The 72,089-nt window shown below is 47.3% G+C and overlaps 1 protein-coding gene across 1 annotated transcript; it reads right to left on the bottom strand.

The window, feature by feature from the left end:
• Positions 1 to 35,693: 35,693 nt before the first annotated feature.
• Positions 35,694 to 54,984, bottom strand: LOC115316446. Its single transcript, XM_040212975.1, has 5 exons — positions 54,843 to 54,984; positions 53,222 to 53,304; positions 49,652 to 49,729; positions 40,054 to 40,092; positions 35,694 to 35,876 (listed from the first exon to the last, which is right to left on the bottom strand). The coding sequence occupies exons 1-5, from the start codon at positions 54,982 to 54,984 to the stop codon at positions 35,694 to 35,696; spliced, it is 525 nt and encodes a 174-aa protein (XP_040068909.1).
• Between the last annotated feature and the right edge of the window lie 17,105 nt (positions 54,985 to 72,089).

Raw genomic sequence — 72,089 nt, 5'->3', positions numbered from 1 at the left:
AGCGCAGCTGACCAAGCAACGGCGCGCCCGTGATCCACCGGTTATCGCGCTTGTTTTCCACGCAGAGACCCAGGGTTTGATTCCTGGCCGCGTCTAAACATTTTTGTTGGCGCTGTAATGTGATGTTCTGGTAAATTCGAGAACAGTCTTGCTGATTCGAGGTTAGAATGATCTACACCGAATGTTTCAGAAGCCCACGCGCGTAGATAAGGGGCTTCTCGTGGCGAGCCGGGGTGAAGTCTCGGCCCAGCGTTCGATCCTGCTGCTACGCCGCCATCGACACCCATGGCGCTCTAGTGTTATGCTCCGTTTTCCTTTTGTTCTGGGCACAAGTTCGCCCTATTAAACGTTTAGTTTGTCAGTTTTCGTTTTTCATTATTTGTCGTTCATGACATTTTGATGGAGGTGCGGGGTATTTGCATTTTATGCCCGTGAACCGTACCCCTCCGAAGACACGCCGGCCAAGTGACGTGCTCAGCTCCGGGAGGTTACCTTTCGCAGAAGGCCAGACCAGTGCCCGGTCAAGTCGCCGCAACCAAGGCCTAACCCCGGATTTGTGACTGTTACCCGACAACTCGAAGACTAAGACGACGAAGATGTCCCAGCAGAACCCGGCCGCCCTTTCCGCCGCCTACCTGCCCGTTGCTCCTCGGACACCGGCTCCCTTCCACAGAGAAAGCCACGAAGACATCGACGACGGGGTGCAAAAGTACGAACGAGTGGCTCGCCATAACGGGTGGACACCGGAACAGTGTCTTCAGAACGTTTGCTTCGCCTTGGAAGCAACCGCGCGGAGCTGGTTCGAGAACCACGAAGCATCAATCACCTCCTGGGAGCAACTCAAGGCTGAGTTAGGAAGAACATTCACCAACCAACACCGAAGTGAACGCGCTGAAGACCTTCTTCAAGCGAGGGTTCAGGGCCCTAACGAGAGCGTTGTTAGCTTTGTTGAAGATGTTCTCCGACTGAGCAGCCGCGCGGATCCTGACGCCCCTGAAGAAAAGAAGCTGAAGCTACTAATGCGGGGCGTGAAAGAAAATATCGGAGGCCTCGTGCGCAGGGTTGTAAAGTACCTAGTACAAGTAACTGGAAATCGGTATCTAGGTACTTTTGTTGTACATAAGGTACAAACCTAGGTACTTTAATTTCTCAGTATCTGTATTTGTATCTTAGGTACATTTTCCAGTAACTTGTAACTGAGTGAAGATACTTTTTACAGGTACTTTTCTTTTCACTCCGTCAAAATGGTAGAAACTATAAATCTTGAAGTATTAACACACTACTATGTGCCGCGATTAACGTTGAGTTGGGTACGACATCGGAGGCACTGACTTGATCAAACGACGTTTTACCGAACGAAACCCCGCCTATGATGTTTCATCGAACGACGCACTTTAGTGCATGTAGGTGTTCATTTGAGCGAACGCTGGATTAGCGATGCCATTCTAGCGACACCAGTTTATTTAATCGCTTCGGAACTCTGTTTATGGCAAATATCGACCTGCTGCCTTCATCTCAAACCCAAATCGACTTCATTGCGTGTTTGAAGTTCTTCTGACAGCTATACAAGGAAGGAGATAACTTGAACGATATGCGCAGTTTTTGTCGCCCTTATCTTGTCCTGGTGGTGGCACCGCTCTGCCACAGATACAATATAAGATATAACTGCAGATAAATTATAATTACAATCGTAAGGCAATGTAACATCGCGTATATAATACAGTTTCCACTCAATAAATCGGACTCAAATTTTGCAGTTATCAAAACTGAAAAAGTTCCGAACGAAGACAAAAATTCTAATTTTTCTTCTGACTAACGAAAGAAAAAATAAAGCGAGGAAGCTTGAAGCCTTTCGCTCGTTATCGCGAAGGTTATGTGCATATGCACTCGACTCATGCGTTTCTTCATGCGCCCGACCTCTTCAGGGCCCGTCGGCGTCAGCACCGGCTCTGAGGGCAAGAACTTCAATAAGCGAGTTTCGGCGGTTTTGGTGTGACATAATAAACAGTGGAAGCTGTGGCCTCGGTCAACCAATCGGAGCGTGGGGACAAGGCGCGTGAGGGCTCAACACCGATGTCGACATCGCATTCGCACCAATAAAGCACATATATCGAACTCGTTTTTGAGTGTATCCTTATTATAAAAAGCTTTACTTCCAATATATTTTGACAAATTTGGGGAAAATAAATAAAGACAGTATCTTTAAAAAAGCTGCGCAACGATATTCAATTGGAATTTTTTGTCTCTACACGAGCTTACTGGCACACCTGGGACTCAAGGATACTCACACGCAACGCCATTGGCCAAGAAACTCCTTTGGTGCGGTGTAATTTCAAGAACAAAAGCGATCATTTTCATTCAATCTCTCCTTTGCAAAATTTGATGACGTAACTCGGGGATCGCAGTACACCCAAGTGACGATATTTGAATGCGGTTCATAGATTGGACCCGAACATTGCGTGGGCACTCGACTTGGGCTCGTTACAATTGCTAGCTCGAGAAGCATTCAGGTTGTGACCCGTGTCCAATCGCTGCAACGACGACAACAGCCGAGCCATAACAATGTCTGGAACTTAGCGCGTGTCCTGCGCTTTGCCAACCCCAGCACGTGGCCATGATCAACACTGGCGGCATATAATCGGCTCCAGATCACGTGGCCGCTTGTTCTGGCTGTGAGTTGAGGGGGTGAACGCTGCTGGTTTTTCTTAAATTTTTTTCTGGGACTTCTGTTGCGTGGGGTGAAAAACGAACGCGTGTTTCATAGGTCATTAACGTTAGGGATCCGTTTTAAGCGGTATTTGTGCAAAGTACAAACATTGTTGCATTGCTCCTTTAATGTAACTGTACCTGTACCTAGGTACATCTTTAAGCAAGTACCTTGGCGCGTACCTAAGTACCTTTTCGTATGAGTAACTGTAACTGTATCTTAGGTACATTTTTAAAGTAACTTTTACAACCCTGCTCGTGCGGAGCCCGCCTACCAGCGTCGAAAGTTTCATCACTGAGGCGACCAACATTGAACGTGTCTCTCAAGCACGGGCCTCACACTATCAAAGACTTCCCGGCTTCGCTGCAATCTCGCCGCCCAGCTGCAACATCCCGGATATCCCCGACAGCATCCGGGATGTCGTCCAGGAGGAAATCAAGAAGTTCCTGCCTGCTGCCACTAGCTTGCTTCACTGTCGATAGCCTAAGTTGTCCGCGAGGATGTTCAACGGGCTTTCCATCCTGAGGCTCCTACCAGCGTAGCAGCACCCGAGAAGCCCTCCCTGACCTACGCGGCAGTAGTTCGGAGACCGGCGCCAGCGGCCCGGCAGTATTCCACGCCACCGCGGCGTGAGCCAGAGCCACAGACCTTCCGACGTCGGGAAGAGCAGCGCCAGCTCGTCCATACTGAACAACCGGCGCCTAGGAAGACGGATGTGTGGTGCACGGCCGATCACGACCGCTGTGCTACCTCTGCGGTGAAGCGAACCGCATCTACCGTCGTTGCCCCTACCGCCAGCGGGGTTTACGAGGTTTTGCGCCCGACGACCCTCGACCACGTCTAGGAGAGCGACCTCGGGACATTGAGGACTGCCTCCGCCGCTCTTCCTCTCCTGAGTCGTCTCGCCGCCGAGGATTCCGTTCACCGTCTCCCCGACGCTCGCCATCGCCCTTCCGCCGGTCTCGCCGAAACAGCCTGTCACCCATCGCTTCCCGTCGGGGAAAACTAGGCACGGCAATGCCGGGAGGGGGTGTTGCCGAAGACGAACGATGCCAAGATCCTCCAAGATCGCCGGAGCCCTCCGACTCTAACGCCAAAACGCCCCGAAACGACGTTTCTTCAACAGTGTCGAATAACCTCAACGTTATCATCGACGGCCACGACGCGACGGCGCTCGTCGACACCGGAGCAGACTACTCCTTTTTGAGTGGGAGACTTTCCCGTCGCCTTCAAAAAGTTATGATGTGGTGGGACGGAACGCAGATGCAAACCGCCGGCGGACATCTCATCACACCTGTCGGGATCTGCACTGCTCGCGTCGAGATCGACGGTGAGACCTACCCTGTCAAGTTCGTCGTTCTGCAAGACTGTGCGAAGGACGTTATCCTCGGAATGGACTTTCTCTGCGAGTACGGCGCCGTCATCGACCTCGGAGCAAAGCGGCTGACGTTACGAAAACCTGCTCCACCACCGGAGGAACCCAAAGCGACGTCATCCGCGGAACAAGTCCCCGCAAACCACGTGAACTTGATAATGATGTAGAAAACCCGGTAAAAGCAGAGAAACTTGGTCGAAGAATAAAGACTGGGGAAAAGTACGTCTCAAACTCAGCTACTGTGTTTTTTTCATCAGGACAGTGCCCGGCTCGCTTACGCAAGCCGGGCACTGTCCAAGGCAGAAAAAAATTATTCAACGACCGACAAGAAATGTCTCAATGTCGTCCGGGTGTTAAACAAGTTCCGCCCATACCTGTACGGAATCCCGTTCCACGTTGTCACGAACCACCACGCTCTCTGTTGGCTAGCCAACCTCAAGGACCCGTCAGGACGCCTCGCTCGCTGGAGCCTTCGACTGCAAGAATTCGACGTGACCATTGTGCACAAGTCTGGCCGCAAGCATAATGACGTCGATTGTTTGTCTAGGGCCCCAGTCGAATCTCCTCCCGACAGCACGGACAACGACAATAATACCCGTTTTCTCGGAGCAATAACAGATTCCGACATGGGAGAAGTTCAACGAGAAGACCCCGAACTTCGTGCCGTGATCGGCCACCTCGAAGGCCAAGGAAGTTCAGTTCCGCAATTCTTGGCCCGAGACTTGTCAAGCTTCGTTCTGCGGCCGGGCGTGCTCTCCAAGAAAAACTTCGGAGCCAGCAACCCTGCCTGGCTGCTGGTTGTTTCCGCCAACCTGTTTGTGACAAGTACTATCGCCGTGACTCCCGAAAACCGTCCATTTGTATACACGGTCTTGCCATGAGTGCCAACGACGTAGAAAGCCTCCGACCAAGCTAGCAGGACTCCTGCAGCCGATATTTGTCCCGACTTCGCCCTTCCAGCAGGCCGGAATGAATTTACTTGGGCCGTTAACAACATCGACGCAAGGGAACCGTTGGATTATCGTCGCGACCGATAATCTTTCACGATACTCCAAGACAAAAGCCCTTCCATCGGGAAGAGTGGTGGAAGTCGCCAAGTTTTTCGTCGAATATATTCTCCTTCGACATGGCGCCCCCGAAGTCTTGATAACCGACCGATGGTCATCGTTTTTGGCTCAGCTCACGCAAGAGATATCCTTCGGCTCAGCCACACCAGCCATCGCCGGACCACCGCGTACCATCCGCAGACCAACGGGCTAACGGAGCGGCTCAACAAGACGATCTCCGACATGATCTCCATATACGTCGACGTAGAGCACAAGACGTGCGGCGGGGTATTACCGTACGTCACGTTCGCCAGCAAGACCGCAGCTCAAGAAACAACCGGGTTTACACCATTTGAGCTGGTGCATAGCAGAAAAGTGACGACCATCTGGACGCGATGCTGCCCCATGAGCCAGTGGATGACGGATGCGACGATGCCCATGTGGTCAGCCAGAGAGCAGAAAAGGCACGCCAACTAGCCCCCCTTCGAATCCACGATCAACAGCGTTTCGACGCTCGCTGGTACAATCTTCGTCACCGCGCCGTCCACTTCCAGCCCGGAGACAGAGCGTGGGTGTGGGATCGCCGATTCGTGTCCGCGGTGTCAAACTGCTGAAGCGCTACTTTGGGCCTTACAAGATCATCCGACGCATCGGAGATCTGAACTACGAAGTTCTTCCCGACGGAACACGACCATCAACAAGACGTCAGCCGCGACCCGAGGTGGTGCACTTCGTCCGGCTGAAGCCGTATTACGAACGATAGAACTTTCCACTCTCGACGACGAGTGAAATGTGAACTGTGGCTCGCGATTCCGCTATCCTTTTGTTGTGGATTTGTTTTTTCCTTTTGTGCTGCATCGGGATGATGCACCCTTTTAAAGGGGAGAATAATGCCACGAGCGCAGCTGACCAAATAGGCAGCGCGTCCGTGGCCCAATGGTTGTCGCGCTTGCCTTCCACGGAGAAGTCCAGGGTTCTACACATTTTTGTTGAGGCTGTAATGTGATATTCTGGTAAATTCGAGAACAGTCTTGTTCCTTCGAGGTTAGAATGTTCTACGCACCGAACCTTCTACGCCGAATGTTCCAGAAGCCCACGCTCGTACACATGGGGCTTTGCGTGGTGAGCCGGAGTCAGTATCGCCCCAGCGTTTCGACCCTGCTGCTACGCCGCCATCGATACCCACGACGCTCTATAGTGTTATCTTCCGTTTTCCTTTTGTTCTGGGCACAAGTTCCCCAATTAAACGTTTAGTTTGTTTCAGTTTTAGTTGCTTCATTATCTGTCGTTCGTGACAATATTAATGACAGAACACATTTGAAATTAATTGACACATCCGAATAAGCCTGCGTTGTATTTTGAATAAATAAATAAACCTCCAGATATTGTTTTAAGGAAATAGACTCGCTAAATTCGGTATACCTCCTAGATTTTTGACTTCCTAAGTATGCCTGACGGTTATCTTGTGAAACTAACGGGACAGGTCTACTGCATCCCGGAACGTAGCTGTATTTTTAACCATATCTGCTTGTTTACTGTTTTAAAAGAACCGACTCGTTTTTAAGCTTCGTAGTTATATGCAGCATTGTATTCCTTTTTAAGAGAAAAAATGGTTGTATGAAATACAGACTACATTTATCTTTGTACACTGTATTAATTGATCGTCGGTATCCTTTATTTTGCCTGAATCCATTGTGTTAATTGATGGTCGGTTTCCTCTAGAGTTTTAGAAGATCATTCCGATACCCCCGATAATGATACGATGCATTCGTAAAGGCGACAACGGAGTATCACGTATCGTTATCGGCGTCCTCGGAAGGATCTACCAAACCTCTGCTCACACCCAAGCTCTTTGTATCGCCGTGTATATTTGCGGGTTACTGCTCAACAATTGTATCGATGCCTGCGCTGTTTGTATCGTTTTTCGCGCTGTTTGGTCTATGTACATAGTTGAAATAAACAGTTGTCTTCGTGAAAGAAGCTTTTTTCTTTTGATCACCTGTGGTTGTCGCCCAGTGATGGGCACATCACAAGAAAGCGAAGCAGAATGCCGGCGAACGCGAGAACCAGAGAAAAACAAAATACCATGGGGGCCGCCATCTTTAGAAAAAACAACGTAGAAATTGAAATATAAAAAGCAGTTAGTTCCCCCATATCTAGTGAGACGTGATTGCACTGGTTAAAAAAATAATTGAAGGAGTATCGTTTTTTTGTGTCGACAAAATAATCTAAATTGCTTACATAAAATAGTATAGTTTTGGTTGTTTTTTGTCTTCTTATTGACATGATCTCCTAGGTCAAGTGTTCAGCGTTTACCATAGGTTCATTCCGCAGTGGTCAAACTGTATATGTGTGTGACTTCATCTCGCACTGTACATCTCGAATCGCGAGAATTCGTAATTGCCGCTCGTGAAGCGCCGCTCACTTTACTGCTGCTGCTGCTGCTGCTTGACGACAGTTCGTCGTCGAGTTGCTCGAGCAGCTTCTCACGCTACGTGGATTGTTTCGATGTCCCGCATGAATTCGACTGCCTTTTGGGGACCTCCACAGAAGAGGCCGAAAATCGAGAAGTACTTCGACACCGTTCACGAGTATTCCGGTCAAGATCCAAGTGGGCTGCGCTGATGCAGATGGCTTATCAACACGCATCTGTCATATCATTATTAACGTCGCTCGTGCGTTGAACACGTGTTGTTAGTGCCGAAATTGCGAAAACATGTGCCCTAAAATACGGGACCGTGGAAAGGGGATTCCGGGGAAGGTGAACGACCGGAAGGCATCCTCCGATTTTGGAGGAGTGTTCACGTTCCACAGGGGATCCAGGGGCGGAGTGACTCCGTTCGGATCGCGTGCTCCTTCTAGGGTCTAGTCTACTGATATCGGCGCGCTCTAGAACGACCCGTGGAATTTGCCATGAGTGAGAGGACGAAACGAGAGCGCGCGGAGACGTCAGAACGCAGAGCTCTGGTTCGAGAGATTACCTAGGAATTCCTAAGGCTAGCCTTTTTATTTTGTTTTTGTTTCTTTTCCTCTCTATTCTATTCATCGAACACGTTCGAATGCGAAAGCTAAATGCTGGACGCCCGCTCGGCGAGTGCAGTAGAGACGATGGGAGCTATATTAGCTTGAGGTCTGCGTTTGACGTCCCCGTGCGCTCTCTTCTCCTCCCCTTTCTCAGTGCCTCGGCGTATAGACCCATATGCAAACCCCTACCAAGCAACGTTGGTAATCGCCTAGCCCCACACTCGTTTTCGATACGAGCTGAGCCGACTTCGCGCCGAACGCTACTGCAACCCTCGTGTCCAACAAATGCTCAGAGTTCGTGTCCTAGCAATGGCTGACTCGTATAATAGGCGCAGGATCTACTAGATGGCACGTACTTTCTGAAAGGGGTCTATTGTAGGAAGATACACAAATACACACGTTAGTCTCGTTCAATTTACCTGCACCTCTGGCACCGGTGCACAAAAGTGTAGGGCAATGTACTTCCGGTGTGTGGAAATAGAACCAGAAGTACACCACCCTACACTTTTCTGCACCGCGGTACAGGAGGGGCAGCTAAATCGAACGAAGCTGCTGTTGAATAATATCAACAAACATAGACACAGAGCCATGGACAGATGGCGCTAATTTTCGTTTAATCTCGAGTCCAGACCAACGTTACTAGAACACTCAAAGCCGGTTGCGCCAACGCGGCTTGGCTCAAAGCGGAGCTTAGCCGGGAACCGTTACCGGGAACCTAAGCTAAGTTTTGGTTTCATTCGGTTGCACCAAAATCGCTTATCGCTAAACCTAGCACTAAACTACGCTTATCGTAAGCGCTCAACATTGGGCGCTTTCCTTTTGGTTGTTTCTTAATCCTGAATTTAAAGCATGGCGGCTGGTTTGTGGCGGTCGATGCGGTGGACGAAATTGGTTGTACAAAGTGTCTTAGGCTACAACAGCGTTAGAGTCTCGACAGAATGACCTTCGATTGTGACAAGGATGCAAATTATTGCCGCGTGTAGTATTTATCGACCCCTGTTTTCAAGTTGGCTCTCCACTTTCTGTACGTGTTAGCCCTAACCGTGTTAGCCCTAACCCAACGTTACTAAAACACTCAGTTGGGAAACTCGGCGTCGAAACCTGGGCCGCTGGCGTCCACCGAGACCGAGCTAAATGCGACAACAGCGCCACTCTTTATCGTTTGTCTGTACTGTGGTCCCCTTGAGCTTTTTGAAAGCCTGTTTTTGCGTAAAAACAAACGGAAAATACTCTTTTTGTATAGAATTTATTGGAGTTTAGTACCAAATGATGGGCGCGTGATGTTTTTATCATCTTTAGTTCGCAAGGTTTTGCGGAACAATTAATATTGTTTTCATACAACCATGCCTCAGCGGGCCTTTCAGGTAGCACGTCCTGACCTAGGTGCATTTTAACTTCAGTAGTTGAACGCGGCGCGTCCTTCGGGGAAACGGGGGTGGCACCCCTGTAACCTCTACCGCTGTATCTGTTCTTAAGCCAAAATAGAAGTCACGTGCAGTTCTTCGAGCGGCCGCTGCGGGAGAAATGGTGGCGTTGTGTTCGTCATTAGCTCGGTGCTCGGAGACAGATTGGGGCCACTTCTTCAAAGCTGTCTCTATGGGAGTTTCCCAACTGAGTGTTTTAGTAACGTTGCCCTAACCTAACTGAAGTTCCCGTTGGTTATTCTGCCAACGAGCTTATTCGTATGAACTTACTCGACTGATTTTCGCAGAACTGCAACGTATTGTTATTTACCACCTTGTTTATTTCTACTTGGAACGCATATCCTTCAATCCGATCAGCGCGTTGAATAGTGGCAGTAAATGATCTCGGCGATCAGTTGATTGTCGACACTTCTGCCGTTTGCATCAGAGTGCGGCGCTTTTAAATTATAAAACAGCGAAAAGTCAATTTCTTTCGTTTTCTGAGTTTCGACACAATCTTCGGGGAATTTTTCTTGTCTTGAGAGTAGAATCTTGGCTTCAGAAAACTGTATCGTTCCATAACCCTAAATTTTCTGGTGATCGCGTTTTTTTAGGAATATTTTGCTTTGTAGCTTTCATTCGTGGCGACGACAACTTCTATTTGTGGTGACGGCAATTCGACGACTTACATTCGACGATTTCCGGGCATTTTTGCAGCTGCCGTGGCGAGTTCGTCACTGTTTTGAACTTCATCGGTCTCAGGCATGACTTGATTTTAGTAGTCATCTTACCTGCCTACTTATTCTCGATTATGTTTGTCTTCAGCGATGTAGCGAGTAGAGCGTCCTTCTCGCGTTCGGTTAGATTTGGGGCCCCCAATGGCTCCTTTTTTTTCAAAATGTGAGCACGAAAACTACTGTCACTGTCAAAATATTCTGTTATTGACCGATATTAAACACAAAATCCCAGATGGGAAGAGCATTCGTGTTTATTTAAAGCGTTGACTCCTGTTTTTGAAAGTAAAGCGAAAAAATGATTGAATATGGAAACCTTTAGTTCCTTACTCAAAGTAGACGCCGACTACAGCAGGTTTTTTGTTTACATTACGAGATTCCTCTCCGCGAATCGTATTCGTCCCTCTGAGCGTTCCCTAGTTCGCTCTGTTTGTCTCTCCATTCCCTAGGCAAATCCAGCGTTTAGCTAGGGGCGCGTATGTAAAGCCGGGTTAACGTTGGTGCAACCGGAATTTAAAAACGTGCTTATCCGAGCTCGGTTTAGGGCGCTAAGCGGACTTAGGAAAGAGCCGCTTCTGGTTAAGGTAGGCGACGTTGGTGCAACCGGCCCTCAGTTGGGAAACTCACCGTTGAAACCTGGGCCGCTGGCGTCCACTGAGACCGAGCTAAATACGATAGCAGCGCCAAGCTTTAGCGAAGAGTTGAAACATGAAGGTTGCCTTATGGTACGTTTACACCTGAGAAGAAATCCGCTGCCGCGGGAGCGGATCCGGTCTCGGCGGCGGCGGCGACGAGCGGGTTGCGTTCACATCTATTTCCTTCGAGCGGCGGCGGTGGCGCCGGCTGCGGCAGCTGTTCTCGTAACATCCCGTCAAATATGACGAGAAGGCACGAGAGTTCCCACCTCGGCTGTCTCTCCCGGGCAAGGAGGTTAGAAGTACTAGGAGGGGGCACGTTGCAGTATTCGTGAAGCCTAGTCATAAAAAGTTTAAACGATTTTGTGCCCAGCGTGACCGCAGATCTCCCTGGCGATTGGTGCGCGTGACATGTCACGTGCGAGATGGATGGTTGATTGTAAGAGGATCTCTTGCAGGCTTGCGCGCGCTCCGTCCGGTAGGTTTTATTAGATGGAAGGCTAGGCTGTGGTGTATTCTAGTAAACCATAGCTAGACGAAGGCTAGCTACGGTCACGTGATGTGGTCACGTTCGCCTGAGAAGTGAGGAGAGTAAAGGGAAAAGTGAGAAAGAGGCGAGGCGTCAAGGGAGCATGGCTGGCGGAGGCTACGCGGACGACGTCATGCCCTCTCCTACCCTTCTATTCTCCATGCTCCCGGGCGTTGCTGCTCCCGGAAGAACGCCTACTCATGACGTAGGCAGCCTCGCGCTGCGCAAGAATGTCGCTTCCGGTCAGCGAAACGCCTCGTTCGGCGGCAGAAATAGATCCCGGACTTATGGTACGTTTACACCTGAAAAGAAATCCACTGCCGCGGGAGCGCATCCGCTCCCGGCGACGGCGGCGACGAGCTGGTTGTGTTTACATCTATTTCCTTCGAGCAGTGGCGGCAGCGCCGGCTGCGGCAGCGGTTCTCGTAACATCCCGTCAAATATGACGAGAAGGCACGAGAGTTCCCACCTCGGCTGTCTCTCCCAGGCGTTGCTGTTCCCCGAAGAACGCCTACTCATGACGTAGGCAGCCTCGCGCTGCGCAAGAATGTCGCTTCCGGTCAGCGAAACGCCTCGTTCGGCGGCAGAAATAGATCCCGGACTTATGGTACGTTTACACCTGAAAAGAAATCCGCTGCCGCGGGAGCGCATCCGCTCCCGGCGGCGGCGGCGACGAGCTGGTTGTGTTTACATCTATTTCCTTCGAGCAGTGGCGGCAGCGCCGGCTGCGGCAGCGGTTCCCGTAACGTCTCGTCAAATATGACGAGAAGGCGCGAGAGTTCCCGCCTCGGCTCTCTCTCTCCCGGGCGTTGCTGCTGCTCCCGGAAGAACGCGTACCCGTGACGTAGGCAGCGTCGCGCTGCGCAAGAATGTCACATCCGGTCAGCGAAACGCCTCCCGGACTTATACGTGGCTTGCACATGACGTCATTTCCGTTGCCCTCCAGAGAAGAGGGGAAGAAGGAGCTCCCCTCTTATCAGGATCCTCCTTTGTGCTTCCCGGATTTGCACCAGGCGTCGCCATTCTCCTCCCAGAAGATTATAGAAGATTAACATGTCACTCAAAATTCCTACAAAAGCAGCTTCTCTCTCCTCCTTTTACTTGGTGTTCAAATGTGTGCGATGTGACGTCACTGCAAGGAGCCTATACGGCTCGCCGCCGCGTTTTCCGCCCAGCGTTTCGCCCCAGCGGCAAAAGCTGGGCGGATCCGCTGGCGGATCCGCAAGTGTAAACGTACCACTATACGGCTTGCCGCCGCGTTTTCCGCCCAGCGTTTCGCCCCAGCGGCAAAATCTGGGCGGATTCGCTGGCGGATCCGCAAGTGTAAACGTAACATTATATGGCTACTGCTAGAGCCACTGAATGTTCTCAGAGTAGAAAAAATCCCAGGCTCGAGGTACCAAGATGGCGGCTCAATCTTTTTTTTTTTTTTTACTTTGGCCGCCTAAAGCATGTTTTTCGTAAAAAGAAACGAAAAAGTGAAAGCCGTTTACAACTCCCTGTAACGCCGAGTTGGAGCGCAGCTCTTGAGGATGAGGAGGGAAGGGTACTGAGGGGAGGGTAGACCCCTCCTTCTCCTCCTCCTCCCCTCATTCTTTAATACGCTCCAGGGGGGTCACCTGACCTCGGGGGGGGGGGGGGGGGTTTCGCGTGACTTCCGGGGGGAGGGGGGTCACGTGACCTCGGGGAGGGACGCCACGTGACCTCGGGGGTCAAGTGACCTTGTGGGTGGTCACGTGGGCGTCACCTTGGGGGTCACGTGACCTTGGAAGGGGTCATAGGAACTCGGGGGTCACGCGAACTTGGGGTGACCTTGGTTACGCCGACGGCGACGCCGCTCAAGCCGGAAACGGGCGCCTATAAGAGCTGCGCTCTAAAAGAGCTTTTTTTTTTGTAGAAACGTTTATTGAAGCTTAGTAGAAAATAACAGGCGCGTGATGTTTTCTAAAATTTTTAGTTTACAAAGTTTTTCGGCACAATCAATATTGTTTTTATACAACCATGTCTTACCCGTGATTTCAGGTAGCGCGTCCCGAGCTGGGCGCGTCCCAACTTTGGTAGTAATTCGCAGCGCGTCCGTTTGGGAGACGGGAGTTGGCATCCCCTTCTACCGTTTATGTTTCGGCTCCAAAACGGCCGATTAAAGCCAAAATAGAACGGCCACACCGGACGCTATCGAATGCGATACTCCCGAACCAAAGCATGCAGCCGTGCAGTTCCCCGAGTAGCCGCTGCGGGAAAAATGGCAGCTTTGCGATCACCATTAGCTCGGTACTCGAGTACGGATCGGTGGCACTTTTTCAGTGCAGACTCTGTGGCAGTTTCTCAACTGAGGGGCTCTAGTAACGTTGGTCCAGACGCATCCGGGGCTAGGAGCTGATATGACCAATCATACAGCATCAAAATCGAACCATCACGCTGCTTCGTTGGTCTATTAGCTTTCGGCTGCGTCTGGACTTAAACGAAGTCCAGTCCTGTAGTGTGTATGTGTTGCTGCCCATGTCTGTACTTCGCGCTATTAATTGTTCATAATACTGTAAAATTAGTCTTCGGAGTTTTCGGTTTAAACCGATAAAAACCGATAATAGTATGCCAAATACATTTTCGGAAATGCGCTTTTAACCGAAAAAGGTCAGTTTGTAGGTTCGGCGTTTTCGTTTCAAACCGATGAAAACCAACAGAAGTACGTCTAATCCCTATTCTAAAATTCGGTTTTAACCGAAAAAGGTCAGTTCTTTAGCACCGCTTTGAGGTGGGTGGGGGAGAGGGGGACAGAGTGAAAGGGCATTGCAAGGTTCGACATTGTCTGACGTCTTCGTGATTGCCCTCTTCCAAGGTTGAACATGCAACAAAGGAGGTCTTGCAGTGGCCTTCACGGGACATCTGTGTTCTTTCCGTGATCGTACTTAATGTGTCAAGTTCCCGCTCCTAAAAAAAAGATTGGATGTGGGATAGCACACTCTAAAAAAAGCCCGTGCCTCTACTTTCCCGCACAACACTCGGAGAGCTAATCACCGCAAATTGCAGAGGCAGCTCAGCGAATGATGATGCCGAAGCATATGTTTAGACAAAAAAAAAAACAAAAAAAAAACGCAGTCTGAGTTGTGACATTAAAGGCCCGTTCACACTCTTGCAACCGAGTGCGACCGAGAGAGACCAAACCGGTTTTTAAGCCTCTTGCGATCTCTTAGGACCAGCTCCGCTCAGTGCATCCGGTCACAAGAAGTCTTTCTCGGTCGTACTCGGTTGCAAGAGTGTGAACGCGCCTTAAGGAATGCAAGCGTGACGTTTTGCATCGCTTAATGTCTCAACACAGACTGCGTTTTTTGGTCTAAACATATATTTCGCCATCGTCATTCGCTGAGCTGTCTCCGTAAGTTGCGGTGATTGGCTCTCCGAGTGATGTGCGAGAAAGTAGACGCACAGGCCTTCTTTGGAGTGATAAGTGTTTCACTTCATGCACTTCAGAGGACATCGAGGAAAGCCGTTAATACCTCTCTTAACACCCGCACTCAAACTTCTTTGTGGTTGAGAACATAAGTACAATGAATTTCTTGTGGCCATTCCGCTGGTTCCTGTACGGTCATCGTGCACCTCAGACGCTCACGTCGTCAGATTAGAAAGAAAAAAGAAACGCGCTAAAGATTATGCTCGCGAATTCCAAGGTTTTTGAGGTGTGTCCTGACGGAAGTTGTAACGAAGACCACGTGTGTATATGTACGGTTATTCTTTGAGGGATCACAAATATCACTGCTAAAGCTACTATTCACCGAAAAAAAAAACGGTAAACTTTTTTGGAAATAAATATGCACAAAAAAAAAAAAAACGAAAATTGAATTGTAAAATAAACACCGAAAACAAATATGCAGAATTTTGAAAAAAAAACAAAAAAAAAAAAAACGAAAACGCGGGACCCTATGTATAACGTAATATTGCGTAATTAAAAACTGCGTGTAAAACGCGTATGACTGTAGCAGTCTTCACGAGCACAAAGAACAATTCCAGACCAGAGAGGAAAGTTAGCGAAAGTGACGTCATCACTTATGTCCCCCGATTACGTCGCAACGCCTTTGACCGATAACAAGTGGTAAATAGGCTCGCCGCATGCCCTGCGAAAATTCTAGCACGGTTGTTATCTAGGGCGCAGCTCTTAGGCACCCGTTTCCGACTTGAGCGGCGTCGCCGTTGTCGTCGGAGTAACCGCGCGTTGAGTTATGGGACGTTTTCCATAATGACGTCACATGTGACGTCACGTGTGACGTCACGAGGGTCATGAGTGATGTCACGAGGGTCATGAGTGACGTCACGAGGGTCCCGAGTGACTTCACGAGCGAGGAGGAGGAGGAGGGAATTTTTCGCGCTAAATTTAGCAGAAAAAATTGGCCGCTAAATTTAGCGGGAAGATTTCCCCGCTAGATTTAGCGGATTAAATTTCCCGCTAAATTTAGCAAAAAAAATTCTCCGCTAAATTTAACGAAAAAATTTCCCGCTAATTTTAGCAAAAAACTTTCACTGCTAAGTTTAGCGGGGATATTTTTCCGGTAAATTTGGCCGGAAATTTTCTTGGCTATATTTAGCGTAAAAATTTCCCCGTTGAATTTAGCGGCAAATGTAGCGAAAATTTCCCGCTCATGGGGTCCCTTCCCATTTAGCGGGAAAATTTCCCTAAATTTCCCACTAAATTCAGTGGAAAAAATTTCCCGCAACGTTTAACGGGAACATTTTTTCCCGTTCAAGGAAAGGAGAGGAGGGGATGGGAGGAGGAAGAAGAGGGGCATACCCTCCCCTCCTCCTCCTCAAAAGCTGCGCTCTTATTTGGCATTACAGGGGGTTGTAAACTTCTTTATTTTTGTTTTTGTACTCTGAAATAAAAACGGCATACTTAAAATCCTCGAGTCGCTCTTAATTTTTTTTTGGCTTCAATTTTTTTATAAAAATACTTTCTAGAAGGTTATGGTTGTTTTCCAATGTTTTCAGATGCAGCGAAGTAATCGCAAATTAAAATTTCGCCCTAGTTCCGCCTCCTGCTGCTCGGCGGGAGGAAAGGGGAAACTGAGGGTGGTGGAAAACTAGCGAAAGTGAAGACATGGTTGTGTTAACCCTTGCTGTTTTCAACCGTACCATCTTGTAATGAGCAGCCGATGAAACGTAATTCAGCGAGGAAGCTTAAGCCGGCTACGAAATGCCAACGATGACGGCACGACGCCTTTGACAAATAAGAGGCGGCAGTTCCCCGCGCGCTCTGTGGCAATTGCTTCGCGTTACCTTTCAAGATAAAAAGCGGTTTACGCTATATCCTGTACAATTTTGATGAAACACCTGAATTGGGGTAAAAGAAAATGTTAGGATGCCGCTCCAACCCAGCATATCGTTTTAACGGGGGACACTACCCCCCCCCCAAAAAAAAAGCAATTTGTGCAAAAAAAGTTGATTCTGAAAAATGCTGTATTGACATCCACCAACAGTAACTAGAGGGCATTCCCAAAAAGTTTCATTAGTTTACACTGCATAGTTAATTATTTTATAAAATATTTTCGGTCCACGGATGCTAAAGAGAAGGTAGACGTTGGAGCACTTTAAACGTATTTTTCTCCGTTCCACTTTTTAGCATAAATTCCACTCTAGGAGCACCATCGTTTGTTAATGCGACAAAAGGAAAGACTCACTCATTGTTTTTCCTAACTAAACTTTTATGGAAAATGCAACTCCCCAACCAGAGAGACTTCTCTCAAATGTTCACCTTCAACTGTGGAATTGCTTTTTGACTTAATGGATGTCTTTTATAAAAGATGTTAAGATTTTGTCGACGACATCAAAGGCAAAAAATGTATTTTATTTTTCACTACGTCGTTAGCATAAAATAAATTACTTTTTGGAAATTTTGTTTTCGTAGTTTCTGCAGCAGGCATGCTGCTGCAGATATAGTGAAGAAAAACATTGGGTATTACATTAGTTTTTTAACGATAGTTTTTCTAAACAAAGTCAGTGTGTTTATGACTCTCCTGCTCCTGATTTGGGTTCACAACTGCCAGTATATAGGTTGTATTCACTGAGCCTGCAGTTTTGATTTTGCCAGGGAGCGCCACCGTCGATCCGCCATCTTTCACGTCGCGGTTTGACTGGCTTGAGTGGGTACGCGGTCGTCCGTGGCTAGTGTGTGCTAACTTCATATCGTTGAAGAAGCTTCGTTGAACAGAAGAGAGAAGAAAAGTTGATCTCGGGAGCGGCCATTTTCCTTGTTGCCACCGAGTACCGTGTGTAAAGGCTGAACCGCATGTAAGCAGCTTAGCGAGCGACGAGACGAGCGATGACGGTTCGCTTCGCTCTCGCTCGCGCGACGAGGCAAACCGCAGGAAAGCGACGGCAGCAAGCGACCAAGGCGATAAGTGCCGTTTTCTAGAAATTCAAAAACCGAGCGACGTGACGAGCGACAGTGAGAAATCTCCATAGCTTCGCGGTGAACGAGTCTGATAGCGACAAAAACGGACTAAAACACACACAAAAGATATTCCTACGGCGCTTCAAAAGCACCAAAGTATAATAATAACCCATTGCTTCGGCCAAGAAGACCATTTAAAGTTGTAATATGCTACTCACCCACGCTGAAAGGTCCCGCCAGACGACACCTGACACATTTGTGGGATAGAAAGAGACCCTGAAGATGGCGACCGTGGTGGTTGATGCCAGCGCGCCTAGCGAGTTACGTCAAGTGAATGTCACCTATACTGTAAATTTCATTCATATTAAGCCTAAGGTTCAAAAGTCGAGCCTCTTGGGTAGTGTCCCCTTTTAAGTGTTTTTGCTTGTCTTCACTGAACAGCTAGTGACTCTTTATATGATTGTCTTACTATACGGGTTGTGAGCGGTGGCGCGTTGTAACGAAGCACATATTCTCAGATAAGGAGAAAATAATTGTGATCGTAACCTTACGGCGCAGTTAACTAGTTTTTAATCCGAAAGCCTGGCTGGAGAGGTTCTATTCTTTTTTCTGCTATGTTAGTCTTCTTTCTTTCTTTTTTTTCGAACAGCGATCAATATATTTTGTGTTTAAATTGACTTGACCTCCATCGAAACAGCGTCGTTGTCGTTAGCTGCCGAACTTTTGTCAACGCAGGACGCTTGAACCGTGATATGACTAGAAGGCAGTTCAATGCGGCCATTCGAGAGACGTACTCATATATAAGATTTTTTAAATATTTGTTTTAAAAATTTGGCTAAATGTGAGCCGGAAAATTCAAGTGATGTATGTTGCCCTTATACGAGGTGAATATAAAAACACAACAAAAATAAAATATAAATATAAAAATTGTAACATTATAAAATATATAACATTTGATGAGTTCTTATCAACGTATATATTATATTTACCCCCTACAACAATACCCCAAAAGGACACTGTAGATATTGAATAAAGAAATAAATACCATGTACGAGAAATCAATAAATCGTGGCATAAAATACTTTCTTCCAGAATTGGAGAAAATATTATATGGAGGAAAAGGTTTTTTTCCAGAATTAGAACATAGCATTTTCTCCGATGCGATTGGTTGAAAAGGAACCCTTGACAAAACGTACACACGAAGCTGCCGAAGTAAAATTTTACAATAACTTTTTAGTAATGTTAGAGGTTCGGGCATTTGCCGCCTAGTTGCTTTCTCTATACCAATATGGCGCCATTTTGAATTTTACTCGAGCGTCTAAATCGCGTACGAAAAAGATGATCAGAGTTATTACTTTCTCGGCATGACGTCACGGGGCGGAAAAGTTCCGGAAAAAGTCAGTGTCTACAATTGCATGAGTCGCGTGACATCTGGGGGTCACATGACTTCAGGGGGTCACGTGACCTTGGGGGGTCACGCGACCTCAGGGGGTTGCGTGACCTCAGGGGGGTCACGTGACCTCACGGTAACGCCGACGCCGCTAAAGCCGGAAACGGGCGCCTTCCGGAAAAAGTCAGTGTCTACAACTGCATGCAAATTTAACGCGACATAGCTGGGTGTGACATCAAGAGGAAGCTCGTTCAGTAGCCTCAAATATCTAGTGTTTCATTTGCAAACATGTCTCTTTCGACGTAAATCGGATGGCATTTGTGTAATCGGTACTATTTCCAGAGCGTTAAATCACCAAGCTTAACACGGGCAGCAAAATAAAAATTGCAGCTTGTGGGAGACGAAGGTGGAAGACGACGGGGCGGAGTGCACGTGACAGGCGGACAGCCCAGAATGCACGAGCTGGCGATAGACAGAGCGTGCAGCGCGAGGCTGGGGCCGGGCAGGAACGATGGAGCCGTTCTGGCTGGTCTGGCCCTTGGCGATCCCCGGAGCAGCCCACCAGCGAAGTTTGGAGCCGGACCGGTGGGAACGGCGAGCCCTGGCCATTCCGGCCTGGGCCATGACAATCCCGGAGTGGTTCCGTAGCGAGACTCGGGCTATGATAGCCCGAAACAGCTAGCCACGCAGCGCTGGCGTAAAAGGACGATCCACAAACCTGGACATGGACTCCGACTGAGAGCTCTGAACGACGGGCGACAACCAGGGTCGGCGGGCCCGGAGTACCGGCTCTCGAGGACAGGCAACCGGGAAATACATTAAACCCATTCGCTGCCTTCTCCTTGCGTAGTGTCACTCCCTGGGAGACCAGCGAAGCAGACCGATCGGGTGGCGATTATTATGGAGCGAGAACCCCACAATAAAAATGGCGCATTCAATGTGGGGCCCGGTCGATATGCCTGTGCTTCCAGTCGTCCCCAGGGAGTCCCACGGATTCGTTGAGTGGGTTGTTAAATAACGCTAACGATGCCCTTTGAGACAAAGTCGGTTGTAATTTTGGCGACTTGTCTCACTGAAGAGCTCTCCAGATGTCTCCACGGGTCGAGTCCCGAAAGGACTCGAAATACGAAATTGCGGACGCGCTCTCTCGAGCACCCTAGAATAGCGGTTGGGTGAAGGTGATGCAACCACGGGGGTTACGAGGGGCGATGGTAAGATGTAAGAAAGTCGTCTTCGGAGGCGAAGGTGAGGCACCGCACGTTCGCTGGAAGGCAGGGTAACGACTGACAGGAGGGGAAACAGTCAGGGCTGGTTGCAGATTCATGACACTGGGAACGCCTGTGGACGAGATTGTCAGCTGGTGTCTGAAAAATTGCGGCGGACGAGATTGTCAGCTGGTGTCGGAAAAATTGAGTAGACTGCAATTGAAACCGGGAACTCTGGCAGGCCAGTTAATGAGCGCTACGATTCGTATCTGCATGCTGGGCCAAGACGTTGCTTGTTGCTTCGCGTCTTCCCAACAATCGACAAAGTGCAGAGGGACGATCTTTCCTTTGGGAGGGAGGGGGGGGGGGGGGGTTTCTAGAAAGTTACGGAGGTGATTTATAGAATTCCTTTTCGGCTTCACTCTGGCCGATGATGGCAGTGATAGCAAGACTTTTCATAAGTTATGTCACGTCACGACCTGGCCGAGGATGAGGCGGGATATATTTAGGTGGGCTAGCCTTGAGGCGCGGACGGTTCAAGCGTGCTTGCTCGCTGAGCTGTCGCCCCCTCCGAGGGTCGATGAGTCCCTATAGTCCGTATATGCACGTAGACGGGACGGGACGCTGATGCCTACATCGAGTCGCACACGGCATATGCTGCCGTTGCAAAACGCGCGTATAGTATATGGCCATCCCGCTGCGGGCTTTCGATCCCTTCGCCTGCGCGACAGATTGACTAAATTTACACCATCGTTACCTTGTCAGAACGCCGGAGTCAAGATGCTTCACAACCGCCAATTTAACCGCTTAAAACTTTTGTACCAAGCAAATGGTGCAACATATTTTGTACGTTGTTTTTGCCTGGTCTGAGGAGAGTTGTTCCCCAAAGTTTTAATTAATCGAGACCGTATTTTTTAATATAAATATAGGTACTTTTTTAAATATTTTTTTACTAAGTGTTTTCTATGTTGAGGTTTTTATCGGAAGTTCATATTTTACAGTAAGAATTCAGATTCCCTATCCTATGGTAGGTGTAGTATTCAGACTCGTTAATGCCATACATATTGAGGAAGAAGGCCTCAAGGTTAGTGTATGTGTTTCATCTGGTTTAAAGCTACGAATTTTTACATGTTCTTTTTAATTCAAAAAGCACATAATTGTGTGCGGTTGACTTAAACTTAAGTGCGTTACATGAAACAAGAAACATTTTTGGCGTACTACTCTTTCCCTGCCTTCCTTCCACAGGACCGCAAAGTTGGCAACTATTGCAATCCGCGGTGGGAGCAAAGCAGTCGCGCAATCTTGAAACTTTTTTTCTTTTTTCGTAGTGAAAACGCGTTTTCGAGAGAAAAATTTCCGTTTCTTGTGTTTATATTGTCTGTGCATCACATATGAAAAAAAAAAAAGACAGAAAAAATATTAATGTCAAGCGGACATCCATGTCCGATTTCTCGCGGAATCCCTCACCAGTTCAGATGTCGAGGATGGGATAAGCTGTCTTCAATGGTTAAGGAATTGATTGACACTGTGGCGTTTCTCCGTCACGTTGTGAGATGTTCCTTTTGTTTTCGACTGTACTCTGTTTATGCTTTTCTTGCGTATATATGTGCGCTTTCTGAGGCGCTTATTTTGGTTCAACTGCATCTACTGCTGCTGTGTATATTATTCTTGTATATATATCCACCCGTTCGGTGCCGTGTGTAGGTCAATAAAGAAAGTCCTGTCTAACGAACGGCACACGTGAATATCTTCCAGAGACATGTACGTGCCGTCCCGTTTTCTCCATGCCTGACTTTGCTGAATGTTCCCTTCGCGCAATCAACGCACTCTTCAGCTTATTCTTTAATGCTTGATTAGCACAGAATGTGTATTCGTTCGTCTGCTTTTTTTGCAGATTTTGGGGACGTCAGAAGGCCGAGCTCTGATTGAAGGATAGTGGGTGGACCTCAAAGCAAGCTGACTTGCGGTCTGCCCACTATCCTTCAATCAGAACCAACCAGAGCTCGGCGTTATGACGTCATCACAACCTCCGCAAAAGAAGCGGACGAACTTTCTCTCCGCGTAAAAACTGATATTCCTGAGTACATAGCTACGAAACGCCCAAAAAAAAAAAAGTTACCAAATGACTTTAGATGCAAATCTGTACAAATGAGATGAAAATTGAGAAGACAAAAAAATTTGAACTCGCACCAACAGTAATTGAAGCCATGACTCAACAAATTGTTGTGTATGTTCATACAGCCTGAACTTAGTCTGCCTCTACGGACGACTTTTCTCTGAGCTGGAGGTGAGCAATATAGCTAGTGCAGTACCACTGTTAGCCTGGTATTTTTAACTTGCACCAGGCATTTATATTGATACATGACCGCACGCCGGTGCGATGCTCATCCAGATCAAAACGGGGCAGGGGCGGGGATCCATGACTCCATGATTGCGAGCTCGACATTCTACCACTGCGCCACTGGCGAAGAGATAAAAATTGACAGCGACCTTTAACCTTAAAGTCCTATAATGCATAAAATGGAGCATTTAATGAACGATCGTTTGAATTTGTTTAAAAGACATTAAATAGTCGTTTCAAAGGATGAAGAGCCTGTGTATTTTAATAAATTTCCCCGCTAAATGTAGCAGGGAAACTTGATTGATACAAAAGTTACATCAGGTAAATTTTTTCCCTATATTGTGGAGGAAACTAGGTTGCTATATAGGCCCGTTGACATCAGTTTCTTCGCTAAATATAGCGGAAAAATTTAGTTGGTGTGTAGGCTTCGTGACGTCAGGTCACGTGACATCAATTCCCCACCGAATTTAGTGGAAAAACTGAATTGATTTTTAGGTCGCGGGATGTCAATTTTTCAGCTAAATTTAGCGGGAAATGGACGTACGGACGGACAAACTTTTGGGATTGGGGGTTCGGTTAAAACGCATTTCATGCTTTGCAAACGCATCTACGCCAAGACTGGGAAGCGCAACTAGGGTAACTTTCTTAATTCCCGCTTTACAAGGTACGATTTGACTTGCAATTTCGCAGTTGCGACGTCGCTCGTGCAGGAAAAAGAGCTTGGTGGAGGCTGCGGTGTTCAACGCTGCAGCTGCGAAATCGCAAGAAAATACGCACCTTGTGAATCAAGCTTTACCTATCACAAGGGCGGGATTGCAATCGATGTTGATATAAACTGAGGGAGAGGAGGAGGTGAGAGCGCTCGGCGACTTCAGAGCACCCAGCACTGGTTAGAACGACTTGTGGACGCAGAGCTGGACCAACTGTCCGAACGCGAACGTTGAAATGTCGGACGCCGGCGTTACGCGTTGAGCCGTTAAGCGTTCAGGTCCGAACCATTGGTAAGGACAGAGGCAGCTAATCATTGCGTCCATTCCACTAATATTTCCAATCAGAGCTCGGCGTTCTGATGTTTCCGCTAGATCTCATATCCTCCTCTCCCTCAGTTTCTATCCGCATGGGAAGAAACCAGAAATCCGGCGAAGACGTGTCCATCGCCACATAAAAACTATATTTAGAATAAAATAACGCGCTATAAGAAGAAAGAAAAAACACAAACAAACTGTACATACACCTCAAACCACGAGGGATACCGTGTAAGTGCATTTGAACTATATCGACGTTATTCGTAAAATCAAGATAAATCGAACATTCTTTTTATGCGAAAGCATCAACTGTCTCATGGAGCGAACCGACGTTATCAGCTTTGGAGCCGCGCCAAACGGTACGTTCCCCTGCCCCAATGTCGACTGTATAGGCAGCCGGCAACGGCCAGGCGGCGCCAGCAGGGTGAGAGTGCACGGTTATAACCTATCTCGTTGTAACTTGGCAAACGGCGAACGATAAGCCCCAAATTGCGTGCCGAATGCTTCGAAATGCGCGAAGTATACGACCGCAACGGACACTTATTGGAGCATGACGCAGCGAAAAGCCTGATACTTCTTTGGAGTTGAGGCGCGCTCCGGTGATACGCAGTCACGTTCCGAGGCCGTAGCTTTCTCTCTACTGGCACGTTACGCTATCATGGCTTCCTGGGATGCCCAGTATTTCTTGCCTCGGACACTAGGCTCAGCGGCGCCACCAGAGTAATAGCTCACGTTTGAACAATGCAGCCGCCACTCCCAGGGGTACCCAATATTTCCTGCTTCAGTCGCTAGATGGCGCCAAACCAAACAGCATTGCAGGTTGCCTATAGCAGAAATCTGATGGATAGGCTTCTATTGGCTGGCGCGCGTATTTAAGGAACGTGGCTCCCACTAGTTCTCCTGCGGTGTAGTTCCAAAAAACGCCACCTGAGAAGTCCTCTCTATGGCGGCGCAGCGCACGCAGCGGCCCGACCGCGGTAAGAACTTGGCCGGTTCATACTCTTGCGTTTGAGTGCGTTTGAGTGCGTTGCGTCGAGAACCGAAAGCGAGTCACTGGCACACCTGTGCTTTGTAGGAAGCGTGGAATCCAATAGACCCTTTTCAAAAGTCAGAGTCCTCTTGTGGCAGTCCAAAAAGCTCCAATATTGCCGCTCTAATGGCGGTGATAGGAGATCAAGCGCGACTAAATCAAGTACCCTCGATTTTGTGTATCGAAGGTGCCGTGAAACGGCCAACATCTCTTCCTTTTTCTGCTTTATGCTTTCGAAGACGTTCGATTTTTCTGGTGTGGAAAAACGGTGTAGTTCCGCCATTAGAGCGTCGGGTCTGGCTCTGCACAAGGTAGGTAGACTGACTTTCAGAAAGGGTCTATTGACTGATCTCACCAAGCATTCGACGCATGCGCGAGGCAGCCATAACTTTAGTTCACAGGAGGCAATCGGCGGTGCACGAGACTGTTCGCGCCCTGCACGCCCAGAGCTCCAGCCAGGTCGTCGCACGTGCAGAAAGACTAAAGTCCCCTTGATGCATTGATGCAGCGGTGGCGTAGCCAAACTGGCTGGGGAGGTCGGTCTATTCAAGGAATCATCTTGGCACGCGATATAAGCAGCAGAGATGTTATGGTTTCTCGCAGCCGGGCAACGCAGTCAAACGCAATCAAACGCAGTCAAACGCAACGGTCTGAACCAGGCTTTAGAAGTGCGGCGGTACGGACCTTGCCGCACAGCCCGCCCCGGCAAACTCCGAAGGGGCTGCACGGCGGAGCTCAGCGCGGTACGGCCACTTCTCGAAAGCGCGCGCTCGGCCGTCGGCCGGCGTAACGTGGTCGTCCACGCCACTACGCCGCAGACAAAGTAAGGGAGCGGAAGAACGACATTAATGCTTTCGCATTCACAACTCATAAGAAGCACTTAAATGTTCTCGGGCTTCTTTTTTTTTAATTATTATTTGTATACTTTTATTATATTTTACATCCTTTCCTTTTCGACACATCGTCTTTGGGTACGACAAAATTCCTGACTAGAAATTCTTCCGCGCCTGCTTAGGATGGGCGTTACGCCCATCCTCTGCAGGCGGGGCCGGTGCAGAGATGGCGTTAAGCCATCTCTGCAGGCGTTCTTCTGGCGTACTCACCCACTCTTCACAGCGGGTGCACGTAAAGCATCCGAAGCAACAGATGGAGGGGAACAAACAACATCAAAGCATGATGCGGTGCGGTTGCTTTTCATCGGACAATAACTACAGCATTGGCTTCAAGGACGGCAACGCATCGCAATAAGCTTGTTCGACAGAACTCCCTACTGCGTTTGAAAGCCTTGAGATTTGTTGAAACTGCGGCTGTTGGCGTTTTCAACCTTGTCGTTGCTTAGTGCCACGTATCTGAATAACAATAATAATAAGTGAATATTACGCATTAAGATCAAAAGTTTTAGTTAATGTTCATTAAAATTATTATTTGCTTTTCTTGTGTGAAGGGCAGGCTTACTGATGGCACGTAAAGAGGATTCTCAAAATGGCGTCGAACTTTTTAAAGCTACCGTTTTGTATACAGCGTGTAGGAGCCAGGTCCAACATTAGCGTCTTTCTTGTAGTGATCGCCGGAACAATTAGACCCAATTTTCGAGTTCCTAATCTCCTAGTTTTCCAATAATTCCACACATCAAACAGCGCTGAACTTTTTTTTTTTTTTTTTTTTTTTTTTTTAAGAATGTTGTGTTTGTGGTTTTTCCATCTGCTGGATTAAATCTAAGCCTAGACTGAGAGGCATTGACTAAATATTTTAAAAAAGTAGCTTGTTTCTTGAACTCTTCGAACAAAACGGTAGTGATTTGCGACGCACTTGACGAAAACCCGTAAAAGCACGTACACCACCATTTTGAATCCAAGTATCTTACGTCAGCAAATTCTGTGCGATACAAATTTGTTGCGTCCGTAATATGAGTCACCGAAATTGAAATAACAACGATAATTGAACCTACCTCGTACGCTAACACGTCATTTCCTACGGCATCGACCGAGGTGGCGCCGCTAGCAAGTCTGTTGCGTGTTACTTTTTGTTTACCTTAGCAGAAATAAAAGGAAACACGTCCCATTCTTTCCGTATACTGCGATTCCACCGTGTAATTTCAAAGCAAAACGGTTTATTTCCTTAGCTTGCAACCGCGTGTGGCGACCATGGAAACCACAGCGTGACGTCGTCATGAGGTACACTGTACCGAACTAGATCGCTGTAAATCTTGTTGTCTAAAGTTTGGACAACAAGATTTATGAAACTGGGCCTAAAACTGAGCAGATAGTTGCACAACTTGCTCTGGACATAAGCAAATGCATTCAAATTTGTTTACCGTAATAAAAAGTATTAAAATTAATTAGTCTGAAGCGCCATATACCCGAAGTAAACAAAACCTTCCCCACTCCTCAGCTTCTGTGGCGAACGGGCAGAAACTCATAGCAACACATGTTTTCTTGCTCGCCTGGGATCGGCTACCGTCTGCGAAAACCAACAATGGCTACACATTTTTTTTTTTTTTTTTATTTTTAGTTTGACGTGTTTGATCAGGTTTTGAGAAATGTTCTGATTCAAGGCGAAAACCTCCGGACCACCGGATATTGGAGGGAATTCGCGAGCTCGGAATCTCCTCGTCCTCCACGGTCACGTCACTGTGCACGTCACTCAGAAAACCGTTGAGGGAGGGTACCACAAGATTGAATTTATTTATTCATTTATGTTTTTATAAAAACTAGGGCACTCATTAAATATTGTTTTTTTAGGGTTTTTGTTCTTCATTTTATAAGTAATTGAAAATAATTCCAACAATTGATGAGCCAACGTCCGAAAATCATTGCAATGACTTAAGCGGTTCAGCCATGTATGTCCCACCATGCAGCACGCTCAAGATTACGTGTATCCACCGTATCCACGGTTTGATGTGCGTGATGAGAACATTCTTCAGCTGCGGCCGAAATGCAGTTTTTATTCGCGTTAGCCGCTCTTCGGTTCACGTGTTTGCGGTAAAATATGTACGTTGCTTTCCTCTTGTTTTTGTTTTCTCTCTAAAGGCCGGTTTAGACATCTTCAACGAGCCCGTTAGCCACGACTGCGTCCGCTATGACCAAAGCGACTGGAACGGCCGTTCTGCGCCGTGCGTACTCGCTCTTGCGACAATTGTAACCGTTGCAACAACCGAAGCAACACTGACAGACATGGCGGTCGTCAGCACGTCGGCCGTTCTCCGGCGCCGTCAGTTGTTTTCGCAGTGCTTTTAAAAAGAATGGGACGCACTGACACTCACTGGTCTAACAGAAAATGAACAGACAGTTTTTAACAGCTTCAATCTTTATCTATTTTTATATTTAAGGGATAGGGCTCGAAGGGCTGAGTGCATGAAAAAAAAAAATGTCGTACGCCGCCTTTGACGATTATGTCTAACACATGACTTGACCAATAGTACAAATCTCGCCACTCGATTTTCTTATGATTACTGAAGACGATGCAATTTTAGCAGCGGTGTAGCCACGTAGAGGTATTTCTTGATCGCACATAGACGTTTCGAGCGTTCAGAAAGGCTAGCACTAATCAATTTTACCGAATTATGAAAACGTGTGAAAATTCGCATCCTTAAAAGGCCACCGCAAAAAAAAAAATGTTTTACCTGTCTGGTTGGGACACGCGTGTCAAAAAATAAATTTTACGCGAAGAAAAAATGAAAGCCGCTTACAACTCCCTGTAACGCCGAATTAGAGCGCAGCCCTTGAGGAGGGTTAAACTAACCAGGGGGGGGGTCACGTGACCTTGGGGGTCACGTGACCCCCAATGCCGATGATGTCATCACTGACGTCACTGATGACGTCATCAGTGACGATGACGATGCGGGTACCGATGACGTCATTAGTGACGTCACTGATGACTTCACCAGTGATGATGACGATGACGATGCGAATGTCGGTGACGTCATCAGTGACGTCGCTGATGACGTCATCAGTGATGATGACGATGACGATGCGGATGCCGGTGACGACATCCGTGACGTCACTGATGACGTCATCAGTGATGATGACGATGACAATGCGGATGTCGGTAACGTCATCAGTGATGATGACGATGACGATGGGGATGCCGGTGACGTCATCAGTGATGATGACGATGACGATGTGGATGCCGGTGACGTCATCAGTGATGATGACGATGACGATGTGGATGCCGGTGACGTCATCAGTGATGATGACGATGACGATGTGGATGCCGGTGACGTCATCAGTGATGATGACGATGACGATGCGGATGCCGGTGACGTCATCAGTGATGATGACGATGCGGATGCCGGTGACGTCATCAGTGATGATGACGATGACGATGCGGATGCCGGTGACGTCATCAGTGATGACGATGACGATGTGGATGCCGGTGACGTCATCAGTGATGATGACGATGACAATGTGGATGCCGGTGACGTCATCAGTGATGATGACGATAACGATGTGGATGCCGGTGACGTCATCAGTGTCGTGGTTCAGGTCAACCGTCTGAGTAAGATAGGAGAGTGCACGGTCGGACGGTATAAATCAATTTATATAACACAGCGACATACGTAAATAGAAAAGATGCCTAATGCCTAAGTATTTACACATGTACAGTTAGAAATGTCTTGAACTCTCACGTCCCCGTTCAGGTTGATGACCTCCCGCATTGGGGTCACCAGTGTCTGTTGAAACTTGATGATGGGTTCTCGCCGGAGCCAGTTGCTTTTACCAGGGGTCGCTGCCGAGGTAATTCCGGGCTCTGTTGGAGGTGGCCCAGGTTTTTCTCCGAGAAATTTCCCGCCTGGGTATCAGGGTTCGTCGCCTTGATAGTCTGGATCTCTGTAGAGGGCTGCGGGTCCGAGTTTGGGTGGAGCCGGCCTGCGTCTGCGGTTCACGGCCGAGGACTGCAGCTTTCTCAGGTCACCGTCGAATTCATCTGCCTCTGCGGTTCGCGGCCGAGGTAGGCAGCGTTCTCGGGGCACCGTCGAATCTGTCCCTCTGCTCGAGCCCCACTCTCTCGAGCTTCTCCTTTTTTTCTTTTTCTTCACTTTCCACCGCCTAGCCTGGCACCTCTTCTTTCCTCTTCTTCTTTTTTCACCGCGTAACGTGACAATCAGTGACGATGACATCGGGGGTCACGCGACATCGGCGGGGGTCACGTGACCTCGAGGAGGGGGTCACGTGACCTCGAGGAGGGGGTCGCGTGACCTCAGGGGAGTCACGTGACTTTGGGGGTCACGTGACCTCGGAGGGTCACGTGACCCCCCACAAGGTCACGTGACTCCGGTGGGGGGCTCGCGCGGTGCATTATGGGACATTTCCCATGATGCACCGCGCGGTTACGCCGACGGCGACGCCGACGCCGACGGCGACGCCACTCAAGCCGGAAACGGGCCCCTAAGAGCTGCGCTCTAAAAAGTTTTAGAGCAATATTGATGGCGCGAGATTTCTTTTCAATTCTGCGCGCAAAGTCCATTACGTCACGGAATGATCACACTCTCTCCAACCTAACACGTGATTGCCAAGCCGATGCACCTTTCCTCTACGCGCCGGATGTGCTGAGAAAAACAAGTAGAAAGCAGGTGACTACTGACTTCACCGCGTCTCGCGCCGTCAAAATTAATCTCCCTCCCTCTCTCTCTCTCTCTCAGTATATATATATATATCTATATATATATATATATATATATATATATATATATATATATATATATATATAAACGTACAATTTTTTTGACACGCGTGTCCCGACCAGACTGGATAAAATAAAACTTTTTTTGCTACTTTTCAGTGGCTTTTAAGACAAATCTCCAAAGACAATACGCACCAGTAGTACCTTGAATTTGAGCACATAAATTGACTACGCAAAATAAGAAATCCAGGCGATGCTCGAGGACAAAAATGCTAAGAAAGGATCACTAGAGTCGAGATAGACAAACACGACGGCACGAGTGCTTCTGCTGTCTTGAGGTTATCGCCACGACATCGCCGCACTGAGAGCAGATAGATCTTCTCTTCTAGGACGTGCCGGTTTATCATCGTGACGCGAGACAAGAGTTCGCAGTCAAGGATAGCGCTCTACGCAAAACGATGAGCTTCCACCACGCCGACCCCGTCGACGATCACCGCCGGTGCCATGTTTTCCTGCACATAGCAGGAGCCGCAACCGGCATGCAACGCGCGCGGCCGACCTCTCTTCGACTCATGACTGGTCTGTCGATGTGGTCGCTCTGTTCGTTGCCGAAGTTCAGCACGGCTCAACTCTTTGCGTTGCAAGAAACACGGACAACACGGCAGTTGGGCGCTTCGTTGCTATGCCAACTCGTCGTTCCAACCAGTTGAATTCGTTCGTAAGCGTAGCGGTCGCTGTGAACGCAAGTGCGTGAACGGGCCTTAAAAGGCTTTTTTTGTTTAAATATGGTGCATTGCAAGTAAAAATCTTGGTATTCAATATTCGATTTGATATTCGAGTCTGTGCTGAATGTTGAGAACTATTTGAGAGACAACGTGAAAGTGTCGACAAGGCGACAAGATGGAAAGGAGGAACGGTCGGCCGCTGCGAGTCCTTGGTCGTTGAAATGGCTAGCAGAAGCCGCAAAACGTCATTGGTGACGTGACATAACTCGCTAAACATTTGCAGTTTCCAGCACCCGGAACTCCATTTGGTTTAGACCGCTTCGAAAAAAAAGTAATGAAACACAAGTAATGCGTTACTCGTGCAAGTTGGAAAATGTATATTACATAAGTGCTTGCAACCACGGCCTCTAGATCATTGAGCTAGCGAGAGCACAAATCTATAGGTCTTGGCCTAGCGTAGTGAATGAGTTAACGAGGGTAAAACAAAGTCTCCCGAATAAAAATCAGGGTGCCGCACGTTGTCCATATTTTAATCAAATATCGTTTATCACTCTGAATTATCAGAACGATCTGTTGTTTTCTTCTTTTTTTTTTTGCTTTTTTGTTTATGAAAGAATGCAAGATTATAGAATCTTGTTACTGATGCACATTAATAAAAACACTAATCGACTGATTGTTTGACGAATTGATTTTATATTTTATATTAGATAGTCTGTTCTTAGAAAAGCCCATGGAATTTTCTAAATGCCTTTTGCATTTATATGAGTCTTGAGAAATATTTTAATAAAACACTTGACTGGTTTCCGGTCAAGTATAAATATCGTGAAACGAACAGACAATCTAATATAAAACATACAATCAATTTGCCATATATTCAGTTTCGATTGATCAGCGACGCGCCGTCAACCCATCGCAGCAGGCGGCGATGCACCGGACTCCCCGTCCCACTTGGTCCGGCCGTGTAGCCTTGGGCCCCTGGAGCCTTTTGCTACCGAAGCGACCGAAAGATCGCCCTCAAGGCAACTTCGATGGAGCGAGCGGTGGTGCTCTGCCTGAGTATCTATATGATGTAAGAAACATAACCTACCCAGTGGCACCCCAACTGTCGGCAAAGGTGGAGAAGAGTACGCCTGAAGGCCCTCTTAAGATCTTTGACAGCCTGAAAGAGTGAAAGAGCTGGACCGATGTTCCTACACAGTTTCTGAAACTAGTCACGTTTCCTATACACGTAAAAAATCTCTGGAAGCTCACCAGAATTCACTATGCCAATATTAAAGATCAAATAAATACGTTTCACATTGTTTAACCTTTGCTTCACGTATTTTTTGTTACTTTTTTTTTATTTGCTGATTTAAATTGATTTCCTACATTTTAGTATACCTGTAAGGTAAACATAGGTTATCAACAGTTACACAAACACTGAAGATCCCTATGATCTACCTTCTATACAGGCTGTCTACCAACCTGGGAAACAAAAAAAACCTGTAATTGTCAGAGAATTAGGCCAGTTTGAAAAAATCGGGGAATTTCCACTTCGCAGTCACGGAAATTGAGCTTTCCTTTCTCCGAGTGACTGCAAATCACGCGCGTGTGGTGTGGCATAATTCCGTGCCACTCAGCCGTCGTGCCTACGCAGATCTCTTAAATTCCTATCGCATTCTCTAGAAACGTTCACACTAAGATGAGCTTCTCTCCTTGTGCTCGCGCTAAAAAAATTATTTAGCGAGAAATATCAAAGAATAGACTGACAAGGTAGTATGACAAAGTGCTTGCGCAACGCCTTGTTGGCCGTCAGTTATACCAGTGTTTTCTTAATATAAACTGTGCTTCAAAATCCAAATACATCCTGTCCCCTTTGAAATCAGCCAGAGAGTTAAGATAAAGTTGGGGAAACCTGGAAAAGTTGGCAAATTTGTAAGCGCCATATTGGTAGACAACTTGGCATAGTGTCTAGAGAAAGTTTATTAAAGGGATACTGAACCGAAATTTGCATTTCGCAAAGTAAGGCTGCAGAAGTGTTGAACGGGACGGTACGAACTCCAAAACATCACTCGTACATTGATATCTCTAACGGATGGCCGTACTTTTGAAAAAAAAGGGGGCAATCAAGTGAGTTCTTTTACGTAACTGTCCTCCAGGAGAATTTGAGGAGGAGGAAAAGCGGCCTCGCTTCTCTCCTCCTCGCTTCGGTTCACCAGCTTGACGGGACGTAGCGCGGAGGAGAGAGAATGGGAATCGTGACGTGCCTAGTCTCGTCGGCCGGGTTCAATCTCGCACTTCTTTTTAAAAAATACGGCGATCCGTTAGATATATCGCAATATGAGTGATATTTATTAGTTTTGCAGCGTCCCGGCTATCCGCCCGGCCTTGTTTAGTGAGCTCGAAATTTCAGTTCAGTATCCTTTTAAGTACACAGCGCAACACTGCGCAAGCACACGATCGCTGTGCTCTTTTTTTTTTCCTTTTTAAAGTTTCAGGGCTTTCTTCTAAACAGGTAGTTTCGTGGAAAATGTTTATTTGGGGGGCACTAACCTAAGCGTTCATATTTTATACCTACAAATTTCCAAATAAAGTATAAGTTCTTTTTTCTTTTTTAACTTCCGACTAATCGTGTAAAAAAGGAATAGTGATTAAATAATTTAATATACGCTAAATGTATCTATGCACTCTGACTACCTTTTTACACAATCAATATAAAGTTTAAGACAGTTATCATGACGTGGTGCAAGCTTGTAATACTCCCCCCCCCCCCCTTCCCCCAAAGGGGTCTTCCGCAGGGGTTGTCAGCCATTCCAATGAACTGAATAAACAAAACAACAGTGCTTAAAAATATTTTATTGCACACAGATTGTAGACACATATTCTAGATACTCCTACAAATTATCACCAATCTGAAGTGATTATGACGTGGCACGAGCTTTTGTATGCTTCCTCCCTTCTGTATGCCCTCCCCTTTTTTCTTTTTTGTGGGGGAGGGCGGACGTACACAGCTTGTGCCATGCCATAATGGCTGCCTAAATCCATGCGATGAATATGTGATAAAGTGGCTAAAGCGTGTATCTTCAATCTGCATATACAAATATTTTTAATCGCTTCTATTTTGTTCACATAATTTCTCAAAAATCGAGAAAAAAAAACATCCCTGGTACGAAAAACTGCTGCTGTACCTGTGCTCACAGTCTCCCGGAGTTTATATACAGACACATATTGCGTCTGAGATGACATAGAACGATCCGATGCGCTCACTGCCAACAACCGCATGTTAAGTGACATAATATAGCAACGAGGTATGTCCTTCTCTCATAATGTTAGATGCAAAAATAGAACATCGTATGTGAAGCACCGTACCTGCAGTTATTTCTTGCTTCTCGCGTATTCTTGAAGCCTTTAGATATCCCCGTGCATAGGAGCAAGAAAAGCTCAAGCTGTAAATATAATCAGCTTCAATCATTTTTACCGTCACTAGCGACGTCATCAACATTTAAAAGCCGGCTTTCATTGGTGCCGACTGCATCGCTATATTGAAAACATATGTTTAAGGTTTAGTGGATGACGTTAGTAGCGCTAAAAAAAAAGGTTCACTTTGCTTCGAATAAGGTTTGTAGCGGTGAACTATTCTGCAAGTCAACCCAGACAAAAAATATCTAATGTGGCCCATATAAAAAGTTTTCGAGGTTACCCAGATAAAAATATATTCGGGGTGACCCACGTAAAAGATTTTCAAGGTGACCGGTAAAGCATTTTCGCGGTGACCCAGATGAAAGTTCTCTAAGGTGACCCAGATCAAGGCATTTTCAAGCGGACCCAGATATACTCGTCACAAATATATCCACCACGAATTTGCAAAAAAATGGTGGATAAATAGCGGATAAATCCGCTACCGGGTTTAGAGTGCAACATCGGCCGCACGGTGGCGACTCTGTTCGATCTCGAGGCGAATATACGGCGTCAAAAATCCAGGCTTCAATTGGAATGACACGCTCATTTCTTACACTTTTCCAATCTTTAACTGCCACCTATACTTTTGCGTCGGCCCTCTATCAATAGCGGAGTTTCTAACGTGGCCGATTCCTCCCAGCCGCCTTGCGGTGAAGATGGCCAAATATTACTTAACATACGGACAACTTTGACGAACGCTTTGTGCCACTAGGATACCCGCAAGTAAAAACATGAAAGTTACGCCTACCGTACTCTTTAAATGCAAACTTAACCCGGATTTCACTAACCCTTTGACAAGATACCTAACAATTTGATGTACACGATAACCTGTGGACGCCGTCATTTTTCTGATAGTGGAAACCCGTCGGTCTGTGGCGACTTCAGTCTGACAATCTTATCGTAGTCTTCAGAAAGAAACTCGCAAACCATTTAAGTTTATTTTAAAACATTTTTTTTATTTATATCGATCTTTGCGAAGCACGGCAATACACATGTCAAGAACTGCTTTAATTGGTATCGGCACACCGATCAAAGCACCACGCATCACGCAATGCCATCTGTGTAATAAATCCGCATACAACACCTCACTCAATTGCTTCTACAGCAGGTTCAGATGGGATGGTCGGGGCCAAGGGGGTCAGTTCATGAATCTTCTCCGAGCAGTTTCCTTCCGCGTAAAATAACTCTTTGGGTGGAACCTGCTGAGCCTCTGCCGAAACACTATCCTTATCGGAACGTTCCAGCGGCTCTTGATCAAGATGTTCGAGCTGCATTGAAAAATTAGGCCTATTGTTAGGGGCAGAGACAGCACACAGTAGAGTGCCCTGATATTTTATCGTTTTGCATCAGAGATTGATCATAACGTAACTTAATAGGAAAAAAAAAAAACGTTATATTGTGAACAACTTGCACGGTTAACTTTTTGAGGTTAAAAGTGAAGTGAAAGATCCACCTACCTCTTTCAACTTTAGGAGAGCGAACGCTGGAGAGGAGGCGACCTCCTCTGCAGTGTTTGCTTTGCTAAAGTGGAGAGAAGTGGGAGGATCTTCCATCTTACTGTTGACCCATAATCGATTATAGCTGTATATAGCGGTTATAGCGATTATAGTCCCCTATTAGAGGTTGATTTTGCAGCATACACAAAGAAAAAATTATTATTAACGCGGAAGACAATTATGTATAGCTAAGAGGGGAGCCCTATAGTTGTAATATGCGACTTTTAAGATTTCTGGAACTAATATCCCAGGTCTAATTACACACGTATTCTTTTTATAATTATTTTAGATATAAACGAATGCAATTGACAATTTAAAATATACCCTTCTGGTTGCTATACGACGGTGATCAATTGTTATTTGGAAAGGGTCTGCACCCGAAAAGCCTAGTTGTCCTCTAATGTACTTAAATTATGCAAAGTGCTTTCTTTCTTTCTTTTCTTTTTTTAGAGCGCAGCTCTTAGGGGCCCGTTTCCGGCTTGAGCGGCGTCGCCGTCGGCGTCGGCGTCGCCGTCGCCGTCGCCGTCGCCGTCGGCGTAACCGCGCGGTGCATCATGGGAAATGTCCCATAATGCACCGCGCGAGCCCCCCACCAAGGTCACGTGACCTCGTGGGGGGTCACGTGACCCCCCGAAGTCACGTGACTCCCCTGAGGTCACGTGGCCCCCTCCTTGAGGTCACGTGACCCCCGCCGATGTCGCGTGACCCCCCGATGACGTCATCGTCACTGATGACGTCACCGGCATCCACATCGTCATCGTCATCATCACTGATGACGTCACCGGCATCCACATCGTCATCGTCATCATCACTGATGACGTCACCGGCATCCACATCGTCATCGTCATCATCACTGATGACGTCACCGGCATCCGCATCGTCATCGTCATCATCACTGATGACGTCACCGGCATCCACATCGTCATCGTCATCATCACTGATGACGTCACCGGCATCCACATCGTCATCGTCATCATCACTGATGACGTCACCGGCATCCGCATCGTCATCGTCATCATCACTGATGACGTCACCGGCATCCACATCGTCATCGTCATCATCACTGATGACGTCACCGGCATCCACATCGTCATCGTCATCATCACTGATGACGTCACCGGCATCCACATCGTCATCGTCATCATCACTGATGACGTCACCGACATCCGCATTGTCATCGTCATCATCACTGATGACGTCATCAGTGACGTCACTGATGTCGTCACCGGCATCCGCATCGTCATCGTCATCATCACTGATGACGTCATCAGCGACGTCACTGATGACGTCACCGACATTCGCATCGTCATTGTCATCATCACTGGTGAAGTCATCAGTGACGTCACTGATGACGTCATCGGTACCCGCATCGTCATCGTCACTGATGACGTCATCAGTGACGTCAGTGATGACATCATCGGCATTGGGGGTCACGTGACCCCCAAGGTAACGTGACCCCCCCTGGTTAGTTTAACCCCCCCCCCCCCCAGTGCCCTTCCCTCCTCCTCCTCAAGAGCTGCGCTCTAATTCGGCGTTACAGGGAGTTGTAAGCGGCTTTCATTTTTTTTTTTTGTCCTTTGAAGATGCATTTTTTTATGTCTGGAGGGTAGTTAGTCATAGGGCAAGAGAGGCATAATGTGGGGAGCTAATTGTCACGATAACTCAGGTAATTACCGCAGTGTTTTTTTTTTATTTATTTTTTAGTTAATTAAGATCAACACGTGGTTCTGATTACAAACTTGCTAAGCATTATATAAAGGGACTAAATCAGTCAATTTTAGAAAGACCTGGAACGCGTAGGGAGCGCGGTGGTCCGCTAACTTTACCACTCGCACAACAGGCGCAAGGCTCTGGATGCGCAGACGCACCCGCACAGTTTTCCCATCTCGTTATTATTCGTGCTTTCGCAAAGCCAGCTTTGCGCCTGTTGCACGACTGGTAACTTCAGCGCACTAGCGTTGTTCCCCCTACGCGCTCCATTTCTTTCTCAAATTTACTTATTTTCATAATCTTATTCGACCGCGCTCAGCAAGTTTCTAATGGAAACCATGTTTATTTGAAGTAATTAATAATATAATTAACTAATGGAATTAGATGTAACTTATCGTGATGATTAGCAAGCTATGTTATGTCCCCTTGGCCGTATAACTCATCTGCACAGACCGCGTTAGTGAAGCCTTCACGGTTGTTTAAAAATAAATATATAAAGCTTAAAAAAAAAGACATCCTGTATGATGACGTCAATTCATTCCGGACAAAATATGTACAAAGTGGTGACCGTGACACGTAAATGGACTCCATGGAGCGAAAAAGAGACGAACTCCGCCCGGCAGCGTTCGATCCTGCCACGGCGCAAAACAACTGGCTGTTTGCCGCATATCTAGCAGAGCTAAATATTGTTCACCCCGCGAACGCCGCTGCCAGAAGCGGCCGACGCGCGGCAAAGGGCCTGGGCCAATCAGGGCGTAGTACGCGGTTTCGCTTCCGCCTGGTTCCGATGCAGAGTGTTACACACCAGCCGCCCATCTGGGCAATTTCTTTCACAACAAACACTTAAACGCTTATTAATACTCAAAGGTAAATTATTATAACTACTTGCTCGTCTCGTGGAATTTGCTTTCCGCATTTTACGAATATGACGTGTTTCAACAAACCTTTATAAGTGGTTGGTTTCAGTGGATCTTCACTTTCCCCCTTGGCAACACTGACAGTCGTGCTGTTCGTGTCGGCGGCGTTCGCAGCTTCTTCGTCTAAAGCCGGAGTCACACTGTTCATATCTCACACACAAGACAATCTGCGAACACGAGTCACCGCAATATCCGTGGTTCGAATGCCGCCTGACGAGTTTTTTCTTTAAACTCATTGCATTGCGGCATTCGAAGCAAACATCTCGTTGTGACTCGCGTCTGAATCTGTATGCAGTCTGTCTTTTGTATGATGTATAAGCTGCGTGACTCCGGCTTAATGGAGTTCAGTGGTAAACGAATACGCGGCAGTGCGTCGTTGTAGATTTTGCCGCGTGAATTTTACCGTGAAAGTTCGCTCCATGGAGTCCACCAACTACGCAATGAAACGAAGCGGAAAAATCGCCGCCTCCACATAGAAAGCTCACATATTCGCTGAACGTGCATTCAGGTGGTGAATTTTACCTTCTGAAGGCGTAGTTGTGTTCCTGTAAAAACATTAGACGAATAACCCTACTAAAGTCAATGGAGGACGTGTTCGCTGACGACCGAATTAGCAATGAATGTAACTTGTGGCGCCATCTTCCTATAACTGCAGCGAGCAGACGACACACTGCGTTGCTTGCTGCTTCTATCGGGAGATGGCGCCACAAGTTATATCTATTGCTATCTCAATTTAGACGTCTTCGAACATGTCCGCTGTTGATTTTGGCAAATTTGTTGGTCTCACTTTTATCACAGGAATAAAACTACGCCTCTAAAGTGCAAAAAAAAAAAAAAAATCCACACCCTAAATGCATATTTAGTGATAGATTAAACATCCGCACAACAACAATTATTTTAAGCTCTGTATGGGCACGGGCCAACTTTTTTGGTTCGTTTTGCATCGTGAGAAACACTATGGCCACCCTATTAATCTTATTGGTGGCATAAAGGAAAGTGCTCCATAATGCTGAAATATCTCTAGGTGGTGTGTGCCAATTTAGCATATTCTTTGTAATGATATATTAATAATCATATCAAATAACGTTCAGCAATGTAATAGTAACGTTCAGTGATAACAGTTTTGACATTCAGTTGAAAACTGTTATCACTGAACGAAGAAAAACGAAGAAACCTTGAGCCCGATTGAGCACCCAGAACTTTCTCATTCATGTGTCGAGGAAACGACGGGGGAACTTTAAGTCAAGTCAGGTAAGCTGCACTTTTCCCACGTTAGCATGATAATAGTTTGCTTTGTTTTGAAAAGGGCGTAACCAACTTACCTCAAACATAAGATAGAATTCATAAGGCATTACAGTACTCTGAGGGAACAAAGAAAACAAAAATATGAAACAAGTTGGTACCTGCTTAATATCTATATAAATAAATACTATTTGCTGATCGCATATATATTGTTTATCATGTTAGGCAGCAAGACGAATACGTGTTGAAAGAGATCTTTCCACTTTCCCTCTATGCCAGCATATCAGGATTACCCTAGTCAGGTAACCCCAGATTCACTTTCTCTCCGCCAGAGTGTATCCCGCCTCTGTCTTCGCCGGTTTTGGTATCACAACAACCATCTCAGAAAATATTTGCTACCACCTCCCCCCCCCCCCCCCCCCCCCCCCCCCCCCCCCCCCCGTCTTGCGTGACCATTCTTGTGAATTCCTTAGTCTCTTATCAAATGGCTATATTACCCTTGGATCGAAATATACAACAGATTTTATTTTGTACATATAAGATTGTGATAAAAAAGAGCTTGATTTGAGCTTTCTGGAGATATCAAGGTCATTAAAATATCTTAAGCGGCTCATACGTAAAATGGTGTCAAACTTCCCTTGCATATCTTTTTTTATTTAAAAAAATATTATATAGATATTCGGCCTGACTCAGGCCGCAACATCGAGTCACTAATTAATTTAAAACACCAATAGCGCTTCGATGTGCTACTACATTACTGTTATATATACATATATATATACATATATACTAAAGGGTGTTTCAGAGAACGCAGGCCCAAATCGCTCATATCTCCTCTACAAATAAAAACCTTGGCGAGCACAGATACTCTGTCAGTGTCCCTTTAAGGACCATGTTAGTTATAAGTTGCGGCAGTGACGTAGCACGTCAATTCAGCTCGCAATTTCGGATAGGGCCGGTCTTCGCCACTGACAGGCTGGACCATGTGTATATGGGGAGTGAGATAAGATTGACAATTGCAGCCGTCGTCTACCCAGTCAAGCGAATTCGAAACTAACAATACGCAGATAGCTGTTGAAAAATTGAGACCGCCGAAACCAGTGACCGGGATGGTGTCTTTCCGGCGCGCGCTCTTGCCGAAGCCAGTGGCACGGAAATGGGCACCCGCGTAGCAACGTGTACGGCCGTTCTCGGCCGGGTTTCTTTGAATAACTCTGAATCGCCGACCAACTACAAACTGCTCCCGCCACCGCTGCCTCGTGGACAAAAAGCCGTAAACGCGATAATCCTACACGGACATCGTTTTGCACGCCCCTACCGTATTGAGGATTTCGGCGAGGCTCCGAGAGACGCCGTCAACATGGACAAGGTCGCAAGCTCGGGTCCCCTGCAGTATAACCATGTGTGGACGGTAACCTGCCACGATGCCGAGACCCGTGAAACGCTGGCCGCGAAGGCGGCGCTTGCCGTAAAGAGTGAGCGCTGCCTCGTCTAAGACCCCAAATGTACGGGAACTTATCATCAAAGTTCAACGGGTACCGATTCCGACTCTGGGCGACGCCGTTCGGAGGCTGCTGGATCCGTTCGGCGCGGTCAAAAAAGAGGAGCGAGACATGTGGTGGACGGGAGGGATTCCGCAACCTGGAGGCCAGGACAAGAAGCATCACCCTGGTATTGCAAAACGGGGTGGGTCCAAACACCCTCCCGCACCCGGCCACCAGCGACGGGACGACCGTGCTGCTCTCTGTGCCGGGGTGCACGCTTTTGTGCCTCCGTTGTCGACAGGTGGGACATATGACACGCCAGTGTGTGATCCCTTGGTGCATGACATGCCAACGTTCAGCCTACGTTAGGTCCCAGGACTTTCGGGGAAACTGTGTTCTGTAGATGTATTCTTGTATGGTTTTTTTTGTGACGGGCTCAAAGGAAAACAGGGGGCCCGCAATGTTTACGAGTACCAAACGCGACGCGACGGCAGTTAACGAATTCCGAAGTAAGCCGATTCTCGAGCACCGGGGTTGAAAATGTGGGGAGTGGGCCAGTAGCACCGTCGGGTCGGAACCATAGAGTTATTATAATGTACGCTAGAGGTTCAACTGGTGCTAGTGTCTATGCGACTTCCGTGACGCAAATTGAAGCAGACAGCAACCAGTCTACTTTTCCAGTCTTCCTGTGTATTCCTATGGGAAAGCGCGCGTGCATTTTGTCTCTTTGCCGAAAAATAACACGGAACACTTTGGTTATTTGGGTCGTATCGAATAGTATGTACCTTGATTGACACTTTAAAAGTGTAATTGCTTTAGTTAGCGCATTTTTCTTCATCAGTGAACGATGTTTAACTTCGTTACATTCCAGTCCCAAACGTGTGTTCCGCAGCAGGTGTGTAAAAACAAGCGACGATTCGAAGCAAAATTACAATCGAAAGGAATGTAGAGTGTGTTCAAGGCTCGCCAGCATTCCGGTGACGCTTATATATTGACAATATGCCAGTCCTGTCACTATATGAAAATGACCCCGTCGTACATGAGCGGATAAAAGCATTTAAAACGTAGATAATAAAGTCCCTGGGCTATGAAAGGTGTCTCTTCGTGTTGTTTACTCTGCCGGGCAGCTTTTATCGGGCACTTGCTCTCAAAGATTTCGAGCGTGCGGGTGATATTTTAAGCGCACAACAAGCAGCTTCGCTCAGAGCAGAAAGCATAAAGCGGTACTTACTTATTTAAAATCGGAATAGATTGCGTGGCCTTCAAGTTATTTTGATCGTACAGGCACGTGTAGTTACTGATTCAGTGTAACTGCGTAGTTCTTGCCGTCTTTCTTAATTTCCAGATGTTCTTCGTTCGTTTGGCACGTACATCCCCCTCGCTGAAAAGCGCCGACGTCGCGTTCGCGCTAACAGTGTCCGACAGTGCACATAAATACACGTACGAAGCCGTTTTAGCACCGTTTTTAATGCGATGAATTTGAAAGAAAAACGCCGTAACTGACCAATTATTTTGTCAGCCTGAGTGAGAAATGTTCCAAGCTACCTAGTACGTACGAATTATTTGGGATATTTGCTCTTATGATCGAGCGGAGAAAGAAAATGCACTAACTTTTTCCCATAGAAATGCGTTACCGGAAGTCAATTTTGGACTGGTTGCTGTCTGCTTCAATTTGCGTCAGCACACTAGCGCCACTTGAACCTCTAGCGTACATTATAATAACTCTATGGTCGGAACGACACGGCGGAGGGTGCGGAGCGACCCAGCGAGGTGACAAGCGATGCTGACCAGACGCCCGGGAAAGTGGGGACGATTTCTGGAATTTTGGGGGCGCGCGGGAAAGAGGAGGGCAGTTTACGCTGAGCATCGGAGGGGGCAAGACGCCACCAGGACTCCGAGAGGTCTCGCGTAGCTCCTAAGATCTGTTTAACCAGTCCGTAACTATATATGTAAATAAATCATATATATATATATTCGTAACCTTCACCTGGGTGTCCCTCTGCGACTACATCTCCGTTGGCCAAGGTGGAATTGGGGGTTGCCATCATCATATCGGCGGCAACCCGACAAAGAACATCAGCCTTTCTCAACGACACCAGCAAGAAGAGAGAGACAGGGAGGAGAGGAAATTAACTGGCGCAGTCGGCAGGATTCCGCCACCGCCTTTCGGATGAGAAAGCTGTCTTCATCATAAGGGACACCGAGAGCTTCGCAGGTGAGGATGACGAATGACTGGGACTCGTCGCCGTTGGAGTGACGAAGTGAAGCTGCGACCCAGAAGGACGTCGAGTGTCTGGCTGTCGCCGAAGGTGTGACAGTGGGCCGCAGGAGCTCCTTGGGAGCAGACACCTCAACGTCCGACCGTCGCCGTGAGTGCGGCGTGGGGTCAAGAACACCAGACGACGTGGAGTGCCCGGCAGTCACCGGAGGTGTGATCAGGAGCCGCAGGAGCTCGCCGGACACAAGACGTCAGGCCGTCGCCAGGGTTGCGAAGAAGGCCAACGAGATCGTCGGAAAGTGCGGAGTGTCCGTCTGTCGCCGGTGGTGCGACAGCGAGCTGGAAGAGCTTGACGGATACAGAAACAAGCATTCAATCGTCGTGGAACTGCGACGCAAGGTCGACGAGACCATCGGAGAACGTTGACTGTCCGGCTGTCGCCGCAGGTGCGACGAGGAGCCGTGGAAACTCGCCGGAAAAGAGACGTTCAACCGTCGCCGCAGGTGTGACGGGAAAGCAGCTGGTGATTGCTGCAGACGCTGCTCCTCAAGACATCTGATCTGCACAGTGCCACAAGTCGGCAGCGGCCAAGCCTGGTGCAGCTATCCGGGACTAACAGCGGCCCGTGATCGTGGCGGACACGACAACCAGGTGGGAGGTCCCTTTGTTGCTCTCCTCTGGGCGTCATGTTGGGTACGCGAGCAAACATCAAGAAAGGCCAGTCGTCTGAAAGCAGTAGTGAATTGGGGGCAGAAGGGGTGTCCGATTTGGACAGTAACGCTTTGCAGCTCCGAAAGGAACTAATGGAGATGGAGATAGAAAAGCTGAAACTAGAGCTGGAAGTGGCTAGACTTGCCAGGGCGCAGGACACCACGTCAGGAGCCAGCGCTGCCCGAACGGAGGGGGACGAGGTACTTAGGTACTCGCGGATTGTAAGGGGCGTATTGTCCAACATGCCAGAGTCCGAACCGTTGGTGCCCTCGTGGTTCTCCGGGGTGGAGAGTATGTTCAACAGCCTTCACGTGCCGGAAAGCATCAGGGGCGCAATGATCCTCCCCTTCCTCTCGGAGAGAATGAGATCGGTCGCAAGCCGAATCGCTGCTGACGCGATGCCGTCGTACGACGACTGAAAAGGAGCGGTGCTTGAGGAGCTTCAGCTTGCTCCAGCAGAGTATCGGGAGCTGTTTTACAAAACTAGAAAGGATGAAAAGGAGTCCTGGGGACAGTTTGCATCTCGTCTGGGCGATTTTCTTGGTTATTATTTGAAAAGTAGCGAGGTGACATCTATGGAGATGCTGAGGCAGCTGCTGATAGCTGATCAGCTAAAGCGCACGATGCACCGAGACACGAGAGCATATGTCGACCTGAGCGAAAAAGGAAAATGGTTACCGCCCGCAGAAGTGGCCAAACTTGCGGTAAACTATGAACGAACGCAGAAGGAATTGAGGGCTAAACGGGCCACCCTTCCCAAATCGCGAGGGAAATAAACCGAGTCTGAAAGAAAAAGGCGTGGCTTCTGTTACAGAGAAAAGAAGCTGCTTCGGATGTGGGAAGTTGGGGCACATTTGGGCCAACTGCCCGAAGCCTAAGGATAAGGTCTCTAAAGGCGGTACCGTTGCTGGTGTAGGGCGCGATCGCAAGGAACAGCTACGGAGGGTGATGGCAAACGATAGGGACATCGCGACAAACACTTCTATTGGGTCACGAGTCCAATTGGTCCCGTTGGTATCCGAGCATAACAAATTCCAGGGGAGGTTGGATTCGGGGGCGGATATCACGGTGATCAGGCGGAGTGTGATCCAAAGTGGGAGCCTTGAAACTTCGGGACCCATTGTTCTCCGCGGAGCCTTCGGTCAGTCAATAACAGCTGACTTGATGTTCGTGCCGCTGCGGGCCGACTGTGACGAGTACGACACCGGACCACAGGTTATAACCCTGTGCGCGGTAACAGAGGAGCTGGCTGAGGGAATTGACGCGCTCATAACACTCGACGTGTACGATGAACTCCTCAGGGCGAAAGCCGAGTTTGAAGCTGAAGCCGGTGATCTGGGCCCCGACCTGCCCGAGGGGCTCGGGGGTGTGCCAGTAGACTTTGAGGAGAACGAAATTCAGGCCGAGGTGCAGTTCGTGGCGAGTCCGGCTGATGCAGGAGAGGGTACAAGCGTAACAGAATTCCGCAGAGAGCAGCTCAACGACGAATCACTCAGGGATGCCTGGAAGGAGGCTGAAAACGGGACACACGGCATGGTTGTGCGCGAGGGGCTCCTGTATCACAAAGATGACGTTGATGGCCGACATTGTGAGCAGGTTGTGTTGCCGGCGTCCAGGCGCGAAAAGGTGCTCGAGCAGGCGCATGACTCCCCGTGGGGAGGGCACTTTTCGCAGAAGAAGACCAAAAAGAGAATAAAGGGCGCGTTCTTTTGGCCAACGATGGCTCAAGATGTCAGGAAACACTGCCAGTCGTGCCATGCGTGCCAGGTACAGTCGAGGGCAAACGTACTGGATAGAGTGCCGATCACACCGCTCTCGCGGCCTGAGCTACCATTTCAAACTATCTTCATAGATTGTATCGGGCCGCTTGACCCTCCTTCGGCAAGGGGTCACCGGTGCGCGCTTTGCATAGTCGACCTGTGTACGAGGTGGGCCGAGGTAGTCTGTCTGAGATCATTGACTGCGCAAGCAACATGTGACGCATTGGTGGGTGTGTTCGCCAGATTCGGAACGCCACAACTAATCTGCTCGGATCAGGGCACAAACTTTGTGGCAAAACTGACGCGACTGCTAACAGAGCGGCTGGGGGTGGAGATGCGGTTCTCGACTCCAGATCATCCCCAGAGCAACGGTCTAGTTGAGAGGTGGAATGGGACTTTCAAGGCTATGCTGCGTCATGTAATTCAGAATCACAGAAAGCAATGGGACAAGTACGTTCCATGTCTATTGTGGGCGTATCATGAGGTACCCAATGAAACGACAGGCGTGTCACCGTTCGAAATGATGTTCGGCAGAAGTCCAAGCGGTCCACTCACCCTACTGAGTAAGCACTGGACCGGAGAATGGGCAGCTCCCGTGGGACTTAACTCGTCCACTGAGTCGTACCTCCTGCAGATTAGAAAAAGGATGAAAGAATCCGCTGATCTGGCGCAGGATAATACCGTGGTAAACCAGCAGGCTTACGCGGCACGGTACAACTTGAGAGCCAGGGACAAGTCCTTTGCAGTAGGAGACCTAGCGCTGATCCTAGAGAAGGACTCTAGCGGTAAGTTAAAAGGAAAGTGGATCGGTCCGGTAAAGATCGAACAGCGGGTCAGAGAGCACAGTTATGTTGTGAAGCTGCCGGATGGAAGGGAGCGGCTTGTACACGCGAACAAACTAAGGCGGTACTACGTTAGGATGAATGCAGTGGGCGTTGTCTTTGACGCTGACGATGCGTTCGGCGCACTGGAGTACGTCCCTGCGCGAGAGTCCGGCGGGGCCAATAATGAGCCTCAAATTAATCGCGCGGCACGCTTGACTGAGAAGCAACACAAAGACCTAACCAGCTTGCGGGCTGAATTTAGTGGCCTGTTTTCTGATAAGCCAGGACAGTGTAAGGTGGGTTCGCACAAGATCGGGATCGTTGCGGGGACAGAGCCCAGGCTGAATTATCCGTACAAGATTCCGATGAAGCTCAGAGCAGAGGTGGATCGACAAATAGACCAGCTGCTGGACTGGGGTCTCATCTATCCAGTCGAGAGTATGTTCAGTCACCCGGTGGTGTGCGTCATGAAGAAAGACGGTACGGTAAGAATATGCGTTGATTACCGGTGCCTGAACTCAATGACCGAACCTGATGCATTTCCCATGCGAGCGCCGACGGAACTGCTGTGGCAGGCAGCCAAGCCGAACTTCATTTCGGTCCTGGATATGACTCGGGGATACTGGCAGATCCCTGTAGAGCCCGAATCCCAGGCATGCACTGCCTTTGCGACATCGCGGGGTCTGTATGCCTGGCGAGTGATGCCCTTTGGGCTGCGTAACTCCTCTGCCACTTTCCAGCGAGTGATGAATCAGCTGCTTGCGGCCCACTCCGCGTACGCATGTGCGTATGTTGACGATGTGGCAGTCTTCTCTGAGACCTGGGAGGAGCATATGACTCATCTAGCTGGAGTACTGAGAACTATCGGAGAGGCAGGGCTCACCGTCAACCTAGAAAAATGTCAGTTCGGCAAAGGTCAGGTAAAGTACCTGGGTCATGTAATTGGAGGTGGATCCCATTCTCCGGATCCCGAACGCACTCGTGCCATGCGGGACCTAGAGCGACCGACTACAAAGAAGGAGTTGAGAAGTGTTCTGGGCCTTTTCAACTACTATCGCGACTATGTACCGCATTTTGCGGAACTGGTGCTCCCACTGACAAACCTAACAGGTAAGAGGGTGGTAAACCAGATTCCGTGGTCCGCAGATGCGGAAGCAGCCTTTAACGCCGCTAAGGAGAAGTTGGCCGAGGCACCCCAACTGGCCGCGCCAGACCTGATGAGAGAGTTTGTCTTGACGACGGACGCGTCCGAGTTTGCGGTTGGCGCCTGTCTCTCGCAGGAGAATGGGGAGGGGAGGGAACAACCCATAGCTTTCCTGAGCAAAAAACTAACCCCGACGGAGACTCGCTGGGCAACAATCGAACGAGAGGCGTTCGCGATCGTGTGGGCGCTATCGAAACTCGAAACCTGGCTTTTCGGGGCTAAAATTAAGGTGGTCACGGATCACAATCCACTGAAGTACGTCACCCTCACATCCCCGAGCAACGCGCGCCTCACGCGATGGTCCCTTGCGCTCCAGCGCTACGAGATAACTATATCGCATATTAAGGGGTCAATGAACCAGTGTGCGGACGCGTTGTCTAGGCTTCGAGTTGCGACCTAGAGACGGCGGGCCTTGAGGTGTGGCTCCGGGCTGACATGACGTTCAGTGGAATGATCTCTGGGGCCTCCCATATCAGTTGTGCTAACCGTATAATGTTATGTGCTAGTACTAATGCATGTATTTGTTTTTGTGTGTGTTTGTGTTTCCGTGTTTGCTTTTACTACGAATGTACCGGAAGGGTAGAGCTTCATTCTGTAATACGGGAAGGTTAGAGCTAATCGCCGTTCCAGGCTGCACGGTGAACACTTCGCGTCTAGGTCCTGAGACTTTATGTGTTTTTATTTTGGTGTGTTGCTCGTTCTTGCAGCCCGAGCATCACAGTTGGGGGGGAGATGTTAGGTCCCAGGACTTTCGGGGAAACTGTCTTCTGTAGATGTATTTTTGTATGGGTTTTTTTGTGACGGGCTCAAAGGAAAACAGGGGGCCCGCAATGTTTACGAGTACCAAACGCGACGCGACGGCAGTTAACGAATTCCGAAGTAAGCCGATTCTCGAGCACCGGGGTTGAAAATGTGGGGAGTGGGCCAGTAGCACCGTCGGGTCGGAACGACACGGCGGGGGGTGCGGAGCGACCCAGCGAGGTGACAAGCGATGCTGACCAGACGCCCGGGAAAGTGGGGACGATTTCTGGAATTTTGGGGGCGCGCGGGAAAGAGGAGGGCAGTTTACGCTGAGCATCGGAGGGGGCAAGACGCCACCAGGACTCCGAGAGGTCTCGCGTAGCTCCTAAGATCTGTTTAACCAGTCCGTAACTATATATGTAAATAAATCATATATATATATATTCGTAACCTTCACCTGGGTGTCCCTCTGCGACTACATCTCCGTTGGCCAAGGTGGAATTGGGGGTTGCCATCATCATATCGGCGGCAACCCGACAAAGAACATCAGCCTTTCTCAACGACACCAGCAAGAAGAGAGAGACAGGGAGCAAAGAAAATTAACTGCATATTTGTGAACACGACGGGTATATTTAAAATTTCGTTGCAGTATCCCTTTAAGAAACTGCATGTAAAGTGTATAAAAGGAGCCCCCTTGGCGTCAAGGTGTCTCCTCTGGCGATTGTTGTCTACTTACCAAGTTGCACATTAACCCAACAAGGGCCGTTATGGTCAAACTACGATTGTGTCTAAATTCCTCCCATGTCTTGTTCACCTGCATAAAATGACAGCGAAACAGAAAGACGTAAAGTGAGCAGATTAAGTGTCTGAATATCGAAGAATGAAAATCGTGCTAACGAATTTCATGTATCACGTACAGGCGTGTAAACAATGCAAATTTAAGAGCTCAACTCATGAAGACAAACTCGGAGACTTTTATACTTTATATTATCTAAACATGACCTAAATGCAAAGTCTAAAAGTGCAAGCGGGTATCTTAGACTTCGGCGCCCGCTGCGTGAGCTTTGATACAACCAAGTCCTAAACAAAGAATTGGTCGCTCGAGTTAGTAACCTTTTCAATTAGTTCATCTTAAAGTGCGACAAAGTTAAAGGCCTTGTTAAAGAAAGGAAGGAAGACATTTCTTTTTTACTTCAAGAATTGACCTTTCAGTGCATCACATGAGCGGGTTTGCAATGGCACTATTTTGAATATCATTTTGTTTTCAGTGTCTCGACGTTAAAAAAAGAATGATCTCACTTGTGTGGCGACTCATAACACAAACCATGGTACGTGAATCATAGACTAAATAACTCGTTTTGTTTGCTGTCGAACGTAGCATTACAATGAAAAATAAAAATAGCCTGACGGTACAATCCAGCAAGAAATTTAATCTGCGAGCAACAAGTCCCTATTAAATAATAACAACTATAAACTCTAAGTAAAATATGCATATAGGAGAAAAGGCTCATCCCGTTAGTTCATATTACGCTATTTTTAATATCCGCATGTTTTCGTTCTATACGTAGCAAAACAAAACACTCCGGCTGATTGAAGAATAGCCCAACACTCAACAACCAACTAGCCCATCACGTCACCTCGTTGAGGATCTATCGCTGTTGAAGAATTTTTTTCAGGATTTTGGTAAGCAGTTGAGTTTCCGCGAAGTGTCACCAGGGTGACCCCCAACATAGTTTTTGAAAAATGTAACAACTTGCGAGCACTCCGACATATATAACTGTACAAGAAAGGATATAAGGGTATAATATTTTATTTTTTTAGTAGAACTACGTTTTCTTCGCGCTTAGGAAAGGGTGCAAAGTGTGCAAACCGATGTCACGAAAACTTGGTTACGAAAGTGACGCCAGAGATAACACTGGAGCGCCAACCTTTTTTTCATCACCGCGCTCCCTGACGGCACTCCGTGCCTCGATCCTGCCGAGAACCGCGCAGTGCGATAGCACTCCCTCCACCACGGATTTCTTGGGCTCTCTAGCCTCCTAATGCGCAGTAGGTATGCGCAGTGGACCATTTCGGCTCACATTCTCACTCCTTCACATTCGCACCTTGACGACTTTGACGTCGTCCTCGACGTCGTCCTTGAGGTCGTCCTAGATATCGTATTTTACGTCGTTCTTGAGGTCGTCGTATACGCCTCGCAAGTGGGCTCATTTTCGTCTTCTGCGCATGAGAAAGGAAGTAGCGGTGACGTCAGAACGCCGAGTCCTGATTGGCTGATCGCGACCCTCTATCTGAGCGTCGTCTGCTGCTTTGCAACGTCGTCTGCTCGCAACATCGTCTGCGTCTGTCTTACCTTTCCTGCGACTTTTGGAAGTGCAGGTCTTTACGAGGGAGCTCGACTTCGCCTTTCAGAGAGGGCAGACGAAATAGCTCGAGCGGTACGTTGTTTTTGTCTAACAACTAGCAGACACGCATCAAGGAGGGAAGTCAAAGGACTCACCGGCGGGGTGTCCCGAAACGCCGAGGTTTGTTTGCTAAGAACCGAGAGTGAGCTTGTTGGTGCCCGCAAGTTCCCTCCCAAATACTTTTTTCCTCCTTTCGTGTGCGGCGAGGCCCCTCATTCTTTAACAGCGTCGGCGGGTTGGCGCAGTTAACGTCGTCTGCTTTACGTCTGCTAGTCAAAGCGATGGCTGCTTTACCTTTCCTGCGTCTGTCGGAGATTCACCGGTTTTCACCGGCGAGAGTCACCGTTGCCTCGGGAAACGAGGAGCTAACAAGAGGAAGAAATTGACCTAGCTCTTAATCTAAAATTGAGGTCAGCAATCAAAATATAATACGGGGAGGGTTCACAAGGGTCGCGCGGGCATATTCCACACGCCAGCCGGTCGTGGGCAGACGGTCGCCGAGTCGCGGAGTGCCTGCTAGGCCTAACTGCTGAGGTCGCTTCGTCGGTTTCGGTGGTATCGTGGCCGTTGGAGCTTTTCCCGGGTGTTTGTGGATCCAGCGTTCCTGTTCGTCGTGGTCTGTTTCAAGTACTTTTTACTTTTTTCTTGCTGCTTGAAGTCGGAACGCGTGAGAAGCGCACATAAAAAAAATAAACGTCTGTGGGTCGTCGCGACCGCGACGCTGTCGGCCATGCTGATTTGATCATAAGAAGTGCGTAAGACAGCTTCGGAGCTGTCGTAGGATTTCGTCGTAACCTGCGCGAAACTTACGAAAATTTCGTTTCGTGAATACGAATTTGTTCTTAAGTTCGGTCTTCCGCACATTTTTGGCGTAAGATCGTTTCGTGAATCTGGCCTCTGCACTTCGGAAAGTCACAGGAAAGGTAAGACAGACCCAGACGACGTTGCGAGCAGACGACGTTGCAAAGGAGCAGACGACGCTCCGATAGGGGGTCGCGATCAGCCAATCTGGGCTCGGCGTTCTGACGTCACCGCTACCCCCTGCGCAAGAAGCAGACGAACTTGCCCTCCGCATAGGTCGTTCTTAAGATCGCCCTAGAGGTCGTTCTAGACGTCGTCCTAGAAATCATCCTAGAGGTCGTCCTAAGGATCGACCTAGACGTCGTCTAGATGACCTCCAGGACGTCGTTCTCGGCGTCGTCTTAGACGTTATGAACAACGCCCTATCGCAATTCATAGACAACCAACAATAATGGTTTCTGCAGCAATTTCTTTTCTGCTAACTTTATCGTTTGCTCTCTTCAACGGGTTGCGCTCCTGTCTGAATGAAACGGCGATAGACGCTGCTCCGGCAGCCCTGATTCCACAATCTTCGCTCATCGCTCTGAACAGCGGTCGAGGGCCCGAGCTCGTGCCCTCCGTGGCACGGGCAGTTCACTCGACTTTCAAGCGCGACTCGGCAAAGCATTAAACCACGCCCTTTTCCGTTTCTTGTGCCAATCCCACGTAGTTATATGGAAACATATGCAGCATAGTACACCCATGGACCGACAAATTTTTGTTATGACTGTGGGACCTTAGGTTAGAATGATACCAGTGAAAATATAGTAATTGGTAAAAAATCGTTGAGTGAATATTTTAAAGTGTAAAATTTCTTTATCTACACCATTGCCAGACTACTTCTTTGGGTGGGGGGAAGCAATTCCCACGTAAAATGTAAAATTCATTAAGCTCTCTAAACAAGCAATTATAATGAACAAATTACTTATTAGTTAGGCTGTGCGCGTGAGCAACATGTTGACTTGGCACAAATCAATAACACTACAGGATAGAGGAAAACAATTTCAATTGTAACTTTTGTAAAAAGAGCTACCACAACTACGTTGAGCAAGTATACTCACGATTGTGTAACCCTTCTTATCAAGAGCTTCAAGAGTGCAGTTGTAAATGGATTCCAGAGAGCTCTCGTTTCTATACCATGAACCTGGTATGCAAAACAAAAATAAAAAATGAAAGCCGTTTACAAGTGGTTGTAACGCCGAATTAGAGCGCAGCTCTTGAGGAGGAGGAACGAAGGGTACTGAGGGAAGGGTAGACCCCTCCTCCCTCCTCCTCGTCATGTCTGCAACTCCTCCCTCCGAGCGGCATCGCCGTCGCCTCACGAGGGTCACGTGACCTCACGAGTGTCACGTGACCCCTGTGAGGCAACATGACAATGACGTCAACACAACGACGCCATCGTCATCATCAGTGGCGTCACTGATGACGTCATCATCGCTAATGACATCATCGTCACCGTCACTGATGACGTCATCATCGCTAATCATCGTCACCGTCACTGATGACGTTATCATCGCTGATGACGTCATCGTTATCATCACTGATTACGTCATCGGCATCGTCACTGATGACACCAGTGACGTCACGCGTCCCATAATGCACCTCGCGGTTACGCTGACGGCAACGCCGACGGCCACGCCAACGACGACGCCGCTCAAGCCGGAAACGGACGCCTAAGAGCTGCGCTCTAAAAACACTAGTTAATTCCATCATGACTGTGTACTTATAAAAAGGAAATTGAATGTGCTTTATTTATTACGTTTATATTTTGATAGTCAAAGCACCATCTGAGATTCGGGCTGGGGATCGATCAAATCTTTTGATTCGATTAATCCCCACCTTTTATTCGATTAATTAATCGATTAATCAGTGTCGTTCATTTCCATGCATAATATATAAAGAAAAAGCGCCATCCTTTTTTTTCTTGCTCTTGCTGAATACGTGATTGACGGCGCAATATGCGACTTTGATTTCAAATCAACTTTGATGTGTAGTTGAAAGAAGTTGAAAGACAGTCACACTAACAGATTATTACTCCGGCTGCAGGCAAAAAGGTTTGTTCATTTTCTCCGGCAAGAGAGCCCCCCCCCCCCCTCCCTTAATTGTTTAGAACAGTCTGTTTTTCACAATATTTGGCTGTGCGCTAAAAGAACACTCGAACGGCGTTGAAGTTGCTTGGACACGTCTAACCTTGTGAAATTGTCTGCAGCTTCAAATCTCGCACCTATAGTTTTCTTGAGGCTAAAAGTTTACCTTAAGTTTGCCCTTCATAAAGGTGCAGTCGTCCACGTCGGCGTGGTAAAAGCGTTTATTTCCCATTTATTTTCCTTCGTCAAAATTGTATCGATTGACCGGTTAAAAAATTGATCGCGATTAAGGCATAAATCGATTAATCGGTAGGTTAATCGATCAATTAGCCAGCCCTATCTGAGATGTTCGTTATCTAGGCATTAAAGAGAGACCGGAGATAAATTGTACACCTTGTAATGTGTGTTTACACTTCAATTAGACAAAAAGCAACATACATTGTAGTTTCTGATTCGTTGCATTCAACCAGATTTAGAAAAAATAAAAACTGAGGCGAGGCAGAGTTTTGAAATTTAAAAAAGAAACTGCAATGTAATTTTTTTTGTTACGAGAACGCAGATAAAAGTCCCTAATTATGTGATGATATCAACTTACCGCACAATCCAGTATAGTTCTGATAGTGACGTTTGTATTGTTCTTCCTTAGACTTTGGCTTATGGTGGGTTTCTTCTTCAGAAGAACACTGGCTTCCGAAAAACAAAATCCCGAAAAGCGCACAGATCAGCGCAGTCTTCATGACTAGTAGAATCTTGCTCCTCAATCTCAGAGCTGTAAGGAATAAATGACACGTCTCTTCGGCATTTTATACGCGCCTCAGCCTGCGGGCACCAATCGCGCACCTGCCTCCAAATGACGCAGACATTACCGGTGTGAGAATTGTTTTATTGTTATTATTTTATTGTCGCCGTGAATGCCCGCAGAACTAGCTGCCTGATGTTGCACTTGCCACAAAATGTTCAATGCCGACATTTGTATTATAATGAACTTTAGCCTTTCTTTCTCGCAGTTGTTGGGTTTTGGCAAGCTGTTTTTGTCAAAATCACATTTCTTGCGTTATCGCTGGGCTGCAGCAGATAAGGTTTTGCTTTTAATTTCAAATGAAACTTTGAAACTCTTTCTTTTTTTTTTTCACTTTGACATAAATAAATACATAAATAATTTATCCACTACTATGCTTGGGAAGAAAAATGTCGTGTGAAAAAGTGAATGCAACTTGCTAACCGGCGAGGATTGAACAATAGCCTGTAGCAACATTAAACCGGAAAAAGACATGGTTTAAAGAAAAACGAAAGTTAATTTATAATTGTGTGGCTATTTATTTAATTATATTTATTGAGTTATTATGAAATGATGGCTACATAACTAAAATTAATTGAGTATTAAAGGGTAGGTGGAACGGTTTTCAGAAATTCTGAGCTATATGTCTTTTTGGAATCCTTGTCCTTCATTACAAAACCCATGTTCATTTTCTTGATCGCCCGGATTCACTTACTAGCGTAATAAACATAATTTCAGTTTTTCAGCGAGCTTCCTTCTCAGTTCTACAAACGCGTCACGATAAGTAACCAATAGGAAATGTTTGTTTTCTTCGCAAGATGGTCACGTAAACCGGTCTCAATTGGCAAAACCAGAGCGTCAGATATCGCTCCAACAGCGGCGCCATAAAGACCGCACGCAGTGGCGTACCAACCAAACGACATCTCATCCGATATCGGCTCGAGGGAGTCGTAACAATCCTAGTCGGTGCACAGTTTTAATTTCTTACAAAGCAGAACGTCGTACAAAATAAAACCAGAAGTTAAACTGATTTTTCAAGATTGCTTTTTTTTTTTTTTTTTTTTTTTTGAGAATATGTGCTTTTATTTCAGAGAATAGCGCTACGAGCTGTTTGTTATTTACACTTGTTATGTTCAGTTCAGTTTCGATCTAACTTCTTTTCCTCCTTCGTGTTATTTCTTCTATGCTATAGCCATCTGTGGAAGCGTCCTCCGAACACCTGCGACGCTGCCGAACGGCTCGCGCCAAGAGCGCTCTCGCTGATTTTTGCGTGTTTGCTTTCTTCTTTTTTTCTGCTTTGAAAATTAAAATGTTCTATGACGTAACTCCGACTCGGCTGATCGCTGCCTAGGCCGCCTGCACAGTTTTGGCGACGAGGGTGCTAACTTGTTCACTCAGTGTCATTTACACACCCTAAGGCGACGTATGCGTCGTTCGGCATAAGCTCTGGACGGCGGGTGCCTGGCGTCACGACGACTTGTGCTTCCGGCGAATTCTGGGCTCACCAACGAACCTCGGCTGCTGCTTGTCGAAGGCATTCGACAAGAAGCAGCCGAACCCATTACCCCAGCACAAGTCACCGTGCCTGGCGTCACGACGGCTTGTGCTTCCGGTGAACTCTGGGCTCGCGGACTACGTTCGATTTCGAATGTCTTTCTGGATTGCTGAGTCGTCATCTTAACGGCAAGCATGGCTAACTTTGACAGGTCACCACCGAACTTCCTGGACAAGGCCGGTACACCGCCGATACCGTGGAAATCCGGGCTGTGGATGTTTGAAAGTTCATCTTGGCTACTGGCACTCAAGAATAGCAGAACGACGTCAAGCAAAGCTCTTCAATTGCTTGGGGGTCGAAGGACAGCGCGTCTACGACTCCCTAATAGCTGCCGTCGGACCGGCGCAAGCAACGTCACCGGCGGTAGATGGTCAGCAAGCTCGGCAAGTGTCTCGCGACGTTTACAGCAAGACCGTCAGGGCCCTCCAGGCAGAATTTTCACAGCCAATCAACAAGACCTTGCAATAACTTCAATTCCAGATGATAAAGCAACAAGAAGGAAAAAACCTGCGCGTATTTCTCTCAGCCCTACATGCATTAGCCGCGCTGGCTTCCACAGAGATCCAAGAACGCCTGCTTCTCGACGCCGCTTCCGTTCAGCGTTGTCTTGCTACAGTGATCAATAGGGAACGCGCGCGCCGTGAAGTTCGAGAGAGGGCCATGGTGACCACGGCTGAGCCGTCGACGGTGTCGAGGGAGGACGTGACCTGCCACGTGACAGAGCCTGAAGGATAAACATGGCGGTCATGGCACCGAGTCAGCCAGCATGCCGTTATCTTCCTTCATCGATGACGTCATCCACGCACGAGCCGCGTGAGTCGCGTCGTGAGTCACCTGCACGATCTCCGACGCGGCGTTCCTCAGCCCGATCAGGGAACGCACGCGCTTCGCGCTCGCCTAGCCAGCGAGCTGCGTAACCTGTGGCAGCAGCGGTGATGGTGGTTTCGACCGTTGCAGTCGTCAACATAACCCTGGACGATCGGCGTTTCGTCATTCGATGCGGTTCAAGTCCCCGCGGATGCAACTATATCCACGGTGCAACGGTTACGATCAGGAATGCTGCAAGGGCTATGACGTCCGCCCAGCCGGAGGTCGGCACTGTGACAGGTGTGGCCGTCGGGGGCATTTTTCACGCTTTTGTAGAGGTGTTAAACGGTCCCTCGAACGCCGCCCGAATGATGAAATTAAGCAGATTGTCTACTTTGTCACTGCAAAAGACGAGCGCATCTCAAAGCAACATCTGCAAGAAGAGACTGCAAATAACGCGCTACTCATCGCCGTCATGGGATATGTGACATCACAGTGGCCATCGGTGAGTACTCTATCCGCTGACGCCGCCATTTTCTACGAGCTGAGAGAGGCACTCTCGGTTAACGACGAGCTCTTGCTCCACAATACAAAGGTTGCAGTTCCTACGGCTATGCGATGTGCACTTATTTATATAGCACACGAGGGTCATAGTGGCATCATGAAGACACAGGCACGTCTTTCTGAACTTTATTGGTGGCCCCGTATGAATGCAGAAGTGCGTAAAGCAGTCTGCGCCGGCATAATCTGCGGCACCTCGACCAAGATTGCCAAGTCATCCCAAACGTCTTCGCAAACAAAGCCCTCGGCGAAGCGATCTGGGTCGAAGGTAGAGATCGATTTTGTTGTCCCTGAGCAAGACGAGCAAGCGTATACCACTACGCTATTACGCTCGTGGACTCTTTTTCGAAGTGGCTGCGGCAGCGAGTGCAACAGAGGCCACAACACAAAAAGGAGCCAGCCGACCGGCGCCGAGCAGCAAAGACCTCCAGATTTTGGGTTGGAGACTGGGTTATAGTGAAAATATCCAAAAAGGTACCCAAAAGAGAGTCAAGCCTTAAGGTCCACCTTTACGTATAGTGAAGCGTGTTGGTCGGTGCACGTTCCGGTTGGAGAATGGTCGAGTGTGGAATACTATGAAACTCGCAGTTGCTCCCGAGGCTAACCGCGAAGGTTATCAACGGAAGACATCGGCTGCTGTCCAAAGTGTCCGCCCCCTCAGGCACCCGGCTTCTATAAATGACACATGTCAAAGGCACAATAATTTACAGTCACAGTAGTCAACCTCGGCCCGACAGCAGCAGCAGCCTCGATCACGGACACCAGAGTGCACACCCATCCCAGACACACCAGGAACGAGAGCCACCACTCAGTTCCTTGAGCAAGTGCTTCCAAGGCGTACGGAGCGTAGCCGTCCATCACCTGTGCGGTACGGAGACAATGTTGCATGAAAAACTGGGTAGACTATTTCATTTTTTTTTTTATTTATGGTGAGCTATTAAACCTCACGAAACATGCCCTTTTTTATGTTGTAAACTCGCGCATAATGTATAGTGCTCATGAGCTCGTAATTTGCGGTGGTAGGCGCGGTTGCGACGGTAAGGCCCCGCGCGATTTTTCCGTCCCGTATCTAGCCCCAGCCCTGTACCTGCTCCACGAGTGGTAACTTTAGCGTACTACCGCGCTTCTCACGCGCTCAAATTTTTTCTGAAAATTCCTAATTTAGTAGTTTTAAATGACTCTCAGCAAGTTTCTAATTAGAACTATAGGTCTATATTCACAAATAAAAAACTTAATTAACAAATTTAGTTAATTTCTCACCAAACCGTGACGATCGTTCGCACCGTCGAGTGTCCGCTGAGTTCAAGAAACATACAGTGAAAATGGCATTCACGTTGCAGTAAAGACTTTTTTGTTTTGTTTTGTTTTTAAATATGTTTCGAATAAAAAATATCACCCGCTATGTATACTGTTGGAAAAAAATAGTGGGTATAGGAACAAATGATCCCGGGACTAATGGCCCCGGAATTAATGGTCAAGGAACAAACGGTCCCGTAAGAAGATTGTTTTGAAGCTAAGATATGCCAGGCAATACACTTCATCCGTTATGCAATCAGTGATTTCCTGGTAGAATAAAGGATCTCGTCTATATTTTGAGGCCGGTTACTTCGAAGAAAGTGGTCGGGCATTGAATTTAATTTTCTTCAAAATGGTCAGAATATTTTCTAAATGAATACTGTCCAACAGTTATCTCCTAACTGTTATACGATATTATAGGAGTTATTACTATTTTCATATAAGGGGCTTTAGAATATTTATGATATCAGTAGGATCTTTTGAAATAAAAAAAAATGTGAAGTCGTATCGCGTCCATGTCACATAGGCGAATGACGTTTTAGCGAAGAAGCGATATTTGAGCGAATCAACGTTTTAATGCGTGTTAATCTCACCCCCCCCCCCCCCCCCCCAATCCCAAAAGCCACAATTCGTGATATTTATCTGGGACCATGTTTTCTGAGTTTGTACTTGGGACCATTGGCTCCGGGACTATTTCTTCCGGGACCATTTATTCCCGGACCATTTCTTCCGGGACCATTTGTTCGGTTTCCCAAAAAGGGTGCGGCCTTTAATACCGCAGGTCTTATGTGGTCCCACAAGGTCTTTATAACACTTTGCAAACGTCTAGCCAGATTTTTTGTGTAAATTTTGTAGTCGACATTAGTCAGACCTATTGGCCTGTGAGAGGAAGGAGACAATAAATTTACAGGGTCATCGACCTTCGGAACAAGGACAACATGGCTATTCAAAAAGGATGGTGGTAACTTATTTATGCAATACGCTTACGAGAGCACCTCGTACAAAGCGTCCGCTGCCTCCCTCTTAAACGTTCTATGAAACTCGGCACTGAGACCATCCGGCCCGGGTGTTTTGCCCGCAGTTAATTTGTCTACGGCATCTTCAAGCTCGCGGACGCTGATCGGCGATTCTGAACTTTCTCGAACATCCTGTTCAAGCATGGGCATAAGCGACAAAAACTCAGCGTCAAAACGTCATCTGTTGGTACGCTGTGGCCCATCAAATCGTTCTAATATTCAACGAACCCTCGCTCGATCGTTTTCTTATCGCGAGTTATCGTATTTCCCTATTGTATTTATTTTATCGCGCTTCGCTGTGCATACCTTTTTTTCTCACTCAAAGCTTGCTTCGAAGGTCTTTCGCCCATCCATATCCTCTGGGACTGCGCACGGAAATAGCCCCACAATATCTTTCTCAGTCGATTACTTCAATTTAGTCCTTAATAACTTATGTATTGTACAAACTCATCCGCTTTCGGGCTTTCTTCAATTAAAAACAAATTCAATTGACGGCGTACGCTTTTGCTTTCTTCTGTGTTTTGATAGTTAAGGGTACTGCTCCTTTGAATAGCGTTAACTTTTGCTTCTTTGAAAAGTTCCTACCTAGCATCCTACGTCGTCGTCTCGTCCTCGTAAAATTTCCTAATTAAATCATTTACTTAACATTTAAAAACTTCATCCTTCATGAGGCTACTGTCATTTTCCAAAGTGACCATTCCTATCTTGAATTTTAATTTTTTTTTTATCGCGGGTGAACATAATTAACGCATAAGTAACGCATGAAACAGGTTGAAGGGAGTAATTGTCGCACAGCGCGGCAAGACTAAGCGAAACGTAGGCTTTATCAAGTAGAGCATGGCTAAGGCCCTAAAAATGTGTGAAATTAACGCTACCTTTGGTGGTGACGTCCTCTAACGCATTTTCAACGACCACGTAATTTAAATTAAGATCACTTGAGTCGCGAACCCGGGTTTCAATAACACAATCTTCTGGTGCGCAGACGCAATTAAGATCTCCAAGAAAAATAACAACTCTTTCACCTTTAAGGAACTCATTCAGTCCCTCCAAAGTTTTTCTGCGTTCACGCTTGCTAGTCGGGGCATAAAGACATATAACGCGCCAGTCTTTATCTGAAAAAGAAAAATCGCAGTATACAAACGGCCAGAAGCACACGAAAACATGGCCGTCTCAACGACGCCTAGAGACCGGCGCAAAACTAACAGCAACCCCCGGAAGTTCCAACAGCGTGTGGGACGCAAAGATTGAAAAGAGTTTAAAACAGTCACAAGATGGCAACACTGACTTCCATGAGGTCAAACATGGGGTTCGCCAAGGCGGGGTTCTCAGCCCAATGCTGTGTAGCATATGCCTTATAGGCCTTCTGAAGATGCTCCCTGTTTCTCTACATGTATCTTTATACGCTGACGATATATGTTTCTGGTGATCGAGCAACTCTTTATATATAAATAGAGCCAGGCTACGAAAAGACCTCAACATTACCACACGGTACCTGAGCAGCTGATGCTTGCACATATCATCATGGAAGTCAGCGGCGATGGCGTTTACAATGAAACAAACGTACAGATACCCCATTAGCTTCTAAGGAACCCCAATCCCATATGTCTCCGAACATGCATTTTTGGGCGTGACTCTCAAATAGCAAATGACGTAGGGTTCCCATATTAAACGGCTAAAGAAAAAGCTCAACTCGTATACACACATAATCAAGATGATCAGTGGAACCAGCTGGGGATGTTCTGTAACGGCGCTGATGGCTCTGTATAACGCTCCATTTGTCGGTCTTATGCGCTACAGTTTGCCAGTGATGCAACATGTCTCGCGGTCTTGTTTCAAAGAACTTGAAATCGCCCAAGCACAAGAACTTCGTGCCTGCTTTGGACTGCCAAAATGTACCTCCACCTCTGGAATTCCGCGGAATCTCGAGCGAAATCTCCCGCAATATTAAGGGCGCAAGAAACATTGCGAGCTCCCCTTCGACAGAAAACCAGAGTATAAACGTGCACCTGGTAGACATTGTAAAGTATAGACCATCACCTGGCTTTACGCAAGTTTTTATGGTATTAGAAGACTATATGCCAAGTTCAATTAAGGCAGCTGCGATTCCACAATATCAACCTTGGAAGCACCCTCATTTGGAAATAAGAACAAGCCATACCAGGAATCACTACAAAAAAAAAAAAAATAAGCTCCTTTCCCGGTAATTACACGAATATCAATCGAATGTATTCAAAGAACTTACAAGTCGCTTACTCATATCTACACCGATGGTTCCACAATTGCCACATTTTCAGCCACGGGGGTATACATTCCCTCCACAGTCACACACATAAAGGCTATGCGGTACGTGTGCTCTAGGCTTTCGATCTTTGTTTCCTGCATGGATACGATGTCGATCTCTTTCTTGACTAATAGTCGACTAAGTTGATATTGCCGGAGCCTCGCAGAAAACCCCCTGACGTTGATCATGTCGACAAGTAAAGGCTCTTCTAACATCGCCGCCATTCAGAATGAGACGGTCCTCATGGTGCTTACCTCGGGTCATGCGCCCATCTGTTCCGACGTTGCGTGGTGTTGGCTTCTGCACTTTGCTTGCACAAACTCCGAGTCCCCCGTCGAACTCCGGCGCAAGCCCTCACGGGGGTGGCTTGGCTGCCGCCTTGTCGTCCACATTTGCATTCGCTTTGACAGTGGAACGTCGCATCCAGATGGGGCCCGCCTTTGACGGCGGCTGTTCATGCTCCGACTCCGTGGGGCCTACGACGTTTTCCTCCCGCGTCGTGTTCGCCGTAGAGCTACCCTCCGTTTTCTCTGCATCGTCCATGGGGACGTCGACTGCCGGCTGCCTGCAATATTTGTCGACTCTAGGCTTGCGTTGTACGCTCTTTCTTCGATAAAAAAAGACAACTTTAACTTACAAGTAGTATATGATTTTTACAAGCTATTCAGTATGCATTAAATCAGGGACATCACTTCACCTTGCAGTGGATTCCGGGCCACTCCGGGATAATTGGTAACGTGTGCGCCAATACAGTCGCTAAAGACGCCGAGAGTACGATTTCTGTACCCATTCCGTTTTCAACATCCGATGCCAATCATTTAACAAAATCTATCGGAAATGAAATCTCACTATCTTTATGAGAAAATCCACAATATCACTATTACAGCATTCCCCGTATCAATCCTAAACTCCAATTCCGAACACCACGAGGACTACCGAGGAAACTTGAGACGGTGTTACATCGTTTGTGGCTCAATGTTGCCTATACTTAATATTACCTTCATAAAATTGGCAAAGCTGAATCTTTCGAATGTTCATCATGTAGAACACTTCACAACATTGAACACGTCCTCTGTGCCTGCGGGGATTACAGTATCGAAAGGACCGCACTGAAGATTCACCTGAAACTAAAAGAAGAGGACCCGGTGGACTTGAAGCTTCTGTTTGGACCCTGGTCTTCCAGCACAGATAGCTCTGAAGCTCTTTTACATTTCATAAAGAAGACTCATCTTCAACGAACACTTTAAGGAACTGCAGTCCAGTGTGCTGCAAAGTGAGGCGACACTTGCCGACGTAACATTTCTGTGAGTGTGTGCGTGTATATTGTGTGCGCGGTAGATTTGTTTTGTGTTTCATTTGTTTATCTCTATCTTATTTCTTTTTACTAATTTGTTTGTTATCTTCGTCTACACTATTACTTTTTTATTTTTTTATCTTCTTTCACAGCGTAGCAAGCCGACACAAAGCGCTGGCGGAATTGCTGTTTTCTTTTTAATAAATGCTTATTCTCTCGTCGTATTTTAACCAAACCAATGAGACTGGAAAACACAAGAAAAATACACTCGGGTGTAGATATTGAGTTGGGAAAACCCATATCCTATTGGAAGAAAACAGCATGAAAATCTAACTGGTCAAGCTGGTAAGTAAGCTTGTCAAACTGCCCAATGTGGTAGTCAAGCTGGTTTAACTGGCAATCAAGCTTGTTTGAGCTGGGCAAACTAGAATTTGAGCTTCCAATCTGGTTTAAGTAGAAACCCAGCATGGTCTAACTAAAATCTGGTTTTAGGTTCAGTCTGGCGTAGCTGGGAGTCAGTCTGGTCCTAACTGGTCAAACTGGTTTTCCATGGCGCCAGTGTGGTCAAGCTGGGAGACAAGCTGGTGAAGCTGGTCGAACTCATAATCTTCGTGGTCAAGCTGGTCTTGCTGGGAGCGCGTACGCCATGGTCGGCCAGAAATGGTCGAACTGGCATTGCTGGGAGCGCACGCGCCAAGGTCGGCTTGGGCTGGGACAAGGCCATGTCCTCTTCTTTGTCCTCTCATTTTTGTTAGAAGACCGGACGCTTCAAGCGCGCTCTGAGCTGCCTTTGTGTGCGAGAAAAGAAAGAGAGAGTGGTAGGAACGGAGAATTTGAGACAGGTTTGGCTAGTTTGAGCAGATTTTCGAAGGGACGGCTGTATGCCCGTTGTTTAGAGACTACTTGAACGACGGTGCAAGCGAAGAGGATTTTGAGGAGACAGCGAGCGGCAGTCCGTTCAGTGCGGGAAGAGGTCGGACGTCCCAACTGAGGCGTCGTTTCGTGCCTTCAAACGTGCGGAAGGAAAATAAATCATTTTTGTAAAAACATGAATTGGGTGTTACCTTGCGCCACCTAGCCTAGCTACTTGAAATTACTCTGCTTGACCCTGCCATCTGGTTGCAAGCGATTTAACCTCCTTTCACGCTACGCGATAATTCCTGGTTACCATGCAACAGCGGCTTCGAGTTTGTTCTTTTGACAGTGGTTTTTGGTTTTGTGAACTGGTTTACCATGCCTCCGTGGTGCGCGGTTGACGAAGGAATATGGACTCTAGGAATAGCAAAGGTAAGACGTAAAGTGCGCGAAGTAACTGGGTATCGGTGGTCTCCGTTTAACATCGCAGTGCTGACGACGAGAAGACTGAGTAACTGCTGTTGAAGCGGAAGTTTCTGCCTGCGGGGGGAAGCTTGCTTCGGAAATAAACACAGTTTGCGGGAAACTCGTGTTACGCTCTTATTTGCTGCTCCTCTCGTCGCGCACGAGAGACGCAGCGTCCTCGTTAAACCTTATGTAGCTCGATTTTCTCGATTCGGGGCCACCATAATGAGATGCAGGCGGCGGAGGAGCTTTGCTCCCTGCTTTAGGGAGAAATGTTTCTCCCTTTGTAAAGGAACATAGGTTACAAGACCGTTCCTTCCTTCAGAGAGGACTATAGATACCCGTTTTTCTAAAAGTGTATGATAGGCACCAGGCTAGGCGGCCGCTTGTTCTGGCTCTGAATTGAGGGGCTGAGCAATGCTCATATTTCTGGAACAACTAAGGCAAGTTTATTCAGTTATTAAGGTTAAGCAGTGATTCTATGTGGTATTTAGCGAAATCAGAAAAATCGTTTTATGTTCCTTTCACATGCCGCACCAGCGGGCTAGTCCAATTCGCGGCCAAACTTCTATCACTAGTCGTTAGCTGTCAGCTAGTGGTGACGACATTCCTCCGACTCGAACCAACCCCAACATTTTTAGTCCCAGTCGACAAAAGCTCAGGGATTGCTGCGATCGAGGTAAGCAATTTAGCGAGAGACAAAACGAGCGACGGAAAAATCTCACTATCGCTCGTCGCGTCGCTCCGTTCTGCATTTCTAGAAAACGTCACTCATCGTCCGGAAGTGGCTGAAGCGATTAGTCAACAGCACGAAGCGTTCCGCTTTACGTCATTACCAATTCGTGCGCGCAGAAACTTTAAAAGCGCGACTGTGTGGCTGTTCTCAGTCGTGTGTTGTTGAAAAGCTTTGTTTGATCACCGGCTACGATGGCTAATAACCTAATAACCCCAACGACAAGCACCACTTCAGAGCGCTTTGTGCTTGTGGTCGTGCGCCTTGTGCTTGTGGCCAAGTGCGAACGTCTTTCCCGCAATTAGAATGTAAATACTTCCAATCATAATTTTTATTGGCTTTATTGCCTTAATGTTAAAACCTAAAATAATACACTTACTCTTTTTTTTTTTCTTCACGCTGCCAGACTTGGAGTTTACGAGCTATGTGCATCCGGGCAACACTGAAAATAGTCCCTTACACTAGAGTCACTAAAGCCACAGTGAATAAGCATACAGTGATCCCACTCAAGGTGACTACCGATAATTGGGAGTTAGGCAGCGCCGCTCACCACATATCACGGACTAAACACTTTTTTATGTTTCTGATTTCTTGTTACAGAACACCGTGTAAAAGTAATTTCTATAAAACAATGGTTATTATACCAGTAATACTAATTTTTACAAATATAAGAAACCCGCTTATTCTCGGGAAGGAATAGAAGAATGCTTGACCTAAAACCGTTACACGGTTGCCCAGGGTTACGACCAATGAGAGGAGTCGAGACGCCGGGCTACGGGATGCCGCGGAGATTGCAGAGTACAAATGCGTTTTTGGCGTTTAAATTCTAAACATTCGAAGCTGATAATAAAGCACCCGCTGAGAAGCTGGTAATTTGTCTATTCTAAGTTTTTTTTGTTGCAAAATAGCAGAGTGCTATATGTTACACTTCGCTTCTCTGAAAATCGTCGTTTCCGTGACAAATATTGCCGAAGAACTCGGCGTTACACAGACTCATATGCCTTAAATTGAAACAATGTAGTGGTGAATTATAAGCGTGTGTATATTACGTTTTGTGAGATGCTGATTTCCATCCTTGCATCGATGAAGCTAGCGCCGGATCGTCTTTCTATTTGGAATCATGAACAACAAAGTAGCCGCGGCTTTGCACATGATGTAGAGAGAGGCTCGAAACTGATGCAACCCAAACTAAAATGAAGAAATCTCTGAGCGAACTCTCGCTCGCCGGTTTCGATTTAGAATTTACTGATAGCGTTCATTTTAATGTGTTCTCAAGTGGTGCTCTTGAAATAATTGCACCCAACTAGTGCAAAGATATGTGATCGTGTTTAGAATCGTGTTTAAAAAAAACGGTTCTCCCTCGGTGAACTATTGCTGCGTTGAAAACGGCACTTGTACATGTCAAGCGGTGTTCGGGAAAATTTGGGTGTTCACATCAGCTTAAAAAAAAGAAAACGAAAAAGGGAAACAATTTTGAGTCGAAGTTGGTAAAGTTTTTGCAATCGCCGTTCCCACGACTTGTTCCTCAATACTCGCGACCTTGTCATGTCAATCGGTGCTCAAGTTATGAAGAATGACTTACGCAGACAGTTTGCCCAGACGATACAAGGATATACTTTTGTTACGATCGGCTTCGCGGAAAAGGAACTCTTAACGCTAAGATAGTGGTCTGCTATAGAAAAGATCTTGCGGCGTCAACACTGTGACACGCTCGGAGAGGAAGAGACCGCATAGAGAAAAGCCGAGCAACTACAAACATGCATGACTTTGTCCAAACTATGAGTAATGAGTAACTAAAAAATGCCAAACCTTTTGGCATTATTTCATTATACACTCTTACAGTAGTAAATAGGTGACTAAAGTAGGAGACACACGCTGCTATATCTAGAAAGTAGTTCGTCATTTGCATGTTTCGTAGAGCAGTGAGCCAGGCATTTCAATGTACAGCTGCATTGCTTTGTACAAAGAAACCCAATAAGCAAATGTAGCTGAGACATTGATGTTGAGCTATATCCCTCGTCGTCAAAAGTACTAATACTGCTTCAACCTAGCACGTGGAGCGGCACAAAGATAGCATGCAGTTTTAAAAATCTAGCTTACGTTTTCATTTGATTTGCCCCTTTTGGCCATTGCGTGCTTTTGTGAATTTCTTGTCGACAACGAAAGCAAGATTGAAGCCTAGTATTTTTTGTACGTCATGTTCTCTGTCTGCTTACCCCTGAAATACTTTTATGAACAAGCTTTGGGTTTGACCCCAACTGTTCTAACACGAACACACAAACACACATGCACCCACTCTTGAGCTTATCACGAGAGCCACACTTGGGGGCGTAGAGAGCCGCAGTTTGGTCACCCATGACTAGGGTTCTGCGTTTTCAGCGTTATATTTTACCACAATTTCAGAGTTTTTCAGAGCTTTTTTTATGGTGCCCTAATGCTCCGAGTTTTTCAACTTTTTTGGTGAAGCAAATGAAAGGTAGAAAACAGGATTTTGCGAATTTATTGAGCAGCCATTTTCATGCGAGACGTATTCGACTGTGGTCGTAGGGAGGCACTAGCTGATTTTTATGGCAAGGCCTAAACGCCAGTCTTTTGTGACTCCTAAAAACAAATGTTGACACGCAAAACATGTTCGAAGATTCCACGAAACAGAAGATCGGTCGGGTTCATAACTGCTGGCAGTCCCCAAAATTTAGAGTTTTGGGTATAAATCCAAATCGGCAAAATTCTTACCGGTGAGCGTTTCTTCGGATTTTATCGAATTTATCCGAAAACGCGGAACCTCAACCAGAACTTTAATTAAGATTTTTTTTTTAAAGCCCTCTAACGAGTATAAACCATAGCCCTAACTGACATGTAATCAGTTTCGTGTATAATATAATAAGGTTGAGCGAATCCCGGGCAAATAGTGTACAAATCGAACAGCTTATAACTTATAACTAGGGTGTGTACTTTCCGGTGTTTATTTGTGAGAAAAATCGGCGGATGTTTTTCGGTGTTTATTTATTTTCGAAACACCGGTGTATTTCGGTGGAATGTCTCACGACGAGGCAAAAATCGGTGATTATCGGCGGAAAAAAATGCGATTGACCACAGACAAAGAGTTCCAATTTTATTCACATATTTAATACACTTATTCTCGAGGAAGCATCTATTTCTCACACTTGGTTATTATAGTAGATGCAAGCATACTTCGAGAGGCTTGCATCCGTCATGGCAGCACGTTCCTTGCGGTTCACAACCGGCAATTTTGAAAACGCACGCTCCACATTTGCGCTGGACACAGGAAATCCCAAAATGTCCAGCGAGGCTTGAGGCAGTAGTGACCAATCAGGTAAAAGACGTTTCCAAAATTACACTGGATCAACGGTGATAGTCACAGCATACTGGCGGTCACAAAGAAACTCTGATTCTAGGTCACTCAGCTAGCTCTCGTCTCGGAGGACCAGCCGATAGATACTTTCATAAGGCACAAATCCCTCTGGTAACTCCACGTTTATGCACGGATTAACAATTGGCACGCACAACCAGAACGACGACTCATCCATGAAATCTGTTGCGTAGTCATCTTGAGCTTTCCGCTTACTTCCCATCCTGGTGGCCTTCTACTCCGCGTGACGACGAAAATCCGCAGACGCGGGACGAACGCGCCTTCTCAAACACCTCTGCAATTTGTTTTACGAACGGTCCTTTTTTATACAGCGAAAAACCCCCACGCCAACAAAACCTTTTTTCCGTTTCCCCAAAAGTACATGGAATTTGGAAACTAAACAGATAACAAGGAACGCATCTCAGTTCTGAAAGGTCAGTAGCCCCATACGACACGGACGTTTGCGGTGTCTTCCAGGAACTACAGCGACCTCTGAATACATGGCTTGCACCGACATTACTTGGCCAGGCACAATGGGGAAAGGGCACGTGAGAGCGTACCCTCCACTGCGTTAGTTTTTCCACAAAAGGGGGCCATGGGAGACACAATGGGGGAAAGGCGTATGAGAGCTTAGCTTCCACTGCGTTAGATAGACGCTTTGACCCCCAGAAAAGAGGGCGGACTGACGCCAAGAATGCAGGATCCACGAGATAACACGTTTGACGAACCTCTACGGGGAAAGGGTTTCGCTAGGTCGGAAACATGCAACGACCGGTGTTTTTCGGTTTTAACCAGGGCGAAAATATCCAACCACCGGTGTTTTTCGGTTTTAACCGATTTCGTATTTTCGTCACCGACGGATGTTTATCGGTGTTTTTCGGTTAAAACCGGAAAATACACACTCTACTTATAACTGCCAGGAGCACCAGCATGAGATGGCTTTCTTTGCATTATAAATTCTATGTCTCATGCAGTGCTATTCAATTTGATCTGCTGTTCACCTTCTCTAGTACTGTATTTAGCCAAATAATGAATGCGCTTTCTATGAAAAAAGCATGTGCGTCTACATTCTCGTAGAGCACGCAGAAAGCCAGTCATGTTTGGAACAGACCGCACTCTCGAAAAAAGTAGCTTTCATAACCTTGATATGTTTGCTTTCCCGATTTAAAAAAATCACAATAAATGGCTGTATGTGAGCACTGTGGGAAGTACACTCGTGAGTTTTTTTCATAAAGAGTGCATTCATTCTTTAGGTGAATACAGTGTGTGAAGCACTGTACCATGCCACTTTCTCATGTCGAAACAAGACAAATAAAATTTTCTGTCTGGTTCAAAAGACATTCCCCAGTTTCACCTATCTATTTCCACTCTCCGCTCATCACCCGAGTGCCGCAGGTTGGGCTCTTGTCTCCATATATTTTCAAGGAGAAAAATCAAAGGAGGGTGCTAATTTTTCTCTTTTTGTGCCTGGTTTCAAGTCGACCTTGCTATACTGAATTCTTTGATGTTTCTATCACATTTTTGACTCCCACAAGCTCTAAATACGTATCTTTGTATGGTTATCTTTCTCCAGCTCTGCACTACGGATAACCCCCACACAGCGGAGCCTGAAAAGGAAGGCACCTCAAGAAAGCAGCGGTGGCAAGCAACAGCTGGTGACGTCGAAGACCAAGCTCATCCGGAATCTCCGAGTGAGGGTCAGCAAGCTCAAATGAAGGCTGACCTTCAGTGCTGAAATGCATCGATGCAGGAGCCGAATGCTGGAGGAGCTCAAGTCTTCCGTGTCAGTAAATAGCTACAATTTCATCATCAGCCAGGTACGGGCATTTCTGTTTGCCCTCAGGGCATGAGATGGACCGCAACAGATAAAATGCTTGCTCTTCAGCTGTACCTCAAGGGCCCTGCGGCATACAGGGTGCTAAGGAAGTACTTACAGCTACCATCAAAGTCGACAATGAAGTGCAGCATTCTTCGAGTTCAAAAGGCTCCTGGCTTTTGTACAGTGGTCCTTCAGGCTGTGAAGAATGCTGCTGCCTCAATGCCGGATGTGCAAAAGATGTGCATCTTGTTTTATATGAAATGCACACCAAGACAGAGCTGCAGTACTTAAGTGTTTCAGACTCTGTCGTGGATCTCGAAAATTTTGGGCAAGGACACCCGCCCCGACCTGGGCAGAAGCCTGCCACTGAGGCGCTTTGTTTCATTGTCCAAAGCATCACTCGAAAATGGAAGCAAATGTTAGGTTACTCCTTTTCCTCGTCGTCAACACCGAGTGGCATTTTGCAGGCGCTTGTATTTACTGCTCTGGAGCGTCTTGCAGAGCGCGGCCTCAAGTTTGCGGGTGTTGTTTGCGATCAAAGGCCAAGAAATCAGAGGTTGTTTTTTCAGCTCGGTGTTTCGCCTGAAAGGCCTTTCTTTGTTTTCGGCAAGTCAACCTTATTTGCCCTTTTTGATCCACGTACGCGCCTCTCCACGTATCTCCCGTTACGTATCCACGTTTCTCCCGTTACGAATATGCTTTACGTTTAGCGCTCTGTAAAATAAAAAAATACAAACAATATTGCGAAACATTTTTGAAAAACTATGGGCTGTGTGTATGTTTATACAGCCTAGATCTTGGTCTGCCTCAACGGGCGACGAGTCTCCCAGCTGTAGATGAGCAATTTAGCCAGTGCAGTACAACCGCTAGCCTCGGGTCTTTAACGTGCACCACGCAGTAGTGATACACGACCGCACACCGGTACGATTTTTATGCAGATCGAAACGGGCAGGGCCGGGGATTGAACCCAGTATGCTGGGTTCTGCAGCCAGAACATTTTGAAGGGCCTGAT

The sequence above is a fragment of the Ixodes scapularis genome, unplaced genomic scaffold (assembly GCF_016920785.2).
Source record: "Ixodes scapularis isolate PalLabHiFi unplaced genomic scaffold, ASM1692078v2 PGA_scaffold3__209_contigs__length_174095766, whole genome shotgun sequence".
Lineage (NCBI taxonomy): Eukaryota > Metazoa > Arthropoda > Arachnida > Ixodida > Ixodidae > Ixodes > Ixodes scapularis.
Note: the sequence above shows the minus strand (reverse complement) of the source record. Positions and strands in the feature narration are given on the sequence as shown.

Excerpts from the sequence above, each read along its gene's own strand:
- LOC115316446 (XM_040212975.1), bottom strand. The coding sequence starts at position 54,984 with ATGAAGACTGCGCTGATCTGTGCGCTTTTCGGGATTTTGTTTTTCGGA. Across the intron at positions 40,093-49,651 it reads TTGGGTTAATGTGCAACTTG|AGTACTGTAATGCCTTATGA; the intron begins GTAAGTAGACAA and ends TTGTTCCCTCAG. Across the intron at positions 35,877-40,053 it reads AATTCTATCTTATGTTTGAG|CTCGAACATCTTGATCAAGA; the intron begins GTAAGTTGGTTA and ends TTTTCAATGCAG.